Source organism: Nipponia nippon, unplaced genomic scaffold, assembly GCF_047370975.1.
Source record: "Nipponia nippon isolate SJK-2023a ecotype South Korea unplaced genomic scaffold, ASM4737097v1 scaffold_8, whole genome shotgun sequence".
NCBI lineage: Eukaryota > Metazoa > Chordata > Aves > Pelecaniformes > Threskiornithidae > Nipponia > Nipponia nippon.
Genome location: NW_028262402.1, coordinates 27,530,723 through 27,585,992, shown reverse-complemented (window position 1 = coordinate 27,585,992; position 55,270 = coordinate 27,530,723). Strand labels below are relative to the sequence as shown.

Here is a 55,270-nt window from a genome sequence, read left to right as displayed (position 1 = left end):
CAAAACTGTTAAGTAACTACCTAAATAACATACAACATTGCTTGGTAACCTGATTGCTGCTGCACACAGAAATCCAAATATTGATACTTAGTGGTGATGGGTAAAATAAATTGATTTAGCACAACTGTATAAATCTTGACTCAGCCTCCCTTATGCCCAGATAAGCAATGTTAGCGTGAATGAAAATAGAGCCAGCGTAGATGGAGAATAGCTCAGCAATTCTCTGCACTCAGCTGTTACTTTTAATATGGTCAGTCAATCATAATTAATCCAAGGGAAAAAACTTGAAGGTCTTTCATACTAATTAATTTTACATTTGGAATTACCCTGGATAGCCCATTGACATCAGGTTGCAGGTTCCACAGTGTACAGGACTGACTGAAAAGGGAGATGTGCAGCCCCTTTCTTAGCTTTGCTCACGGCTTTTGTTTGAAAATGTAGTCTGAAGGGAGGGGGATTTGGGGCTTGGGGTGGGGGGGTCTTTTTTCTTTTTCTGTGTTTTCGGTGCAGTACTGTTGCAGCTTAGGCAACACAGTGTGTAGGTGCAGGAGTTGGGAGACTGCCTACATGGTTAGTGGAGAGAAGTTTCTTCAGAACATTATTCAACATGCTTCTGTGCAGGGCATGCCTGCCATGATTCACTTTCTAGAGGAGCAGTCTCACTCAATTAAGTATAATGGAGGAGCGTGGCCTCTAAACTTAAGATCTAGATTAGGTGCCTAAAATCAAGGAGTGTGAAAGTACTCGTGGATGTTCGGTTAGGCATCTAGTATTATTAAAAATACTAATAAAACATTTGAAATGAGACAGAAATATAATTGCATGTGTATTTATACTAATATGCGACTTTACAGGTAACAATGAAAAGGTGCACAGTATGTACAATGAAGCAGGAATAAGGACAAGAAAGAATCTCACGTAGTTCTAAGTTGCTTTGATTTTCTTCAATTGTGCACGTAGATGACGTGTAACGAATAGTTTAATTTCCCAGGATGAGCATATCAGTGGCAGTGTATAACTAAAGTGAAAAGGGAACACATTTTAGGAGAAAATGGAGCACCCAGTTTTGGCTTTTCACACTAAATCACTTGTCTTTCTTGCGAGTTGGAAATTAGTTGTCTCTGTAAAGTGACTGTTGATATTTGAGAGTGAGATCCATTAGCTACCTGTTCTCTAAGCTGGTTTATAAAGGTTGTTTCAATTTCATGCCACCCGCCAGGAGCTTTTGTCTCTTCTTCTCATTTTCACATAGTTGCTTTTTATTAATCGCAGAATTTTACTGATTATTATGTTATTCAGTTAGCACACTTGCGTTTCCAATCTTGATTTTTAACTTTTTTTAAAGCCTTTTTGATCTTCTTTTAACAGATACTGCTGAAGAAAAGCCCCTCATTGTTACGTATTATTAATAAGCATGTAGCACACACAGCATGTTCCCTTTCTGGCACCATGCCTATTCAATATGTTTTGCAGGCAGCTGTTTCCTTAGATTGTCTATTTTCTTTCTGCTCAGTGCAGCTTTGAGATTATAATGGTAAGATAGATGATGTTTTTACAGCTTTCTTTTTCTCTTCAGAAATTATTCTTACCAAACTCAGCCTACTTAGGTATGCTTACAAGTTTGCTTACATGGCACTTGCTACCTGGTTCCAACACGTATTGTTGAAAAATATACCTATATGTCACTTGTTCCTCGGAGCACAGGACAGATTTTGTCTTTGAATTCATGTCAACCCCACTTATTTGTGCTTATACTCTTGCAGCTTGAAAATGGAGACACCTGCATTGGATTGATGTAGTGGACAAGCACCTGGCATATGTGAGCCAATTACACAAGGGACTTCTTAAAATCCTACTTCCCAAACATGGAAGGTAGAAACAACCAAATTGTGTGCAGATCACAAACAAGGCAGAATGCTAAAACAATTACAGGAACATAAATGTGCTGAGCAAGGCCCCTTGCATGGGTAAATTGGCAGTAGTTGCCACAGAGCTACAACCACGTAATGTTGGAAGATCAGAGCCTAAGAAGGGCCTTAGGTACTTATAACAGGAATTGGGCAGGTATTTAGTAAAGAAAATATATAGAATGTTTTCTATTGGGGCAGGGCACACAGTTTATCCCAAAAGTCCATGAAATAAAGGTATTTATTTCTATGAGGCTAGATGTAAGCAAAGACAGTGGAAACAGAGAATTGACCAACAGCGGAGATTCCTAAAAATTGAGATATTTGTATCTGATTACAACTCCAAGTCTTTGAATGCTGATATGTCTCCTTTCGCCAAAGCTTTTAAAAAGCTTTCTTGTGTTGTTAAAGTCACTCAGCAGAATGGACGTTCACCAACTCAGTTAAATAACTATGCATTCAGGCAAACTGCAACCAAACTGCAACATCATTACATTCTTACAGTGAATGTACCCTGTTCAGCTATTTGTAAAGATGGTTAAAATCATTTATTTTCTTCATGATCAGGCTTCTAGACAAGCCTTTGTATGAAGAAATACTCCCCCTCCATCTTTGTATCCTGAAGAACTCCAGAGCCAACCTTATTGTTAACTGTATCTTAGAGGATCTTTGCTTTGGCAACTGAGAAGGCACACTCTCATATGGTATATGCGAGGGTCAGTGAAAGATGCATAAGAAGCACAGAAACCAGGTAGAACAATACTGATGTAATTGTCATTTGGATAGTTGATACGAAATTCTAGTAGAAAATGGATTTCCCAGTTTTATCAGGGTGGCTTTATGTGTGGTAAAAAGCTATCTGGGCTGCTGCTAAGGAGGCAGTAAAACAATCCTGTCAAACCTATGCTATCTACCGGAATGAAACAGAATGAAGTATTAGCCCAGAGAAGGAAGCATTTTGGAACAAAGAATTACTAACTTAATAAAAACAGTATCTAAATGCAGAGAGAGTGGGGTTTCTGTCCAAACTAGCTTTTGGTGAAATAAAAGGGCAATTCATCTGAATAACATTTGGTTTAAAAGTTTTTGAATTAAAGTAATAAAGGACATTTTAGTAGAACTCTCAATGAAACAAATTAAAAATTAGTGTCATCATTACAGTCAGGAGATGAAAAATATTTTAATGCTTCTGTCCTGGCGTAATGTGATTTCTAGTGGAAAGGCCTTACCAAGAAACTCTGTACTGTTTAAAGACAATACATTTGTCATTAAATCCAGGTCCCTACTAGGAGCTGAGAGAAACCTGGTCTTTTATGCTCACATTATAAAAAATGGTAGAAAAATCATCAGCACTTCATAGACCGTTTTTGTGAGATGTAATTCTTTACTGTTCATGAGCAAGCCAGGAGTTAAGATGTATATTACATTTCTGAATGGCATAAGTACATTTCCCTTCTATTCAGCTAATTTCTTTTTCTAATTTTTTTTTAAGGTGGTTTATGTCTAAACACAATAACTGAGCTTACAGTGGGTGTACTGTAGATAATATGCAAGGTTTAAGATATTGTTTACCTTTTTGCTAAAAGCTGCAGCATTTTTGAAGAAAATCAGTTGCATAGTTACTGCTTGAAAAATATGACGCGTTATGCACAAATCACTCTGAAGATAAATTTGAAGCTGTTACGATGTAAAACATATTTATGTTCATTGCTTTTCCTTTTTAGTCTTTTCTGATTAACAGTACGTTGTGCAAAGATCTACTGAATATATTTCATTCTTTCTAAGAAACGCCTCACATTCATTTTCATGCCATACGGGGAAAACACTGGGGGCTTTTTTCGATCTTGTATTAGTTTCGTTAGACTAGGTTGTCTTTTACATTCTGACTTTAACTGTATTTTCCTGCATTCTTTACTCTACATACTGATGCAGTTAAGACAGTCTGATAAGCTGAATAAGCATTTTCAGTGAAAGCTTATTCTGTCATATAGAAGAACTCTCCTAATGTCAAAGATTCTGAATGACCTTATGACCCGAATTTCCAGGACAGAGCAAAATGTTAAATAATCACAGTCTTTATGTCTCACATCAGTACAAGAACAGATGAATTGGGATCTACATAAGCTGAGAACTTTATGTTTTGTCAAAATGGTTTCATCATAACCTTTTTTCTACTTAAACACCACAGTGTAAGTCATTTGTCTGTGTAAGAAAGCAAGATCCTTAAGATCAAGAACAACAAACTTAGCAATTGGTATGTGAAAATAAAAGAAAAATACGTACTAAGTAGCTAGTATTTTATGTGCCTTGGCATAAATAGAATACAGAGTTATTCACCAATGCCAGTAAACAGCTGTTTCCAACACAGCAATTTTCTGATTTCTGATTTCTTAACATTCTTTAAAGACATGTTTTGTAGATCCTCAAAATGAGGATCTCATCTAGGAAGCAGTTTTTGCAATTTGTGAAAATTAAGCATCAATTAAAGAAAAATTATCTACAAAAATTAACCTGTCTTCAGAGTCGTAGTTAACATTTTCTTTCTAGATAGTATTTTTTTGTGTATGTCACTTTGTGTCTGGAAGGTGAAACTATATGCCACTTGCCTTATGCCCTGTGAAGTATGTTTTATCTGCTGAGCAGAACACAGTATAATGTGTCTTATCAGCCCTGGCACCAGCTGGCAAAAAAAAAGTTTATGTATCTAAGCATGTCAATAAAGTTGCAGACTTAAAAAAACCTGAACCAGGTTTCGAAGACTAAGCCCCAATGTTAGGCACAGTCTTCTACTTAAGAAATGGCCCATAACACTCAGAAATTTTGTAGCGTTTGTGCTGTTTCAACAGTATACCTGAAAAAAGGTTAAGAATATGCTTTCCTTCTTCATTGAAGTCTTTCAAACATGCCATTTTCCTGTGGTATATGCAGTCTAACAATAGGTGGAAGAAGTAAAAATATTAACAAGAATGGGATTTTCCATGTTCTGAAACAGTATTGTAAAACTACTTAGTGAAAGAAATTCCCAAGGTGTTCAGAAGAGCTAGTAAACTGTGATCACTGGAGTACATATTTAATACAATTAGGTATATTGGGACAGTTCTTGGTGTTAATCCATGTATTAATCAGACTCTAATTATGACCTCAGGATTGTTATTTCTTGCAACAGAGATATGGCATATCCTTGGCATGTTTCTCCTCCCTCGTCCTGCACCCTCTGCCAGTGAAGCTTAAAGGAGGCGTGCCATACTTCTTTGGATTCATGCATCTTGGGCAGAGCGAGACTAAAATTGACAATCATCCTTCCAGTAGCCACTGCACAGAAACATAGAATACCATAGCTTCTTTAACTATAGAATAAAGCTTTTGTAGTTTTCTTTGTAGCTTTGATATCACTCCAACATCTGGTTCCTCAGTTACTATAAGAGCCTTGTCAGTATAGCTTCAGTTGAGCTATGCAGTATAGGATGAGGTGGGAACAAGATGGAACCTCTGAGGAGAAGTCACTGCTTAGCAGGGTCTGCTTTGACCCTGGAATAAGATTTTTGGTAAAATTTCTAATGCAACTGGTAGCCCTTTAGCCTGGAAAATGTGAAGCAGGAATTTGACCAACAGAAATCCACATCCGTGGTATGTCTGCATTATACTCAAAACACTTCATAATAACAGAATTCAGCTAAAAGGAATGTCATTTACAGAAAACAGGATATTTTTTTCATTACATGAATTAGATTGTGCTGGACTAAAAGTATTTTTTAAAGAAGTGTTTTTATGACTCTTAATATGTTAAACCTATGGCATTTCTTAACATAAACTTACTAAGACAAATTAATGTACAGCTATATTTCCCAACAGTTGCCTATGTTCCATTTTTTCAGAGTTCAACCTGAAATGTTTTAAGCACGATTTTTCAGAGGTGATGAGAGCCTACTACCTCTACTGAGCTTATTTACAACTGCCAGTAGTCATGAAAACCCACTGTGTCTTACATTAGATACATAAGAACAAGCCTAATGAATATGTCTGAAACTTTTGGCAACGTCTGAGTGCCACAGATGTTACATCAAATATTGTGAACATCTGAAATAAATAACCACAATGTATGGACCATCACGCAGAACTATAATGTTAAAAAGTGGAAGTGTATTCAGCATTTATATTCCTTTCTCCACACTTTTAGCAGAACGCTGTTGTGCTCTAGTAAAATCTTGCTTGCTCATAGTCTTGTTTTCCCTTTACTCAATCCTGTGTTGAATTCATCATAATCCTATGTTTAAAGCATCAGTCTGTTGCCATGGAAATGACTGATGTCACAAATGCATTTAGAACTTCATGACAGGATCAAATATAAAAAGAAAATGGGGCTAGAGAAGAAGAAAACAATTGTTCAAATAGCAAAGCTTAGGTAACAAGCTGAAAGGAAAAAGTGGACAGGGATACACAAAGAGTAAGATGATTTATTATTTAAGTCTGTTGGAGGAAAATCCTCCTTTAAAATTTTCTCTTTCAAATACAGAGTGATGTTTTTTGGGTTATATATAAAAAACATATACAAGTGTATCATAAAACCAAGCTTTCTAAACTTTTACACCTTGAACTATCACATATACCAAAACAGAAGTGCACAAAATAGCCACAATAGTGAACAAGAAGTGAAGATAGGTGGGTTTTCTTAATTAAAAGAATAGGAAAATAAATAAGTTTTAATTAAGAGATGGTGCATATGCTCTTTGTTCATTACTGGAAAAATCAATTGAAGTACCATTTAAAGATTTATTCAAATTAATTTTGGCATGTTCACAAATTGACATTTCTCTGAGTTCACATTTTGCATCTTTTTAGTCATTTTTACTGTATCTGAGACTTCAATTTCATGGGCTGACTGAAAACTTCTTGCTGGCTGTATTATGTGGTCTGTCAGACTTGTCAGATACAGTATATCTTGGAGAAAAAATGCACTTAAAAGATGCTCAGTGGTACCAAGTGGGTTACTTTTCCATTCCCAGTATAGAGTGTAGCCAGCTGTTACACTGTTATTAATAGCAACAAAGGTAAGAAACAGATTAATGATAACGATTTGAAGTCAGAGCAATTTTTGGAAAAAGATATCGAGAGGTGCTGCAACCTTCCAAATATATTTGTAAAAATCCCAGTGAGTGGCAAAGCAATTTCTTTCATAATTTTAGGACTAAGGAGCCTTATGAATAACATAAAATTTTTAAAATATATTGTTTTCCTCAGTATTTCCCTATTGGCTAGCTTAGATTGTTTGCTGCTTACATTGCTTTTTGGATATCCCACTCTCAAGTGTCCACCTTTTCTCATGGACATATAGGTTCCAGAAGCCTATAGAACCCAACAAAGCAACTAGGTGTCCTAAAAGTTGGGTGTTGAAATGCTCTGTATCATGGTACCCAGCTCACTTCTTGAAGAATTCAGAAGTAAAGTTCACTTTTTATGCCTGAGAAAACTGACAGATATACTGTTTGTACAGAATAACAGAGGCCACAGTGCTTACATTAAAGATGCATCATACAGGTAGACCTCATAAAAGATGCAGGTGAAGCATATTGTAGACCCTTTCTATTCTGTCCACTTTCTAATAAAGGGACAAATATGCCCAGATCTTGCCTAAACTTGGAGCCAGGAGATAGCTGGAGCATGCAACTAGACCTGAATAGGTGGAGAACCACCATTTACATATGACGTGGGAGATCTAAGAGAAAAGAATAGATATCCTCTTGTCCTTGGTTCTATCTTCTGGGTTAAATTATTGTACAAGATAAATTTATAAACCACTTCTTGGTATTCATTTTGTGCAGTATTTGAATACTTACCCTGTATTAGCAACAGCTGCACATCTAAAAGCCCAATCTGAAACCCATTGGAATCAATGGGGAGGGTCACACTGACTTCAAAAAAGAAGTGAATTGAGCCAAGATGTTAAAAGGAAAAGCTTGTTCTGTTAAAAAAAAAAAAAAAAAAAAAAAAAGTCTTGGCAATCTTATAAAGTTGGCACTCTGAGGTTGCTTATAGCTAACATATTCCATCTTCATAATAAGAAAGAGTTTATGCTACCTAAGGTTAGCTTATTAGTATCTAATTGGAAGTCCGGCATAAACTTCTTTCAGTCAGCACTTCATTAAATTTACAAGCATTCCCACACACACTTGTGTGTGGGATGCAGAATAGATTAGAGACATTTAACTACTTGGAGGCTGGCTTTGGCACAGAGCCATTCATCCAGACCCACTGTTTTTTTTCCGTATGTGAAGGGCAAAAGCAGAAAACTATTTCATATTATAGTCAGATGCCACCTACATTCATCCACCTGCCCACATCACAAAACAGTTTACAATTGTGATGAATGTAGCCAGTCAGACTAAGATTTGCCATGCTGAATGCACGCCTCAGGCTTTGGCTAAGTTTAAATTAGAATGGCCCAGTCATTTCTAAGATTGGCCTTGGAGGAAATTAATTAATTGTCTTAAAAGATATGCCAGCTAGCCTTATGTGTCGTCTGCATGTCTTGTTACAGAGAACTACACTTCATCAGTGACATCACTGGAATGCCAAGGATGTACCTTTTGCTAACTTTTCATCTTTCCATCAAAAGTCATGCAAACTGGCTAAGTTGCAGTATTTCCATCTTGGTGGGCCTACAGTTTAGAAATGAGCCATATGAAAAAACAGGTATGTTCTGGATAAAAGTGGTGCCATATTGTAATATTGAAGCAGTGTCATAGCAGGAGTTAAATACATGCAAATATCTTAATTTTTTTTTCTACTCTGTTCGAAACCAGTTTTAAAGCTACATTTTGTATATAGTGACTATAACAACCAAAACAAAGTACTCTCTTTATACATTGCTGCTTATTTCCCCTCAGTGGAACAATGAACTGCTCTAAAGTAACAAGATATTCATATAGCTGTGCAAGATTCTCAAAAATATGAATAACGTTCTATGATTTATTAACATCAGTTCAGGTTATGTCCTCACATGGAAAGTTTGCAAGAGCTTAAAGACAAATGTGAAAAAATTTTTTGCTTTGAGGTGGGATAGCTATCTGTATGAGAGACATCAAGGATGGAGGGAAGAGAATTAGGAAACTCACTCGAACTCTCGATTTGTGTTGACCAAACCCACCTCATAAAAGTTTTCAAGCAATAAAGTGCAAGATCAATTAATTCTTTGCAATGCTGGGCTTGTCAGTCATAAATGACTTGTAAAATTTCTCAGGGAGTTTGTAGGTGACCTTGTTGTCTCCCTTAGTCTGCCTCTCTGAGAAAACCTTGTGTACAGGAATCATAGGTAACAGAGTTTCCATGAGGTCCAGTGGAAAGAAGTAAATGCTGTCTGATCTCAACAATTCCAATACCCCTGCAAGACTGTTACTACAAAGGAGTGGATACTTTTTCATCGTCTCCCAGGAAAATTCCAAAAGAGATTGTAAGACCTGCAATTTTCCCTTCTAATAAGTGCTAAAAATATAGGAAAGGACTTTTTGTAAAATTAAACTTTCACCTCTGACCTACATATTTATTTTTCTCTTCTTAATGACAAATTACACAAGCAAAATGACATGCATTTGCTAAAGCTTTTTTCCCTTAAATGGTTTCCTAGCAAGCTCAAATTCAATTCCCCAGTTATGCCTTAACATTACTGAGTATATTTTTTGTTATGCTATAATGCTACTGAATTATTTTATTTTATACACTTAGGAGTTTCCAAAGATTTCCTAAGAAAGTAACTCTTTTTACAAGACTTGGCAGATGAACAACAAAACAAATTTTGGCAAAAAAAGCTAACTTTTAACTAACTAAACAGAAAAAACACATTCAGTTTTCATGTACATTGGAAATTTTTACTACAGAACACTGTAAATTTATTAATCTGGGGTTTTAAATTAAAGCAGACAACTGAAATTGGATTATTGTTGAACAATTCTTACAAGATAGTCTTTTTATTCATTCAGCTATACGACAAAGTAGTAAGAGACCTCCACTGTGTCCTCACATGAAATTAACTTCAAAAGTATTGAGTAAGTTTCAAGATAAACACAGTAAAATCCTGGTACCACTGAACTCAATAGCCATATTCCTTTTTAACAACATTAGGGCCAGGATTTCACTTTATTTTATCCTGAAAAAAATGTTTCCTTAGGTTTTTGTGTATAATTTTAATCGGAATTCTGAATATTTCTTCTGCCTCCTCTGCCTTTCTGCTAAATTAGATGTATTTTCTCATAAACTGTGTTACTAGAAAGACACAATGCAATTCCAATCCCTTGCATTTGAAGGTGACTATGGATTTTAGCTGCTTTAATCTGAGTGCACAAAAAAGTCTTATTTTTGGAAAATTTCAGTTCCTCACTCTTGAGAAAGCCGTGCTCTTTAACAGATAAGGTAACTGAAAAGGGGTGACATATGTAAAAGTGGCAAGGGAAGTAAAGCTACTGAGTCTAGGCAGATCTATGTTTATGGTGGTACATGGTACAGTTAGAAAGAGAAAACTTTTATTTAAACTTCCGTGTCAATGAGAACAAGTACAGGAATTACTACAGTATGAACTGAAAATCCAATAATTTGACAATTTTTAGATTAGCCTGGAAAATTAGTGAAGAATATGTTCTTTTGCATTAATGGTAGATGCGACTTAACTGGATTTTTCCAACTGTAGTGTCTGTGATTCATTGTCTGAAATCAAACTAAGGAAAAGGCTCAGAAGAAATTAATGTATAGTCAAAGGAATTAGAAAGTCCTATTCTTAAGAATTACATTTTCCAAAAGTAATTCATACATTTTTTACTACTACAGCCTAGCTAATAAGTTTCAAAACCATCTTTGTTGGACTGTACAGCTTTTTCACATTATAAATGTGAAATATCTCAGTTTTCTGTTTATCTTCATTTTTTAACTAAATCAAGTTCCTAGTTGGATCTGTATGCAAATTTTGATCCAATGAGCTAAAGCTTTTTCAAGAGACAATTGGGTCTTCTTACCAATTGGATTCTTATTGCTATGCAATAAAATAATAGTAGTAATAATCTGACGTTTCAAAAAGGAATTGATGAGTTGGTAAAGTGTTTAATTAGGCAGGAATTGGATACAGGTCAAGATGTGATAGCAACTCTAAAAGATAATGAAAATAATTTATAAGTGAAATAGTCCCTTCAAAAAGTGTGATTATAATAGACATATTTCTTAAATAGAACCATAATTCAAAAAGCACTCAGGGAGGAGAGGTAGCTAAACCACTATGTGACATTTTCATGTATTATTAGAGAACAATAAGTTTTCAATAGTGGCTGAAGTCCGATCCAGAGCAAATCATAATGGCTATATATGCATTTTTAAATGTTATAAAAAGAAAACATGTCATCCAATTATATTAAACTTCACTCCATAAGCTTTTATTTGTAATGATAGTGATAAGCTGCAAAATAAAAGATTTGATGAAATGGAGATGGAGGGAAGAGTAAAACACTAACATCTAATGAAAGCCAGACTGGAAATAATACAACCATCTTGCCCCCTCTTAGTAAGGACTGGGAATATGATTCCTTATTCTATGTACCAGAGACTCCTGCAGCACCTCCACTACTACGTGTATTTTAGTCATATGATTTAGTTTTAGATAGTCCTGCAAGGAGCAGGGAGTTGGACTCAATGATCCTCATGGGTCCCTTCCAACTTGAGGTATTCCGTGATTCTATGATATTGCTGGCAATGGTAAATCCACATACAGCTGAGCCTATGTTCCTAAGTAGGGACACACACGGTTTGTATAGCTATAGATAAGCACATGAATTCCTTGATGATTATCTAAACATTGATTCTTTGTACTCATAAGACCGCAATCCGATCAGCACTATTCCCAAGTACATGGCAAATATTGGTTAATTTTTATACATAATGATTTCTGAGGCAGAGAAGGTTTGTTAAGGAGATAAGAAACTGGGGCCAAGACAGACTACAGAACTGCAGAAAGGCAGGGCTAAAAGAGCCTCAAGGAATAGACCTATTTATTCCCTTCCCCCTCAAAAATAACATCCTGACAGATCCTTATCTAAGGTGCTCTTAAAAATTTCCAGCAATGCAGACTTCACAGCCTTCAGAAGTGTGCTGGTCCAGTGCTTTTCAACCCTTTCTGTGAGTTTTCCTCAATGTCCAGTTCTAATTTTTCTTACTGTTGTTGAAGCCTATTACTTCTCATCTTATCCGTCTTGAATAGACAATAAATAATTGCCTTATTCTTTGCAGCAACATTTTATGTACGTGAAGATTCTTGTCTGTATTATGCCTTAGTCTTTTCCTTTTTTAGGTTAACTAATTGCAATTTTCCTAGTCTTTCTTGGAAGTCCTGTGTTTGATGAGCTCCTTCTCATGGCCTGATTCTGGATTCGCTGCCATTGGTTGGATTTTGCTTCATGTTCTTCTTGAAGGTAGTGTCCAAAACTGAAAACACCCAAAGCCTTAATAATGCAGAATTTCTATCTGCATCTTGTAAGCTGTTCTCCTGTTTATATGTCCCAATATGCTTTTTTCCAACAGTATGATTTTGTTAACTTATGATCAACTGGTAATCCATTACAAGTCACAAGTCACTCCCATGGAGGCCTGTCGTCAGCCAGTTGCTGCTCATCATGCAATTGTGGGATTGAACATTCTTGTCTGAATATAGTATCTTGCATTTACTGTTGAATATCATCCATTCACTTGCACATCCTTTCTCCATTTTGAATCTTAAACCTGTCTTCCACTTTACAGACAGCCTCTTTCAGCTCGAAATTGTCTGCAAATTTAAGAAACACATTATTACAGTTTCATAGTTTTAATGGAAATATTTAACAGATTAAAGTAGGCATGGGCTACTGCAAAATCCCACTTGGTCTAGCTTTTGTTTAGTGATGAAAAACTATTGACTCACCACAAGGTATTGTCATACTACTGCTTTGCATCCCTGTTTTAGCAATTTCATCTAGACCACACTTCCCTAGCCTACTGTGCATTTGTCATGTGAGACAGAAGACCCTTACAGCAGTCAAGATATATACTATCGATTTATTCTTCCCTGCCCCACAGCCTGTTCCCCTGTGGTAGAGTAAGATAGCTTAGTGTGTTCATGGTGAACTCCTGTTTGTTCTCACCTGTTTCCTCACTAACTTTCAAGTGTTTACAGATAGATTGATCCATAATTTTTCAGTTTGTCTCCCATTTTTGAAAGAAGCAATATATTTCTTTTTTTCCTAGAGCATCACCCCATTGCTCAAGAACAGCTACTGCAATATCTGAGATAGCTTTGGATAATCATTTAAGCAAGAATCTCACAAATCCTTACTTTGTAAGAATCCAAAGTTGAAGTTCTTTGCTCTGCCAATTTGAAAGCATCCAGCTCACTGAAGTATTCTTACTCTGTCCTGTACAAGTATTGTCTTGGCCACATGCTTGCATTAACTTTGTTAGAGAATGCAAATCCAAAAATATTAAACCTTTAAATTTTGTCTTCATTATCTATCCTAAGTTCCTCCTTTCTGTCCTGTAGCAGAGCAGCAATTCCCTTCTCAGTCTCATAGTGCTGATGTGCATATATGCTTCTTGTTCCTGTTGATGTATCTAGCTCATTTTCCATCTCAGACCTCCATATGTGCTTACAGAACTGAACCTAGTTTCCACCTTCTGTATCTTTTGCTTATGCATGGTGGCAGTGAAACCCATCATTAAGCAAATTGCTCTCTTCCTACATTCCCCGTCTCCTACTTTGCATCCTTAGTATCACTTCTTTGCCAATTCTCCTGAACTACTTTGACTCGTCTTCCTGATTTCTGCATTTTTTTCAGTTGGCTGATTTAATTTCACATTGCTCCATCTCTTTTTAAACATGATCAGCTCTCATGTCATGGCCACTCTGATCCACTTTACTTTGCACTCTCAACATTCTCAAACTCATTGGTTGGAATCCAATATTAAAGACCCTTTCACTATTTGCATACTTCGCTATCTGCATCAAAACATTATTACTAACTGATTCCATGGACTTGCTGAGCAGTCTGCCTACTGTCCTGTGCCTTCCCCAAAGTCACACCAAGTTGCTGCAAAATTTAGTTGAAGTCACCTCTGTTAATCACAGAACATCTTTCTCCTGTGAAAATGGAAATAAAGATCATCATGCATTCCTTGATCTAACATGTACCACCACCCCCCATGCAGTTTATTTGGAGGGTTAGAAGTAGAAATATTCTTCCCATGTTTGGAACTATTTTTGCTTGTTCCATACTATCAGCCCTTCAAGCCGGATGGTAAGGGAACATAAGCTTTTGCCGCGCCTAAAAGGCGTAGAGGTTGTTTGGGCTTGCTTCCTTCCTGCGACATTTTGGATACAAAAGAGAGAGTCCAGCACAAAGTTTACCAAACAAAACCCTTAGATCTCAATGCATATCATAGCCTTGGTAACAGCAGCATGAGACAGAATATTTGGTACATTGTACATTTGTAGGTCTGATCCACATGCTTTAATAATGGCATAGGAAACTAGACCAGTTAGTTTTCCTAACAGCTGGAATATGCCTTACTTTGTAACTTACACAATGAAAATAATGAGATGATAGACCCTATGATTATTTTCTTAACTATACATCATATTTTATTCAGTAAGGCATGACTTTAACCTGGGGTCTGAAAGACTAATCAGTGAGCAAAACCCTCTAATTAAAATGTACTCTTATTTACAATGTACTCTTAATGTTCCCTAAATCTTTAGCTGATGATTGAAATGCTTTTTTGATAATAATATATGCTATTTTATCTAGTTTTCTTTTTCTCTAGAAACATCTGTGAAACAGAAGGGATGAGACTTTCTCTTAAAAATTGTGGGAACACATAAAATATACAGTACACTTCCTGTTATAGAAGGCTATTTATTAGGCTAAATACTTGTGCAATATTTGGCAAATGATCAAAACTAGTTTCTCCTGATGTGTTTACAATGTTCTAAATTAAAAGCAAAGCCCATTTTCAAGTGACATTTGTCATACAAACTGAAATGTTTCTCTCATGCTGCATGTGGTTGTACTTTCTGCTTGACAGGATAAGCTCCAAATGTTGAGTACGAAGTTTGAAACAAAGTTCTTGTGAGAATTAGACTTGCCATCCAGCAATTCTTCTTATAAGAAGAACGAAAGGAGTCTTTCCCCCAGTGTAAGATTTTTTTTCTGTGACTGAATGTTTACTTAACTTTCTGCCTGATGCTGTACTTAATCAGCTACACTGAGAGAAATTCTTTTGATTTCATTGCATATTCTGTTGCTCTTTACCCCATTTTAATGTTCTTTCCCATAACCTTTGAGTGGTAAAATGGTCTCAGACAAGAACAGAAGAGCTCCCATTTCTCTAGTGAATGCTTCAGAAATGTACTAAGCCATAAATTTAGCAGAAGTTTTGAACAGACACCGTCTTCTGCATCAAACTGTGAAAAAATAGCTTGGAGTGCTATAGAAATGGACTTTCAGTGTTAAAAAAATTACTCAGCACCATATGCAAAACATCTTCTTTTCAACTCAGGTTCAAAACTTGTTATACAAACCTGTTTATTGATTATCATTATTGTTTCTTTAGAGTTTTTGACAAGTTTTGAGAGAAAACTGAGTCTGTTCCTAATAGCAGCTTTTGAGTGTATTTCACCATTACATATGTATTCAAAACCCATGCACCACTTAACATGTTGCACAGGAAAAATGTGCTTGGGTCATGTTTCGTGGTATAAATAGACAGATAGGCAAACACATACACTGTATCATTTCCAAGAAAAGCATTTCATATTCCAGTAACCTGTCCCTCTTTTCATATCTCAGATTTAGTAATCTTTTTACTGAGTGGCAGACTGCTCTTGGACTTTTAGTCATCCTTGAATTTAAATAAAAATTATTGGCATCTGCAGTTTTATTTCTTTTTTCCTTTACCTAAGTGCTTTAATAACCATGAATGGTCCTGACTGAAATTCCAATGAGAGAATCTGCTGCAGTTCAGGAAAAGCACCATTTGCCATATGCAGGCAACTGCCCTGTGGATATTTTAGGACTGTAGCTTCAGCTGAATCAGGGATACTGGAAAGAGAGTGATTAAAAAAAGTTGTGTATGCAGTTTTCAGGAAAAAAAAAAAAAAAAGTCTTTCGTCCCAACCCTTGAGTACCTCTCTAAGGAGTACCTCTCTAAGGAGCACATTTTGCTTCCTGTTCTAAAAGATTCAAGTGGCAACAAAAAGGTTTTTTTCCTATGAAGTAACTACAACATAATTAACTACAGTTTTTGGAGCCAAGAATTTTCAGAAATGGTGCAGAAAAAATTTAACAGACACAATCCAAGAAAATAATACTGAAAGCTAGTTAATACACCACATTCTGTAAAGAAAGACTTGTATAATAAATAACAAATATGGCCCAAGCTATCAAACCACAGTTATATGATGAAGAATACACTGTTGTTGCTTTGTCTTTTTACATTCTCCCCATTGCCAGCACTCCTATTACATTGCACAAAAAGATTCTACCATAACAAAATGAGATCCTTTTGAAGGCTGGATCCCATTTCCTTCGTCTGATGTGAATTTCAAGTAATACAATGTTGCCAGGAAATTTATGCCAAATTAAAGCCACAGTAAGGTAGCAGAATTGAGACTATCTCACTACACAGGAGTCAGGAAAAAATTTAGACGGAAAGCATTCTGTGTATAGAAGAACACATAATAATATTCAAAGTGATATTGAGAGGTACAGTCTGGAGGTCAGGAGTAAACAAGGAAGTCAAGTTTCTTTATGCTCAGCTCTAAATATTTTCGGTTTTTAAACCTAATTAGGATTACTCATTTATGCTTAGATACCCATAAATGCTTTTTGAGGAGGTATAGATAAACACAATAAAGATGCAGGTAACGGAAGAAAGAAACATTTCAAACTGAACAAGGATGCTGAAGTTGAGAGAACTGGCCTCGGCTAATTTGAGATTTTAGTGAAGGGTTGCTCATGGGACTGAACTCATGACCCTGTGATTTCCTTATTTTAGGAGATAGCTTCAGCAACTTATGGAAAATTTGAGCATCTGGAATCTGAACTAACTGCAATGGATGGGAAAATGAAACAGCTTCAACTAGATCGCTGCTGGTACTGGTGGAAGCTTTCTGAGATCTGCCCATGGGAATCGACAGGAGGGAAAAAACATCTTAGTCAATGATTGGGGTACATGCAGCAATCACTCTTGAGCAGTGGCAGTATTTTAGGCTATTGTTACCGTGATACACTCCAAAGCTCTTTTAGGAAAAAAGTCTGCTTCCAGCTACATTATAAAGACATGGTGTAGAGAGAGGAGACTCTGGCATGGAGTCTCTGGAGTCTCTCCGTAATCTCTTGAGGCCACACATGAACTTTCTCTATCTTCTGTAAGGAGCATTATTGCATGAGTTTTATGTCAGCAGGATTATCAGAAGAAAAATAAACATTAATAAACAACGCAGACTTGCATGAAACCAAGCTAGTGAGTGAAAGCATCAGATTAGCAACTGTCACATGGACAGATTGTAACAGATACTAGTAAAAAGGCTCCAGGAAGCCCTCAGGATTTTCTTACTACGCAAATTCTTTATATCACATCCTACTTATAGAGTAATCTTCTGACAGCCAACTGACTTTTTGTACAATTATCTGACATGCTACTTAACTGTTAAGTATGATCACATCAAGCATGATCATAATAGATAAAGTGAGGAGTTTGTAGCATTTTTTTTAAGGTAGAGAAGTCAATTTCCTTCTCAACCATAATCCTGCACTTCTTAAGAAGATGAGAAACTTCTGATGAAACGAAGTGGTTTATATAGAATTCAGACTGTAGATGAGTTAGTTATTGTTCCCTCTGCATGTCATCTACTATGACTACTGCGTAGATATTACATAAACCACATACCAGGGACCCAGTATAGACATAGGAGATTCTATAGTGGACTCTCAGATACAAGGCATTCTTTTAATTTCCATGTATCTCACACTATGTTGCTAGGATTTACAGTTAAATTTGTTGTTGATCTACAAATTGCTGTATATTAATGCATAAACCAAAAGACTGTACCTCCCTTCCATACCTGTTAACAGTAGCACTGACGAGTTATTCTACAGGCAGTTAGGAGAAATCTCTAAATTGGTAGCCCTTGTCCGTATGGGACGTTTCAACTTCTCAGACTGGGAATACCATACTGCTGTTAAAAGCAAGTCTGGGAAATTCCTGGAGTTGGTTGAAGATAATTTCTTGTCGCAAGTACTCAGCAAGCCAACTAGGAAAGGTGCCCTCCTAGGCTTGTCATTGGTGAATAGAGAAAGACTCATAGGAGATGTGATGGTAGGTGGCTGTCTTGGCCACAGTGATCACAAATAGTTGAGTTTAAAATTTTCGGTGTAATGAGAAAAAAGTTCACCAGAGTTGCTACCCTGTATTTCAAGAGAGCAAACTTTAAGCTACTCAGGGACCTACTTCAGAGTGCGCCCTGGGAATCTGCCTTTGAGGGCTTAGAGCTCCACAAGTGCTGGTCAGTCTTGAAGAACCACCGCTTAAAAGCACAGGAGCAGGCCATCCCATTGTGTCGCAAGTCAAGCAAGCAGGGCAGAAGACCAGCTTGGTTCAGCAGGGAACTCCTCTTGGAACTCGGGAGGAAAAAGAGATTGGATGATCTCCAGAAGCAAGGTCAGGCTTCGCAGGAAGATCACGGAGATGTGGTTCACAAATGCAGGGAGATGACACAAAAGGCCAAACGTCAATGAGAGATGAAGCTGGCCAGTGTTGTACCAGAAAACAAGAAAGGATTTTTGAAGTATGTTAATAGCAAGAGGACATCCAAGGAAAATATAGGACCCCTACTTGTTGAAGATGGTCCCATGGCAAATAGAGGTGCAGAAGAAGTGGAAGCATTCAGTGCTTTTTTTGCCTCCGTCTTAACAGTAATGGTAGACCTTGGGCTGTCCAGTCCTCTAGTTGAAGGACCACGACTGCAGGAACAGTGACTTGCCATTTGTGGACACAGAAGTTGTAAGGGACCAGCTGTATCAGTTGAATATTCATAAGTCCATGGGACCTGGTGGGATTCATTCCAGAGTACTGAATGAGCTAGCAGATGTGATGGCAGGACCCTTCTCAATCATCTACGAGAAGTCTTGGGAGTCTGGGGAGGTCCCCACTCACTGGAAGCTAGCCAAAGTTATTCCAATTTAGAAGGAGGGCGTGAGGGAAGACCCAGGAAACTAGAAACCTGTTAGTCTAAACTTACTACCTGGAAAAATTATGGAGAAGATCCTGCTGGGGGCTACTGAAAGGCATCTCAAGGCCAGTGCCATCATCAGGCACAGTCAGCATGGGTTCACAAAGGGAAAGGCCTGTCTCACTAGTCTGATATCCTTCTATGATAAGGTCACCCACCTAGTGGGTGAAGGGAAGGCAGTGGATGTGGCTTTTCTGGATTTTAGCAAAGCTTTTGATACTGTCCCTCACAGCGTCCTTCTGGACAAGTTGTCCAATAGTGAGATGGAGAGGCGCACACTGTGCTGGGTGAAGAACTGGCCTTTTGACATTAGGAAACATTTTTTTACCAAGAGGGTGACCAAACACTGGAACAAGCTTCCTCAAGAGGTGGTTGGTGCCCCATGCTTGTCAGTACTTTAAAAAGAGGCATTCGGACAATGCCCTTCATAACAGGCTTTAACTTTTGGTCAGCCCTGGACTGACCAGGCAGTTGGACTAGATGATCATTGTAGGTCCGTTCCAACTGAACTATTCTACCCCAATCTAGATAAATGTTTGTGAAAGCTGCTGAACAAAATGAAACCAGAAAGCCAAAACCTTCCAGAAGCTGTTGCACCTTTGGTGAAAGGTGGAAACCTTTGTGATATTTCCACTGGCAACGCTTGCTCTTCCAGCACTTCAGCGAGCACCCCTTCACGGGCTTGTGACAGTTGTGCTCTGGGCTGTGGCCACTCCGGTCTTGAAGACTTCCAGGCGCAGGGATCCCACAACCGCTCCGGGCAACCCACTCCAGCGCTTCATGATCCTCACAGGGATTTTGGTTTTTCTTATCTCCAGCCTGACCCCCTCTACCTCCAGGAGATGCCACGGTCTCTCACCCTCCCACCAGGCAGTGCTGGGAAGAGCCTGTCCCCATCCCCTTGATGCCTTCCCCACAGGCACCAGGGTGTGCCGTGAGGTGCCCCGACGGCTTCTCTGCTCTGTGCTGAACCAGCCCCAGCCCCACAGACCCTCCTTGCCTCCCCTAAGCCCCTCTGCTTTGGCAACCTGTCTCCGGGACCCCAGAGAGGACGTAGTGCCCGGACGAGGCCTGATGGGTGCTGAGCGGAGGGGATCACCCTTGCACCCGTGGCTAGGCGAGAAAGAGAGGAGGAAACCTGCCAAAGCGAGGCAAGTGCTGCCTGTGACCCCCCACGGAAGGAAGCAGGGGAGCCCAGAGGGCTGGCCAGCAGCGCTGGGCTGTGGGGAGAGCCTGTGGGACTTTGTCCTGCCGCCTCCCAGGGAGGCACGAGGTGTTTGTTACCCAGTGAACCCTCTTGCCCTATGCGCCTGGAGACGTCTGCCACGGCCAGAGTGACCTGACGGGGCCCTGGGAAGACAGGGCCGACGCCTCAGTGACTGGCGTGAAACACCGATGCCAAGCACAAGAGGAGAGCCGAGGGGATGGAGTGGGCAGTGGCGCTGCGCTAACCCCTGTTGTCACCGAGGGATGGGCTGAGACGTCCCCAGAGACAGGCCGTGATGTCACCTAGCGATGGACTGTGACATCGCCGAGCAATGGATTGTGACCAGGCGTCCCTCACTGCTTATATTCGGGCGCCGAGCCTCACCCAGCCGGCTCGTGCCCACACTCCAGCTGAGCAGTTTGCGAGGTTTGGAGTGCTGAGCGAGGCCTTTGGTGCTGGTGTCGTTCTCGGGGAGTTGTTTCTTGCAGCTCTCAGTGCCCGACCCCAGAGCCGTCGGAGGATTTTCCCGGGCCCTGCCAGCTTCAGGCAGGTGGGGCAGCCAGCAGTCGCGTGCGCAGCAGCAGAGGTGAGCTGGGCGCGGAAACCTCACCCTGGGGAGCTGGGAGGGCTTCCTGCTGGAGGGACCTGGGCATTTCTTCCACCCCTCCCCAGGCCAGCCAGCGACTGTGGCCTCTCTTCCTTTTCTAGCGTGACACCCGCTGCTGCAGCGCCGGTGAGCGGGAGCGGCTCAACACCCCCAGCTCCCCCCAGCCCACCGCAGCCCATGGAGAGCATGGCCACAGAGCTGGAGGACCGCTGCCCCATCTGCCTGGGCAGCTGGGAGGAGGCCAGCTTTGTGATGCCATGCCTCCACCGGTTCTGCTACCCGTGCATCCTGCGGTGGGCTGAGAGCAAGCCCGAGTGCCCCCTCTGCAAGAGGAGGATTGTGTCCATCTTGCACTCGGTGCGGGCAGACGACGACTACAAGGAGCACGTCATCACGCCATCCGTGACACCACCAGTCGTCGTCCGCCAGGCGGGACGAGCTCCCAGACACCCAGCTGCCCACAGCCTCCATCACCCTGGAGCACCCCGGCGGTGGGCTGCAGAAGGGGTGCCCAGGCGTCCTGTGGGTGTCTTCCAGCCCCCCAACTGGCTGAACCTTTTCCAGAACAACCTCACGCTCTTCCAGACCCTGCAGCACTGGGTCCATCAGGAGCAGGAGGAGCTCTTTGGCAACAGGGTGGTGGAGGCAGCCACGGTGGAGGACACCACCACGGGCATCCTGACCAACCAGGGGATGGATGCAGAGCTGAGGGTTTCCCTCCAAGACAGCACAGCGACGCTCGTGCAACAGCGTGCACGTGTCGCTGTGCAACGGCGCAGCAGAGAGGCCCACCGTCTGCCGCGCTGGCGGGACGCCCGTGCTGCCGGGGGGCGGGAGGGCAGCTCCGCGGGTGCCCCCAGCCCCGCTGCCTCCCGAGGACACGCTCTCGCCCCCGGCCCAGCCCCCTCCAGCAGCCCTGCGAGATCCAGCGCGGACGAGCTCCCCGGCACCTCATCCGCTGCTGTTGGCGAGGGTCCCGGCAGCCACCCCTCCGCTCCCATCGCCATCCCAGCGGAGCAAGGAGAGCCCCAGCAGGAGCCAGGGGAGGCTCTGCCCGGGCCCTCCGCTTCCAGCCGGGGCAGAGAACGCTCCCCTGGGGGGCCACGGCGACCCCCGAAGAGGAGGACCGGCAGCTCCGAGGCCTCTCCTGCCAACAAGAGGCCCAGGCCACGTCAGTGACCCTACAGGGCTCCCCAAGCCTGCCTCGCGGGATGGCCAAACCAGGAATGGGCCACCAGCTGGGGCCTCCAGCTCCAGACCTGCATCTCTGCAGCCAGTCCCGGGGCAGATGTTTCCAGCTGGGGAGGTCTCCAGGGCCAGCCCCTGCCCCACCGCTCATCACCCCACGCCTGGCGGCCTCCTCCTCGCCGCACCCTCTGCCCCCGCCTGCCGCGGCTCTGCTCTCCTCCCAGCCTGCGCTGCCCCGTGCAGCCTCCCTGTGGTGCCGCCCAAATCCCCCCTCCTGCGTGCAGTCACAACTTGGTGCTGCTCTCTGCATCAACCTAGGGTCGTACCCTGCCAAGCCAGGAGCCCCAAGGAGTTCAGCAAGGGAAGCACAAAGTCTTGCACCTGGGGAGGGACAACGGCAGGCACCAGCACATGCGGCGGGCTGCCCGGCTGGAAAGCAGCCCGGGAACGGTGACGCCGTGCTGCTGCCCTCGAGCACAGCCTTTCCTCCCGCTCTTCCACAGCCAGCCTTGGCACTGGCATTTCTTCTGCTCCGCTTGGAAAGGACCCATCTTTGGCAGATGGATGCCAAGCGGCTGAGGACACGGCTTTGTCTGGTTTGGAGAAAAGGCGGCTGAGGGGCGACCTCATCGCGCTCTACAGCTTCCTGAGGAGGGCAAGTGGAGAGGGAGGTGCTGAGCTCTTCTCCCTGGCACCCAGCGACAGGACGCGAGAGTTCAAAGCTGCACCAGGGGAGGTTCCGACTTGCTAGTGGGAAACCTTTCTTTACCGAGAGGGTGGTCAGACACTGCAGCCGGCGTCCTAGAGAGGTGGGCGATGCCCCGTGCCTGTCAGTGCCTTGAAAGGAGGCATTTGCACCATGCAAGGCTTTAGCTTTTGGTCAGCCCTGGAGCGACCAGGCACTTGGACTAGACCGTCGCTTTATGTCCCTGCCAACTGGAACTAATGTGTTTTACTACCTTTCAATACCATCAAATCAGCATTGTTTGCCTTTCTCCAATTTTTGTGTTTTTCAATGCTATAAACATCATCTGATGAAAGAAGTGAAAAATCTTTTTTAAAGTAATCTCATTATTCTTACAGAAAATGAGAAAATATAAACAATTCCTTCCAGCCCCATACAATATTTGTAGGCCATGTGTGCTGTCTAACTGCTATTGTCTCTTGTCCAATACAGTTTTGCTTACATAAATATTTTTGACATTTGCTTCTTCACATTTCAGACTACCAGGCTTTTAAAAAACATGTGTCGCAAGACCTTTTTTGAGAATGGGAACTAAATACTTTGTGCACATATATTGGCTGTTGATGTGTATAGTGTGGACTTATAGTTCAATGTGTACTTTCAATTCATGTATCAGCCCCTGAGAGTTTATTATTTCACTTTTGTTCTCCTCTAAACTCCCTCTGGTATTTCTAAATCCTTAAAGGGAACAATGCCCAGAGAAAGGAGCACTGTGTTCTGCTGCAATGGTTCTCATTGCATTTTATCATCTTTTTGGCTATTTTATATGGTATAGTATTATGTTTTGGTATTTTCTGATTGTTGCACAGACCATTAATATCCTGGCTTTCAGGGCTACATAACACAAATCCCATGGAAATCAAAGCAATATGTCCTCAGCATATTTATATACAAAACTTAAGAGAATTTTTAAAGGTCCAAATTGTTAGAAATAAACATGTTTAGTATCACGCCTCAGAAATGTCGATATAATGGATGCTGACTCTGGAACGTACAGATAGCAGGGCAGACTGATCTTTTAATATATTTAAGTTATTAAGTTAGATGCCCATTCAAACATTTGCACATCCACAAATCTGAATAGCATGGAAAAGTGTAACAACTGCCTGACATTTTAAGTTGTGCATCCATTTGCAGGGGGAACAAGAGATGGTGGAGGAAAAATTGACCATGTGATCTGAATGTCGGTAGTATTAGATGGCCATTTAGCTTCCCCAGGACCTTTGGACTGATGTAGGCTTCCTCAGATGCAGTATAAGCAGGAAGGATGCTTGCGTGCAGGAGATTAAAACCCACATAGGATCATGGCAGAGTTGCATTTGGTCCTTCCGAGCACTTCTGTTTGTAATCCCGTGGAGCTCCGTAGTGTTTAAGGAGGAGGAATTACCGTAACTCTAGTCACGGGCATTGGGATTGGCAGACAGGTAATAGCTGGTCAAATCATAAAAGGCATAGATGCATTCCTGCTATTTTCTGGAGCCCTAAAGCCAAATGTCTTCTGATGCTTTCTCTTTCAAGCAAATAAACACTACACCTTTACTCTGAGCTTTTTGCTCATAATTCACCGAGTCCTTTCAGAGCTGTCATTGAACAAATAATAGTTGAATATCTGGCTGCCTTCTCTTTCATACATGAGCAAGTTCCCTATAACTCCAGTGATATGAATAAAGTGACTCATATATCACTGCTGTGTCATAAGGGTGACACAAGCCTTAGAGACAGGAAAATCAGCAGGAGTCCATGCCATGAGTGAACTGTAAAGACTGTATCTTCAATGTTACTCATCTTGAGTAAGTCCCTTATTGCACGCATAAAAAACCTGCTTCATTAAGGAACATAGAATCTAACACTGAGTTAAATGCCTTAGGATTTGGCCTAGTATTTTTAGCTTTTAATTTGGCACTGCAATGGAACAGTATGTACTACTCGTTCTTATGCAATAAATACCAAAAATTTTTTTATTGTATTCTTGTAGTTACCAAACTCATATTGTGCAATAAACTGTAAAAGTGTTTTTAAAACAATATGGTGTTAATAAAGGCCATATTAATTGGAATCTCTGTGAGTTTTCTGCTAAATTTGTTGTACACTGCCTATTTTCAACAGCATATTTATGTACTAGCAAGTAGAAAAGATTTTTAGAAGTTGGTATTTTAATAAAAGTTCAGAAAAGTGTTTATGGTGCAATTTTACATTTCTGTTAAGTTCTACGAAAAATAAATGTTTTTAGTCTCATAAACTGCTCACATGAACATAAGGGCTGTAATGAAAACACCCAAAATAATAAGGGAAGATTAACCAAGAATTGCCAGTTACCTGTCTCCTATTCACGAACAAGGGGATATTTGGCTATACAGAATATTAATAAAATTTAACTATATCCCACGCAATACGTAAGTTTTAACCGAAGGCAGAAAGTTGAGGGGATTCAGAAAATCCTAATGTATGGACTTGGCATATATATATGGGCATATCCACATTCAGTCTTTGTGCCTACCAAAATATAGGTGTTGAGGGAATATGAGGATATACTACTGTGTTTATACATAATTAAGTTACGTGATACTCACACTTCACAGTGCTGATTAGCCACCAGTTGATGTTACTAGGAAAAAACTTACCTTGCTAATCAACAGTTATTTGCCATGGACTTTTCTTAAAACTTTGCATGAAGCCCTTCATACTAACGATTACCACCGTCAGGCTTCAGGACTAGCCAAACTAATCCTGCATGGCAATTCCTGCGTTCCCATGAAAAATGCCAATTTATATTGATAAGCCTCTGGAGTTCCCAGTTTCTCTATGCGGTCTTCCTTAACATACTCGTTTGAAGGCACACTCTGCAGTCATTTTTCAATTACTTTCTAGTCATCCATGTTCCTTCACATGAGAAAGATTCCACTTTCGGCATGTTTTATGTTGTTTTGGCCATTAACCGCAGAGCTTACAAGAGTTTTTATAACTTAGAGGTGTGGCACCAGTTTATACCCGCTGAGGTAAAGCCCATTTTGAGCTCAGACCAACCTTCCGATCTCCAGTGGAGAGACTAGTAGACCAGCCACGGAATATTCTTTCCACAGAGGCCGATTCCGTTTCCTACGGTGCCGGGGCGACAGGCTGGAGGGGCACAGCCGCCCGATTCCCCGGCTCCTCCGGCCATACGCCTCTGTAACCAGGCACCAGCTGAACGCTGGGGCAGAGTCCCGCTGCGCCCGCTCCCTCCCCCCAGTCGGTGTGACCCTCCACCTTTCCCGGTGCCACCTCCTGGGGGCAAGCAGGCTGCGGGTGGGCGCGGAGGGCGCGGGTCTCTGGGCGAGGGGGCCGCCTGCGCCGCGTTTGCTGCGGCTGAGCAGCTGGGAGTTTCGTCTGGACGGTTTGCAACTGCAGCCAAGAACGGGGCTTTGTGTCTACCACCCACACGCCTGCGTTTTGTAACTTTGCAACAGCTGTGGAAGATACTCCAAATATTAGCTGCAGAAATAGTCACCTCAGCGCAGCAAGATTTGTCATCAGCTGCAGCTAACAAACACCTCTGTGTCGGACTAGGACGATGAAGGTAATAGAAAATCATGTTGTAATTAGATCTGGTTTTGAACAAAAGACAAATTATTTATTTCTTTCTTCAAATGAAGCATAACACTAAGGTATAAAGGGAGTATAAATAACATCTGATTGTGCTCCTAAGCTCCATGCTATAACTTTCTTGCAATGACATCCTTCAACAAATTAACTACATCATTACTGTTAAGTATTAATTGCACAAAACAGATACACAAAATATATAATGAGCTAGAAAGAGGACAACATTCTTCCATTATGACAAACAACTGTAACAAGAAATGGAAAAAAACCCAACAGATCTAGGCTTACACAGATGGCAACACTGAGAGTTTTAAGTCCTCTCCTTGAACACATTACATGTGATAAATAATATGCAAAATATTTAAAGAATTTTATTGTTGCTTACAGAAGATACTTAGCAAGCAAAGAGACAGTAGCAATCACTGCCTCATGTCTCATATCCCCATCATTCAATGCAAATTTTTACATTTCATGCAAGAATCCTGAGCTTATTTTCAGTAACATTGAAATGTCATCTATATTAATTACCAAATACATACAGAGCCCAGCTACGGGGTCTATTGTATTATTAAGGCATGAAAAAAGAATAACAGTTTATTAACTCTGAATGCCACAAATACAGCACAGCAGTTAGAAGGCTCAAAAAAGCTCAGAAAGTACCAGTGATTTCTGTGCCACGGTCCTCCCAGAACATGACTGTGAGTCATCAGCTCCTGAAAAGGTACAGAATCAAATCCTGGCCTTGCTGGCATCAGGGAGTTTTGCCATTGCCTTGACTGCTGGACCAAGCTTCAGAGCTATTGGGAGTGACTCGGACTCCTCTTCATATCCCCAAAAAACAGACAAACTTCCTCTCACTCAAGTCAAGTATGAATTTAAAAAACAATACCTACATATTGTTTTCTTAATTAGTATTTTAAGTCCATGGAAAGGTTCCATTCATTATACAGTATGGCAGTTAAGAGAAAGCCTTTTCAGAAAAAGCTTATTCGTTAGTCTGACTTATTAGTACGTTAAAAGAAGGGGGAAGTATCATGAAAAGAACCTCTGCCAAGTCTACGCTCTATTTATAAATTATTTTTAATTTTAAAATGAAAGACTTTGGTAAGCCAAACCAAGGATGTGTGATGCAATCCTGATCTCCATGGTTCAATGGCTCTTCTCAAAGACAACGAGCACCACAGCCCTGTCCAGTCATCAAGTGAAGAACTTGCCATCTGCATGAATCGTCAGGGGCTAGTAGTATCTGGATTGCGCAGTTCTTCACATAGTCTCTATTTTACATTTAAGAAGTTCTCGCAAAATGCCCGGCAGCGAGCCAGGGTCTTCCAATTCAGTTAACTAAGCCATTGAAACCGAGGCCAAATTGGTGGTACAACATACTTAGAGTTGCGTTACGTCCCACACCGGGAACTGCAGTAGCAGGTGATCTCCTCTAACTCTGCTGCTACTATTGCCTGCCCCTTATGCCAATGTCTGCCTCATTCAGCTGAGAGTTTACAGATCCAGTAGCCTTATCCTTCATCAACAGGTGGCCCACCGTCTGCCACGGGAAGAACCACAGTGTGCAAGAGGAACAGACTTTTTTTATGCAGCCTCTCCGCATACCTTTCTCCACGCCTGCACCCCTTGCACAGCGAAACCACCCCTTGACAAATATGGTGTTGTCTAATTCCGTCACTGCAAGGCTCTGAAAACTTTGCAGATGCACAAATCCAACTTAACTAATTTCATCTAAAACACCAAGTTATAATATTGAAAACACGGTTCGTCACAATAAACCATTCAGGAAACTCATTACTCTCTCATTTGAGATAGAAGGAGAAAAAACGTTGTTGATATTAGTTACTGGGTTAGAATTTGGATGGTTTTTGGTTAACTTTGACTAATAAATAAGTTAAAGAAGGCTAAGGCTATAAATTGGTACTGTTTCATTTATAAATATTCACTTTATTTCTATTCTCTTCTAAAAAACGTGTTAAGGAAAAAGGTGGCCAGAAGGATTACGCATGTTGTAAATCGCAATTTGGTTGTTAGGCTGTAAAAACCAAACACGTAAGTGAAGTTGAGCACAGTGTAAGAAAAAGCCAGTTTTTAATCAACAACTTATTTACAAGTTCATAAAATCAACTGAACTGGAGTAGATGCTCTGTGTTTGTCACCAATATTTTATTGTAACTGGTAACTTGCACGCTTTAGAGTAGAAGAACAAAAAGAAAATAAAGTTCACTATATACAGCCTTTGTACAGGCTACTTGACTATACGCAAGGCATAGTGATCATAACACAACCTAGTCTTCATAATAATTTGTGCACAAAAAGACACCAGTCAGACATTATGTGAACATTACAGTGAAATGACATCACAAGTCCAGTGAAAATTCAGCATAATACAAAACATATTGATCTACTGCAAATGACATCCTTTAAAACAATAAGCCTTTGTTCAGTAGTAACTTAACCAGAGTCTGATGCAGAGATTTGTTGTGTAGTTATAAGTCTTTTAAGTGAAGCAACCTCTGCAGATAAGTTTGCTATGCCCTGCTTCAAATACAGGTTCTCTGACTCAGAGACATTGTAGATATTGTCTTTTATTTCAACAACTCCAGTTTTGCAACCACTCTGAATTTTTACATTGAGTTCCTTCTGATGCCAGAGTTCTGGTTTAAGTGACCAGTCTTGGATGTTAGTCACTTGAACCGAGAAAGGAGTGTGAGAAGAATGCACCAAGTTTTGTGCACCATGTTTTTCCAACTCAAAATGTCTTTTTGAGGACATGTCAATGGGCGATGACAATTTCTGTGTTGCATCATAGTCATTATCCATTGCTTCCACTTTAACTTGCATGGCTTTGGCTTTAATTCGAAGCTTGTGAGGCAAAGCTGAAGAATTCACTTCTGGAACTTTAACTGTTGCATGAACATTTTTATGTTCAACTGGGGAATGGATTGGACCCTTAGGAACCTGCTGTTCATCTTCTCCATCAGATGACTTGCCGACTACACCATCGTCAGTTTCTGACGTTCTGGGGGAATTACTGGAGGACCTGTTAACTTGCAAGAGAGGAGGAGAATGTGAGTACACGTTAAAGGTAGCTCCCATGTAGTTTGGATATATGGATGCTTTATATGAACCTCTGTCATCTCTTGGCTCTCTCTCTAATTCCATGGGCTCCTGTTTTATAATCTGGAACTTATTTTCGGGACTTCTGCAGTTGCTTTGTATACGACTTGGTTGAGTATGCTCTACAGATGATATTTCAGACACATCGGACATTGAGCTTTGAGGAGAATGTTTAATGACAGAAATACAACTGCTACCAACTATAGATGGCTCATGTTCATCTACAAATGAGTTAATATTTGATTTGGAACTCTGATAGTCTTGGAAATACACAGTTGTTGAGCTACTGAGTTTCTGTATCTCTTGGGCATAGGCTGCAGAGCTGATTAAACCAAACTTTAGCTTCAAGGAAAGCAGCTCTGCCTTCAGAGTGGCATTCTCCTCTCCCAGTGCAATTAGTTTGTTCTCTAAGACAAGGTCATTCAGTCGTCTTTTTTCACGAGATCTTTTGGCAGCTTCATTATTTTTCCGCCTTTTCTCCCAATACATAGCATCTTTCTTTTCATCCGGAATGAATTCTCGCTTTCTCCGGCAAGCTGAAGATTTGCTTTTTCCACTACTTGCTTCAGTAAGTAGTATATCTTCATTTGTAGACAATTCTTCAGACACTTCTGCTAAAGTAGACTTAAGTACCATGATTTTGTCCACATTGCTACTTGTGTCAACAGGTCCGTGTTCCTTTTTAAGGGTCTGCATTTTTCTCAGCTGCATCAGAAACAATTTGTAGTAGATCTACAACGAGCAACAGAGCAAGCTATTTCCCCAGTACTTCTCACTCCACAACTTGATAAATACAGTAATTTTAAATCCACGTACATTCTTCCTTTTCTTTCATATTCTCAGACAGAAGTGTCTAGAACCAATTTTCTTGGCAGAGGCAATGGGAATCTTCTTAAAAACCTGAAATAAACAGAGAATTTGATTACTATATAGGAATTGCTGGCTCAGGACGTGCAACAGTAGCTTTTGATAAAAAGCTTAGACTAGCATTTGGTTCATTAAACCTGCTGTAATATGAAGACAGCTCAACACTGAAACAACTGATATTCTAAGCTTTATGATACCTAGGTAGCAGATTTGCTTCCAAAACAAATACAAAATAATCCAAGGAAAAATCAATTAAAAAAAAAATTGAATTTTGATCCTACAGTAACGTTGTCACAGAACTTTCCGTGATATCACTGACCAACCTAAACCTCCAACACTTAACACTGTAGGACACCAGGCATGTTGATGAGCAGCACTGGAAAGTATCTTGTTCTTCCACATTAAAGCATCTCTTCTGAAAACAGCTGTGGTGTGTGACTTAGAAATGCTATATGTTTGGGTCCTTCATGGATTAAAAATAACATGAGCTGATTTAGAGAAGCTGGAGTGTTTTCTATTGTCTTAAAATAACACCCACTATCCATTAAAGCTATTAGAGATTTAATTATTGGTTTTGCATCCTATTAAAAAAATAGATAGATATATATACAAATGTTTATACAGACACACACTTGGAATTTTAAAATGCCTTTTTGATCAATCATATTCATTCAAACTAGTAAATGAATACACATAATTTGGGCAAATACCTAACTATTAAAAAAATATTGACAAGGAAAACAAATTAATTACATTTTTTTCCTTGTCTCTTACCAAGAAAACTTTAAAATCAATATTGAAAAATACATTAGAGAAATAACATTTAATCAATAATTGGCATTTGAAAAATACTCTTATTACATCAAAGTAAAGTTTAATACCATTGCAGCATGTGCACCTTTAGAAAACAGTGTTTGCATTAAAGTGGAAGCTTAGATCTAGAAGTGTTACCATTAATAAAGGAAAACTAGCTTAACCTTTTGCTTCAGACAATTTAATCATCAAATTTGAACTTAGCATTTGAATTGGCCTTTGTTTTATTTAGTTCCTCTTAATGCAAAAATACTTTATTCTCACAAGATCGTTTAGTCTTGACCTGAGATAAAGCTTCTCAATATCTCCTTTTCCACAGTCAGTCATGTTCCTGGTAAAGTAAATGTAGTATGCCAACTGCTTTTATAGAACTGACTATCGAGTCACCAATGATTCTTGCCTGTATAACAAAACAAAAAATCAGCCACTTCATATTAATGTCACTATTTATTGGGCATGTTTTTACAATGACTAATGAAACTAATTTTAACATTATCAGTTGGGAAGGTTATAAAAGAATTAATGAATTGTGTTCTGCCAGTTTCTCTTGTCTTTTCCAGAAAGCAAAGAGGAATGAGTGATGTAATAACAATTAAGCAGGGTCATAAAGACTCAGGTTTCAAGCTGGGTTCTGTTCCATCAAACCATGCCAACATTTCTGTCATGAAAAATTAACACATTTAATAGAACAGCTAAGTAGAATTTCCTAAAATCCGTGGTTAATTACTGACATGTAACTATTTGTCTTCGATAATACAGCCTTAATGGAAAATAGAGTTAGAAGCCAGCCACACCAAAGACAGCATCTAACTTTTTAGTGCAAAAACAGCACCACAAATTGCCATGTTTGTGAAGCAGAAATGTATCTCTAATATACAAGCAATTACATAGTTAGATCCTGATCCAAAATTCAAACTGGAGTCAAAGGGAGTTGTCTGTCAAGTTAAATAGGAGCTGGATCAGGTTTAAAAACAAAAATAAGCCCCACAACAAAGCAACATCAGTTTGTCCAAACATTCAGTATAATTTTGTTTGCTGAAGAAGCTATATAGCCATTCTGTCCATTTCACTGCTACGTGTAATCAATGGTTTAACTAATATGCATACCATTTTAAATCTAGTGCAACCCAATACTTTAAAAAAAAAAAAAACACAACATTGTTGAACACACAGACTATAAAAATAAAAAAAAAAAACAAGACGAGGGCACCTGAATTTTTGTGGCACGTGTAGAATATTCAGTTTCTGTAACATGACTTCACATTAAAAGAACAAAAATACTGGGATTTTATTTCATTATCCTGTGGCATTGGGAACGCACAGCTACTGATCCATAATTGTCTTGATATACTACAATCATTGTATTCACTTGTATTACTAACAACTTCTGCCTTTCTGAGGAAATGCATACACCTTCTATGGCACACAGCAGGAAGCAGTGTAACGTGCTGAATACCTATGAAATTATGACTTGTCTCTTAGTATGCATCTCAGCCAACTCTCACTGAAGTCAAAAGGGTTCAAAACAATTTCTGTGAAATTTCAGGGCCTTAAGAATGCAGAGGTCTTACAGAATTTAACAGCACTAGAGAGCTACACTCAAGCCCAAATAAAAACATTTCTTCTCTTTGAAAAGGGATACTAGTATGCATACATCATTATTTTCTATATATTTTTCTGCCATATACCCTGGAACATCTACACTTAACTTGAAATAGTAGCAAGAGCAAGGAAGTATTTATAAACATAGGATTTGTGCATATTTTAGAAGAATGAAACTATGCCTACACAGATTTAATACATATTTTTTTTCCCTCTTTTATTTCCAGTCTTCCATTTCCACATGATATAGAAGCAATATGTTTAGTTTTGAACAAGACTGTTTTGGGATAAGAACTATGACTTTGCGTCTATCTGTATGGTCTCCAGCTCAAAGTGATCCTACTCGGGTGTTTGTCCAATACTGCAATCTAGGAAAAACACTAATAATGATAATAATAATAATTAGCAAAAAGTTGTTGTTTTTTTTTTTTTTCCCTGAATGAATGTAGACTAATGGCATAGTTCATCAGTATGACCACCTATGTATCAGTAAAAACTCAACTGCATGTCCAAACATAATCTCCTGCAGCCTAACACTGGCACTGAGCTGCACTTAACAACCCAACAACCTGCAGAGTTCGTGTCCCTTGTTCCATGGGACTTCTGCCATTTGGGCCACTCCAGTGTACAATCTGCTCACTGTAACACTGATAACTCCTGTTTTGGCCAGTCTCCCTCCTGTACACGTTGTTCCTGGCACAAATAGACAGAATGTAAGTAGCATGCAAGTCTACAGCAAATATTGAGTGTGTACCAAAACGACCATGTTTTTGCATGCAATATTCAACTTTGCTCTCTGCCAGAGTCCATCAGTAAATCTGTCAGAACAGACGTGTAACCCACTGACATAGTCTTACTGGTTTGCTACTTATGTAGTTAGTTCTAATGCTATTACTTTAGTGAACTAACAAAAACAACAATAAATTTTTAGCTCTTTCCACATCTTCCTTGAGCACTTTTATCATTGTAACTGGGATTGCTGCTTTACAAACAGGACTCAAAGCCCTTGTTTATTAATACTTCTTTATGTGGATCAGCCCAATGCCGAGTCTGTAAACAAATTAAACTCCATATGATGTTAATGGCAAAATGCCTTCAATGAAACCAGCCATTTCACTTCACTTGCATTTTATCATTCCACTGGAAAACATCAGTATTTACACATAAATTAATGAACTGTAATGATTCCTCTGACTATATTTCAAATTCCAATATTTTCCCTTATGATTAATTTTTCAATTGCTTTATCACTCCCTCATAAAGTGTTATAAACCCAACATTTAATACTGCCTTATTCAGTCACTGTTAAAGATTTTTTTTTTTTTTGGTTGGTTGATGTTAATGGCATTGAGTGCCAATTCAACAATGTAAGAACACTCAACCCTATTAACTTAATTACAGACCCAGTCTTGCTCCCACAGCAATTTTGCCATTGGCTTCAACAGAAGCAGGGTACAGTCCCAGATCCAAATATTAATGAGACTGTTGTATAGAACTCCTGCTGTTGAAGCAAGAAATTATGTATGCAGAAATCATGAAAAGTTAATTTATCCATGGACTTCAAAAAATACTTAAGTGATCTGATTGTGTCAAAATAGTACATTAAGGATCTGATCCTGGGGATTTGTGTATTCGTAGTGCAATAATGGAAATGTTTCAAAAGGTTGAAGGACAGGGCCACAATCTTTCCTCTCTCCCTTTTGTGCAATTTAATTACATAAGTCTTTTCTGCTTTAGAGAATGCACGTGGGCCTCCCCACGTATCTAAGTTTCCCCACAGAGTAACTGCACATTATTATTTGTATTTAGCAAAATAATTCATGCTATCTCTAAGCATAATTTTTCAAACATATCCTAGAATGAGATAACTAATTAATTCTGTTGCTCTGACATTTTGATAAGTGACTCTATGAAACTAAATGAAATCCCATTTCTAGCAGTTGGCTGCTCAAACACAATTCACTTTTGTATCACCATGCGTCCAAAAAATTTCTCAGTCCTTCAAAAATGGAAGCAAATAACAGCTAAGTACCACACCTCTATCACCATCACCACTATATGGCAAACTGCAGAAAAACAGCAAAAGCTCGTATTGATATGTGTCTGAGCATATTTTTAGTTGTTGTTGTGCATGTTTTGCATATGTATCATTAATTATATTACTGTTGTATTCTGTCACAGGTTATCTATTTTGAAAATCTGACTACATACCAGAAGAGTTGGTGTAGAACCTGCTCATAGATACCAAAATGACGAGTTTGCATTCCAAACTTCGAGAAACTGAAGAATATAGTTTGTGCTTTATCTTCAAAGTATTTTAAAAACAGTTGCTCTCTGTCTCGAGACTTTTATGAGGTACAGAATAAATATCATCCTCATTGCACATGCAGGACAGGAGGCTGGGTTTAAGCTTAGGTGGTGAATACAAAGCCTGCCTAAACACTGCTGAAATACTTTGGAGCCCCTCTACCTCTCCTGCTTTTCACAGGCAAAAATTATGCTGTGAAATTCTGCACCTCTCAGGTCTGTCAGAAGTTAGAAATCCTCTCCAACAGAGGATGTGGCCCCATTCCAACCTCCACTGAAATCCTTCAACATACTTTTTCTTGCCTTTTATCTAGCACCATTAGTAAAATTATGTTCCTGTTGAAGAAAAGCTTTAATGCTGGCTCCACTGGAAGAGCGATATTATCCCTAGCGTAAGAGTTGCAGGCAAGAGGGTCTAGGCAATGTAGAACAAATGAAGTCCAAGCTTTCTGGAAAAGAAACTAGGTGACTGCATTTTATGCTAGGATGGTCAGGTTATCCATGGTCACAAAGGGGAAAAGTATTTACCATAGAAATTTTACCACCAACTACTGCCATTATATAGTTGCACTCATGGAGACCATAAATCCATTACAGCAGCGTGGAGCATGCAGAACTATCGCTCCTGTACACCGTTCCCTTTTCTTACAGCTTCATGGGCACCTTAAGTGCTTACAGATTCAGGATCAACGTGTAATTAGGTCAGTGGAACACTGATGATGATAGCTTTGTACAAGATGACCCATTTTTGCTAAAATGTTGATCATCTGATTCAAAGAAAAAAATGGGAGATGTCTACACAATATAGCCCATTGGGAACATAAAAAAAGTCATTTATTACAACACTTTTCACTCAAATATAGAAAAAATTAATAAGATCATCATGAAACTCGGCACACTATTGTACCCACCTCCAAGCTGTACCCAGAAAATTGATGTCATATGTAATTTTTACAAAAGGCTTTCATTGTTAGGAAAATTACTTAACTTACTGTTTATCTTAATAACTACAAATTAACTCATTAAAGTACAGCCTGCTTCCCAAAGGTAAATTACACAAATTATGCAAATAAAATTGTTATTTGGAGAGCACTTTTTGTTGCTCAAAAAGGTCAGTCAAGGTAATAGGTGCAAATTTGACCTATATTTTCTTCCATTTCCTTAGGAAAGTAGTATGATTCTGCCAGATCTGTTCAGTTTTTCCAAAACAAGCTGGTTACTGCTCTGATTTAAGGGAGGGAACAAAATCTAAGAATGTTACTTAAAGCACCAGGAAAAACTTTAAAACTAAGCAGCAAAGGAAATGTATATATAACTTGCATAAATATTTAATTAAACATATATAATATATATGGTATGTGTATACAAATCATGCCATTTTAAGTATCACATCACTTCCCAGTATTTTTACTAAAACCCCAATAGAAACAACAACTACTGAAGTTACAGTACTATGACAGTATGCTTCCCCTCATTTCAATAGGTACTTGACAGCAAGAGAAACTAGACCACAAAAAGCTACAACTTAATAGTCACAATGTTCTGGCAATACAATCCTAGCTTTCCCCTAGTTAAGAACCATTAAAAAAAAAAAAAAAAATCAAATGTTATTTATTCTGACAACAAATGGCTTTCTATTATTGAACTGTGTTCTTAAAATGCCAAGCATGGACCAGACCTTCAGCTGACCTAAATTTATATAGTGCTATTTAAAGGCAGCAGAATTATGTCAATTAATCCCAGCTGATGCTCTAAACATGCATCTTGTTATATAACAACTGAAGTACAAACATGTAAGACAAACACTGTCTGTAAAATGTTAGTATCTACCACTCGCTACAAGTGGAACAGAGAAATCGCAATCTTTAGAGCTCCAATTCTGTGAGATGGTCCAGGCAGGAAGGCCACTATCCATGCTGATAACCATTTTCTTTACCGGGTTGCATCCCACTTGTAAGAGAAGGTCTTGCAGCACTGGCATCTATACTGCTAACTGCTGTGCAGCCACTGCTGTGGCAAAAATTGGTTAACTATTCAAATACTTCAGGACAGACTGAAAATTACACCAAGGTGGAACAACTCAAGAAAGGGGAAAAAAAAAAACAAAACACCCCTATCTTAAATAAGACATTCTTTCTGACAGAAGATAGATCTGTGTAATACCTGTCACTAGATTCATTCTCATAGTATGCTAGTTTGGACATGGATCAATTCAACACATGAATTAGGAAAAAAAACCAAACAGGATATCCAAGGACATCTTAATAATAATTCACTTCAGATCTACCTTTTAATACAAGTTTTTAAGAATGTTGCTTCTATCACATCTTGAGTCAAGTCCAAGTATGCCCTTGCTTACACAACCTTATTTTTGACAGTCATGCTTAGGATCAGTATTAGACAGTTACACATACCTTGGTTTTTTAATTAAAAAAAAAAAAATTAGGTTTTTTTGGTTTTGTTTTTTTTTACTTTCTAACACTGTAAAATACTGTAACATGGAAATCAACTGTCATTTTCTTTTAGAACAGACTGCAGGAATTGGCCATCTATTTGCATTTTTTTTCTATTACGTATCCTAAGCACATTTATATCTCATAACTGGCTGTAATGATCATGGCAAGGTCACCTAGAAGAGTCAATTAAGCTGATGAGTCAGATACATTGCTTAACAGTGTGTAATAAGACTCAAACAGAGGATTTTATTGTTCATAATATTGCATCATAGTGATGTTATAACAGCAGTGAGATTGCTGTCTGGAAAAAACTATTGCATAAGGATAGTTTGCATAACTACTTGTTAAAATAAGTCAATTTAAAATGAGCTAAAATTTTATTTATGAGTTTTATTTCAAGATAAAGGATTGAAAAAAGCAGCATGGTACTGATACCTTTCACAGACTCTGTTTAGACTTTATTGCAATAGAAAGAATGTCTGCATGTTCTACAAATTTCGGCCAAAGCATGGCAAATACTGTTCCTCCTTAGGATGAGATAAGCTGTGAGGAGGTCAAGTAAGTTCATATTGCTCTTGGGAAGACTCTAAGCTTTTTGACACCTTTAAGATCAGTTTCTTAGAAGAAGAAAAAAAAAAAAAAAAACAAATAAAAAAAACCCCACACAACAAAAGAAAGCCACAGCAGAAACTTGTGGCTTTGAAGTCAAATCCAGGAAGCTGGATATTTTAAAAGCTAGTTAAGAGTCCTTTGGAGATTAAGATGAGTTACAAATATAAAGTAAATAAAGTTAGAAAGTAGAGGCAGATCATTCTAAAGAATCTTAGCCCTTCAACAGTCAAAGACATCTGTAACGTGAGAACTTTTATAACAATAACTGTTAGTGTCAATGATATTAAGGATCTTTATTCAGTAATCCTTGAACTTGTTGGTTTAAATCAGGACTTTGGGCCAAAAACTGAACCCTTATTCATTCAAGTTTCCCATCAAAGTCAACATTTTCACTGAATAAGGACCGTAAAAGTGATGCACATAGCAATATTTTAAATGAGGCTCTGGCTTGAATTAATTACCAAGGAGGGCAAAGATGACTCAAAGTAGGTTACATACACAGGAGCAAACACAATGAAACTCAGTGCAATCATTCAAGTTACAAGGACAAGAAAAAAAAAAAAATAGGGTTGTTTTTAACACGACAGTAACTCCAAGACTCACGATCAAAGCTGTACTTGACCCCAACAACCAAGTAGCAGAAAAGTTTATGCATGTTATCAAGAATATCACATTTTTAGAATACTTTTTGCTGCTGCTACCTACAGCAGGTAAACCGAACATAAAGACAGTGGCTGGGGTACTCAGTTTGGACTTTGTAGGTCTTGGTCACAAGCACAGTGATGTTGGTTTCATCCTCTTAGAGGACCGTTTGTGTCACACACAAAAGTCACCTCCTCTTGAAAGCCAAGTTACCACCAGCAACTTCCAAGCTATGCTCCCGTTGAGGACAGAGCACAAGCTGACCCCAGAGTACGGGACGTCCAGCCACGGCTTTTGCCACTGCAACGCCTGAAGTGACTTGGCAAAAGAACAGAATTGGGCAATGGCCATTTTTTGTTGTTGTTGTTGTCGTTGCTCATTACATAAGGAGAAAGCTGAAAATAATCGGGTGGTGAGAGTGGGGGGTGCTAGGCTATCTCACGCCTACCTGTGAGAAGCGGAGGGCCCTTTGTCGGGTGACGGTGGGACAAGGTGGGGGGCGGGGGGGGGGGGTGTGCGGGGACGCTCCACGGGGCGCGGTGCGGGGCCGAGCTGCGGGGCGGCAGCGGACGCCGCCTCCCCGCAGCTCGGCCCCGCACCGCGCCCGCCACAAAGGCTGCCCGGCTCGGCAGTCCCCCTACGTGACCGGCGGCTCATGGCTCCCGGCCTGCTCCCCCCCTCAGCACGGCCCCACGCTATCAGGCCGCCGCCCCCCCTAACCCGCCCGCCGCCGCCCCAGCCCAGAACAAAGGGCTGAGGGGGAGCGCCAGCGCCCCCAGCCCTCGCTCGCCCGCCGCCGCGCGGCCGCCGCGCCCCAACGGCCACCAACGGCTCCCAACGGCCGTTGGGGAGCCGGCGACCCCCGCAAGCCTGAGGGGAAGGTGAGCGCCGGATCGGGCTCGGCGTTGCCGGCTCCGCTCCCAGCCGGCTCTGTCACACTGACCTACTTGCGGGGCTGGCGGCTGCCCCCGGGGCTCGGCTCCGCTGCCCCCGGGGACAGGCGGCACCTGGCCCCCCGCCCGCCGCGGCCGTCAGGGCGCGGGCGGGACGGCTCTACCCCTCTCCTCCGGCGCGGCTGACATCTCCTAAACGCCTTCCTCCCTTAAATTAGACGTTCCCGTATATATATATATTTTTTTTTCAGTTCTTTTTTTTTTTTTTAAAGAAACGGCAAGTGAAAGCCCGTACCGGAGAGATGGCTCAGCGTCTGGGCGAAACGCCTTCCTAAAAATACAGCCTTATCAAAACGTCTCTGAAGGCGTGGAGTTAAAAATCCGAGCAAATGGCCTCGAACGTCTACACGCACAGCTCTGGAGAAAAGACCAGAAATAGCACATGAAGCCACAATTGCTAAAACGCGGTGGGGCTAAATATAGAGCGACACAAATCTCGTTTTAAGGCACCCCGCACGCAGCCGGCGAGCGCGCCTTGCCTCCCCGCTTACCCAGTTGTCTACTTCCCTTATTAAACGCACTTTAACAAAATCTGTTACAGTTACGGGTTTGGGGGGGCTTTTTTCAGGGCGAGATTGTCCTAGTTTCTTTGTAGCGAGATTATAAAATCGCATAATTAGCTCCCTCTCCCCAGCCCGGCTGCCAGCAAATTCTGCGGTTACATAATGCAACATTTCCAGGAACTATTATGTGATCGGTCCCGCAGCGCCTGAAAAACAGCGACAAAAGTGACGAAAAGGGGCCGAGGCAAGCGCAGCCCCGCACGGCGCGGGGACAGGGGCCGGGCCGCTGCCGTGCACCCCGCACGCCCGCGGACAACGTCCCCCAGCGCCGCCCGAAAAGGGGAGCCTCGCCGGCGGGCTCCGGCAGCCCGCAGCCCCCGGTGGCTGTGGGGCCGAGGCGCGGCTGCCGCTGGGGACCCAGCCCTCCGCCCCGCACGGCGGCCGCCCGCGCCCCGCCGGCGCATTACGCAACGCGGGGAGAGCGGCTCCGGCGGCGCTGCCCCGGGATCCGCTGTGGGGAGAAGCGGGGGGCAGTGCGGCACGCCGGCAACGAGCACCTCCCCGCCCTCCCCCCGCCGACAGGGAAAGCCTTCGGCCGGCATCTCCCGGGCTGCCTCCCGCGCCGCCACCCCTCCGCCGAGCCGCCCGCCAGCGCCCAGAGCCGGCGCGCCCGGCGGACCCCTCCCCGCCCGGCGGCAGCCGGAGCCGGTTGGGCTCGCGTTATGTAACCGCCGCCCCCGGCCGAGGCGAGGCGAGGCGAGGCGAGGCGCGGCGGTCGCCGCAGCCCGGACGGACAGCCTCGCTTCGCAGACCGCGCACCGCTCCGCGCACGTACGCGCGCCTTCCTACCTGCAGCGCGCCGCGGGGCGCCCAGCATCCCCCGCCCCGCGCCGGGCCGCGGGCGAGGCCGGGCCGGGCCGGGCCAGGCGGGCGGCGGTGCGGTGCGGTGTCGCGCTGTGCTGTGCAGGCAGCAGCGGAGCGGCCGGGCGGGAGCGTGCGGCGGCGGCGGCGGCGCGGAGGGATGTGTGTTAGTAGGTCAGGGCTGCGCGGCGCGGGGCTCATAGCCCGCATGCCAGCCGCGCCGCGCCGTGACTGGCGGCGACGCCGCCCCAATCGGCGCTGGGCGCTGCCGGAGGACGGCCAATGGGAGCGCCCGGGGGCGGGGCGGGGCGGGGCGCGGGGCGGCGTGTGGTACAGTAGGTCTGTGTGCTGGCGATTGCATAACCGGCGGCAGGGCGGGGGGCGGCGCGGCGGGGGGGCGGGGGAGCGGCGCGGGGGGCGCCAGCGCTTACGTAACGGCCGCGTCGCCGCGCGGCAGCGCGCAGGGGGGCGCTCGCCCCGCGCGGCCTCCGCAGGGGCGCAGCGCCGCGGCACCGCGCCCCCGCCCCGGCGGCAACGGCGACAGCGACAGCGGAGGGCGGCGGGGCTCTGGCAGCCTTACCGCTGCCTCGGTGCGTGGCGTCATCAGCTTGTATCTGTATAGCGTGTAAAAATCAAAGCCTCGGCCCCGGCGGGAACGTAGTCGTCTCCGAGCCATTGCCCGAGAGCCGGGAGCCGCGCTGCCGAGGCACGTACCTGCCACCTAGCCACGCACGCGGGTAATCCGCCGGCGGACCGCGCTGCCGCTGTGGCTCGCGGAAAGCCGCTGCTACTCATCGTTAACGGCAGGAGAAAAAGAGCAGCGGGGAGGGAGGCGGCCGGCGGCGGCCGCTGGGCGCCTGGCACGGCGGGCTGCGCGCTCGCCCTGCGCGGCGCGGCCGCCGCCTGCCCTCGCTGGTCGCCAGGCGCGGCGGGTTTTGACCGTGTTTCTTCCGCCGGCGTCATCTCTGCCCTCACCCCTGAAACGCTGCTGCTGCCGCAAAGCGGGGGCGCGTTTTGGAGAAACGCGGCCGCGCTGCCCCTCGCCCTCCCCGGGCGATGCCCCCCGGCGCCCGGGGCCGCTGCCGGCAGACCCGCCTCTCCCGCGCCGTCGAGCCCCGCGTCCCTCGGCAGGGCATTACAAAGCGCAGAGAGTCAACAAGGGCGTCTGGTGCTGGTTTGACCCTTGTTTAACCTCCGTTTTAGAAAATGACACATGGCCAGCGAGAAATCCAATTCTCCTCTCAAGATGTGTTTGAATGCACACACGTTTGACAAAGTGTGCGATACGGATCTTCCTCATTTTTTTCCTCGCCGAAGGTTTGTCACTCCCTCTCTTCTTTTCCTTCGCGGGCAAAATTTATGGAGACAACAGAAAATTTTCTTTATTAAATCCTAGTTCCAGAACATAAATGATTCCTGATTTCATTCTGTTAAACACTCTTACCAAAATAGCACAGTCCTCACTAACATGGCCTTGTTATATTACTCTGTCATCCCATATTTATATGTCAACAGAGATAGCCCTCTGGAGCAAAGCAAACCTAACAGAAAGCAAATTCAGACACCAGAAGGGTTCACTGAATACTTTTCGCTTTATCTCAGCCCTAAGTCTTTCATCACACTTACCCACACCGTCCCTCCACAATAAATCTAAGTGCCTAGAATTCATTTCTATATATGTCCCCAGATTATTTATTATGCAAGTCTAATAACCTTTACCCACATCGATTTCCCCCTTTTCCCTCCCTGTTCCTAATATCTAGGGTATGGAGCCTTGCTAATGGTAACAGACTACGGAGCCCACCATGACTAGAAAGGGGACTCAAAAGCAGCCCGAAGCCAAGAGATTGACTGTTGCCTCCATCTGGGGGCTGCACGGTCAATTTTTTTGTCGTGCTTTCGCCTGCCAGTGGATGCACATATGTACAAAGACCGTTGGCGTGCTACTGGAAATGTCAGGCGTGAGCTCTGGCAATGAGCTTTAAGACCTGCTTGCTCATAAATACTGGTCGTCTACTTGAGGTCTTTGGTACACTGGAGAACCTACACAAGGAAACTTGTGCAGCACACTTTATGTCCTGTACTGTGCCTATTGTACTAAAATAATGCACTGAGAGTCCCCAGAACTGTCAAAAACTAAAGTAAACCCCCAAACTTCAGGCAATTTTTTAAATTGAAAGGTACTTGCCATTTCTACCATGGAAGATATTTGTGATGAATCCTGGGCACATACTTTCAACAACTTTAAATCTCATATCTAGAAAAAATAAATGCAGTAACTCAAATCTGCCTTCATAACTTAGATTCTTGAAATACAGAAAGAAGTCTCCAAGGCAATAATATCCTTCCTACGTGGGTGGACAGTCCTGGAAATAATATTCCAGATGGAGTTTGGTCGCCTATTTGCTTATATGTTTGTCACTAATTATAATCAGCCGTAAAACCAGACCTGATCTTTCTCCCAGATTCATAACAAAGATAATTTCTATATTTCACATTACTTCTACTCTCTGGAGGTTATGAGAGCCAAAACCTTCTACAGCAAAATCTGTTCTCGCTCTCCAAACCTCATGGTGGGTGCTTGGTAAATCCAAGGATAAGGTGAGATAGAGGGCTGAATGCTGATGTGGCTGATGGAACATATTCATCATTTTTCCTCCTCTCCTGAGGTACAGAAAAAAATAGCACAGATGAAAGCCATAGCTCGCATTCTGCACAAAGGGAGCCTAAGGCTTTCGGGAAAACTCTAAAAAGAGAATCTTTCTATGATTATCCATCTCTGCTGGTTTCCCAACTGGAGGGATGAAGTAGGTCATGAAGATCTTTAGCTAAATTCTCAGCTGACTCTAGCATGATAGGATTTATACTTGCTTTTGGACAGCACAATATTAACTTCAACTCCTTTAGATTCATCGGTATTTATTACTACATGACTTAAACCCTCTTAACGCTACCTCTGATTTTGGCTTAATGAGTGTTGCTGAGCCTATACTGAGTCATAGCACTACATGGAGGGTCTAGAAAAGGGTCATTTGAGAAGTAATTAACAAAAATATAACAGAAAGTGATGTCTGTCATCTCTAACATTGACTGACTCCTTTGCATTCACTTGTGTCCATGGCTTTTGGGCTTTCCGTAAGAAAGCTTTGAGTATGACCCAGCCTGAAATTCAGAATCAACTGAAGTCAACTGTAAAAGTCCCAGTGCCTCCATAGAGGAAAGGCTTTAATTCCTCACCTTTATTATAGTTCACATACAGTACAACATAATAATTTAAATAACATATAGTTCAGAGAAAAATGAGAATAAAATACTTTTTAATATTATGATCCATAACATAATAAACATATTATAATGATTTTTATATATGTATGTATATGTACGTATATATGTATGTATATATACACATATGTATACACACACACACACACAGAGGAGTTAACTGAAGATATGGCAACTTCTGCTATAATCTTTGGTTTCTTTGCATTACATTCTTTATATCTGTAGGAGGTTTACTACATAGCAATGCAATCACAGGAAACTGTATTCACCAATCTTTTTATTTATTTAATGTGATCAGTGCTCAAAAATGTTTAATACTAACCAAGTCCTCCAGGGCTTCCTGCTCAAGATGAGTAGTAGTGAAAGTTCCATAAAATAGATGATATTGTGATTTTATAAAGATCAAAGCCAGAAATAAAATACATAAAAGAAAACGGCAAGTCATTTGACTACAGTTCAAAGTATTAATCAAAATATTTCCATGTGTCTGGGAACATTTGTGGAAACTGTACTGGAAAAATATTTGTGCTGTAATGTACTCTTGCTAAAAGCAAACCCAAGAGAAATAGGTGTTCACATTGTAACTTAGGCAGACATAAGTGAGGCAATGTTTACTGGAGCTGTTAAATATGAAGAAACACCAAAAATTGCACAATAAGTGCACGGACTAAATAAAGAAAATTTACATTATACTTTTGCACTGCAACAGCCAACTTAAGATTGATGGGTCATTCATAACCTTCACATGACACGAAAGTGCAAAAGCAAACTCGATGACTATGAGTGGCTTTCATATTCTCAAGCAGAGCTGCAATGTAAAACACAAAAGTAAGACGGTTATGGTGTTGAAATATTTTAGATGAGTCTAAAAGCAAACAAAAATGTCCTGTTTCTTAGGACACAGATAGCAATTCTGCCTGTGGAGCCACTAGCACATTACCCTACTTAGATTCAGAGACAATCTAGAGAACAGCAATATCTTCAGGACGGAAGGAAGTATCTGATTTCACCTGAATATTTTAAACGCAAAGAGCAGAAGTGTTTTTAAAAAGGTTCTTTTAATTAATGAACACATATGCCCCTAATGCATATAACACTGCTGTTGCTGAAACTCCGAGGTAGTGCTGCCAATACTGTGGAAAGTAGAAACATGTATCGCCATTCATTTTCAAGATTAGACTGAAAAAAAATCACTGGAAAGCCCTCAAGAATGTGAAAATGTGCCATTTTATGAAGTGTATAGTATGTATATAGAAAGCAGGAAATGCTATGAATATCCCCGAAAAAAAAAAAAAAAAAAGGATGAGTCCTAGCTTCCCTCTACATATGACTGAGCAGCAGACATGATGAGTAGCAAATCTGGAGCGCCTGAAGCACATCGCATAAAAGTACTGGAGAAGGAAAGCGGCAGGCACCCTGCAGTGAGGGAGAAGGCAAGGCACACCTTACACCCACACACATTTGAAAGGAAGGGGACAATGACACATAGGTAGGGAGATCAGCAATTTCTCATGGCCAACAGCGCAGGAGGGAGACAAGTGACATTGAAATGCCACTGGGAACAAACAGCTCTTTTCAGCCAGTGGTGAAATGAGCTCACCAGGCAGCGTGCAAAGTTCCAGCTTCATGGCACCTTGCTCAGAGGTTGCCAAGGACCAGGGAGGTTTGAAATGTGTAGTTACTCAGAGCTGCCTTGCTGTTGACATTTGAATCATTCCAATTAAATGAGACAGGCCAATAATTTGCAGGATTGGTGATGTGAAGAGATGATTTCTTGAGAAGAAGTAAGACCATTTCTAGTAGAGAGGGCCTGAAAGTCCCTCATGTCCAGAAGCTCTCCTGGTCTACAGCAGCTGAAGCAGTTGTTGACAGGTTCTAGTCTAAAGCCCCAGCAAATGAAGCTTTCTGACACAGAAGCAAAAAAACCCACCACACAAGCAAACAAACAATGCCTGTCCCCCCCACCATGTTTTCACATTTTCCCTTTAAGGCAGTATTCTGTCCACATGGATATGAGCAATCTTATCTCCAAACCAAAATAAAATTGTCTTGCATAAAAGTTACCCAAATGACAGAGTTAACACAAGCTTGATTCAGTTAGTCATCTAAATGAGATTACTCAAAAATGATGATACAAGTCAAAAACTTCACCACCTGGTCTCCAGCAGAGCCAAGACAAGGGAAAGTCAAAACTCTTAGGCAGAGTTTTTTAGATATGACCTAATACTACTATTCACCACTACTTTTCCAGTCATCTACTTTTCTGCGTCATTTGTCATACGCCAAGGTGAGATATGTGTAAAGAAACCAGTGGGATGCTTTTTTGCAGTCATTTCTTACATACATATGAGACTTGGTCTTGCCATTTAATCTTTGTTCATATTAGTCATCCCACTGACTTTGACAATTTACATTTGTGAGTAATCCTTACTTAAGTGACAGCACTAAATCTATAAGAAATGTACCTCACTTGATTTTCACCAAAATGCTTGGAAGTCTAGTACGCTTGACCACTGAAGGCAGACAGACACTGAGGACAGACATTTTTCTATGACGTTGTGCTTTGAGGAATGATGCTGAGAGCAATCATCGCATGATGGGTTTTTACAGCCACCATAACAACTAAGAATAGTAAAATGCGTATTAAAATACTGAGCAGTTGGCTCTCCTATGACAGTAATTATCAGTGAGTCATTTGTTGAAGCCACTATGCTTTGCAAAATAGTTGGAAATGTGTTCTATTGAAGTGAAAATTGAGTAGTAAACTTAAAGACACCAAGAGCTATAAAAAGTTTGTCACACAGCAATGATTAGCAGGAAGACAAGAAGAAGCCTTTGTTCTGTGCAGGGGATGTCTGTGCTACTGTTTTGTGGTTATTGTAAGTTAAAGCTGTGTAAGCACGGGGCAGGCTAATTATAGCCTTGTGAGAGAATGGAGAGTGGAGCCTTAGACCCTTGCTCTCAAGGACTGTAGAGACTCTGGAAAACACCCTTAGCAGGAATCACTGAAAAGCATGGTGCTGGCTGCTCAACAGCTGTTGTTGTATGGACTTCATAATTTAGAGTCAGGCAGATGGCTTAATTCAAAATGTTGCTCCTGCAATTCTCTGCTCAGCTACGTGGTAACCTTGGAGGACTAGAAATAACATTGCCATCATTCCTCTTCACCCATAACATGCTCAGATGACTAAAGTTTTTCCTTCTATGCATGCAGCAGGGAGGTGACCTTGCAGATGAGTCCAACTGGGACCTAGAGTTGTGGGAAACTGGGACTTCTTCTACTCAAGTCCTGAGCAGGGCTTTGTCTGATAGACGTTTGGAAAAATCTCTACCAACCACTGCTTGTATAAACCCCTGTTGCATTGGTGGCTTCCTAGCTCTTGGACTGCAGAGTTCTAAAACTGATGTCCATGAGGGTGGGTAAAAAGTGGCCTAATATGCAGAAAAAGAGTTAAAAACTCAGCAGAGCGGACACTAATAACAAAAGTGAGCTTGCCTTCATTCACTATGGGAGAAGGCTATCTGCATTTCACCACTTACTTCGACAGTTTATGCATTGAGCAGGCTGGACCCAGCCCTGAAGAACATCCTGTATTACCTGGGATAAATAGATAGTCATCGTGGATTTGTGAAAACATATTGTATTCATTCTGTCCTGAACCACCCTCATTCACCACATGCAAAAAGCTACTTATTAGCTAGCTCAGAAATAGTTCTCTAAAAATAAGTATCATGGAAACACACAACAACGTATACATAGTTTTCTTCATTGTGTTTCATGCATGAAACAGATGGCAAATGCAAAAAAGATCTGAATGTAGTAAGAGAGTGGGGTTGGAGAATGTGTAGTCCAATGAAGCCAGTAAGGCTCAGCAGTCTGTAAACAAAGCTATTTCAGAGATATCTTATCTGTTAATGCCTGTGCCTTTCCTTTAGATAGGAGATGGAAGTCTAGTATGTTCATCTGTTTCGACTACCATATTCTTGTTCTTCATGCATAAGCACCAATCCCTCAACAACGTGCAGTACAAATCTCTTACGTTAGAACATGTAGATATGGATACAATCTATTATGAAATTAAACTGGAACTAGAGAAAAGGAAATCCCGATTTAGTGTTCCATATACTGACATGGTTGCAACACTTAAAGAGTTACAAGTGTCTTCTCTCCAGAAAAATTAATTCATTTATGACTTTGGAGCTGCTGCTAACACAAGTCATAGCAACACAGGAAAACATTGAGCTTGACTATAATCCTGATCTTACATTTAGCTGTCTGAAACACAGCGCAAAGGTTTGAAATAATGCAGTAAGTTGAGTAATGTTTTAAAAAGCCTGCAGTGTTAGTGGCAAGCTAGCTTTACATAGGATTGCTAGCCATCCAGTATTCCAGTGAAATATTTTTATGTTAGACCAACTAGAGAAATTATTTGAATTCACTCTAAAAGCTGAGCTGTGGCAGTCCAAGAAAGAAGGGGGCAACAAACTAAAGGGATGGAGGTTTTTTCCCTGCCATCCCATTATTATTGCCTGCACATGGCACACACCCTTGCAAGCCACCCAACCCCCTTTGGAACATTGCAGAATCTGTCCTTTATGTCTGCTAGTGATGACACATCCCATAGGCAAATTTTCTCAAGATTTGTTAAGTTAGCTTCTGAGGTGCCTTTCCTCACATTCAAACAGAGAAGGAGACACCAGATAGGGAGAAGGACAGAGCTGAGGAGAGCTGGTACTTGCCCAGGGGCAAAACGTGATGTAGCTGCATGGGTTTGTGTTTGATGTGTGAAACACTAGCTGTGAACTTCTTACCGAGGGGTGAGAGAACCATGGTCCAGAATTAGGTCAAGGGGACCAGGCTTCCACGGCTGGTGATGAGGAGTACAAAAAGATCTGGAAACTAAATATTCTCTCAAATGTCCCCAGAAAAAATCTGAAGGAAATAAGGCATCAATGAAGCAAGACTTCCTGAGGGTATTTAACAGTGAGTAAACACGGAAAGAGTAAAAGATTGTTTCTTTTTCTAGGCCAAATCCCAAATGGTCTCCATGCAATTCGTGAAAAGAAGCCTAGAATTTGTCTCCATGGTCCCTGTAAGTTCTAAGGACAAGGCCAAGTTTTTAATTTGATTTTACTTGTGTTTGGCTCAAAACATGTGTGAGAAGAAAAACACTATTTCCTTGCTACAAATAGTCTTCTGAAACATGAGCCTTTTCCCTATTAAACTCAGTCCATGTCTAGAAGGCACAACACACACCATCTTGAGCTATATGAGCTTAGGAAGACAGTTTTGATACAAAAGTCAGCTAAGTGGTAGTTGATGCAGCTGTAGTCCTGCCTAGCATCCCTAAGATAAACTCTGCTTCGGCTAATTAGCCGTAAATGAATGCGTTTAAGTCTCAGAAGAATAAGCATGGGCAATTCCTTCCAGACTGACATATTATTCTAACAAAAAGCTGTTTTATTTTTCTGTCAACAGTTCTCACAGAGATGAACTGGTGTTAGTTCCAGTGGCCAGTAATGGGAATACAGTAAAATGGTCAAGAACACTTTTCACCCAAATCCCCAACTTGCCATTTTTGTTTATTGTTCCTCAGATATTATTCTTAGAATAAAATCTGTTCCTTCACAGAACAGAAAGAAAACAATAAAACCTACTAAAAAGAAAGGTTAAAGAAGTGTTTAGCAAGACCATTTTCTCAGCCACAGGTTCTCAGCCCTCATTCCTACCCCAGGCCATGGGTGACCTGCTCGCACAATTTGTGAACTGGTTTCCTGTGGAAAAGTTGGAATCAAGCAGGCAGCAGGATATGGGGAGCTGAGTAGTTTCAGAGCTGACAGAAGCCGACTGCTACCCACCAGCTTTTGTGGAGTTCCTTCATGTTCTTTTCCATTACATGACAAAAGCACATTCTTTAAAGGATGAAGGAGATGGTAAGAGGCCCCAAAGTTGCAAATAAAGACAGACAACCACTTCCAGAATGCCTCACTCAATATATGTCCTATTCCCTTTTATGTTCCTGAGTTGTACTTGAGAAAAAAGAAGACCGATAGGGACAGGTTGGTTGAATTGCCACTAACACTTGGGATGATTCTTGGGGCAATCACAGAGCTCTGCAGCATAGCAGGTGCATAGTGAGTCCTCTGCTGCTGGGAAGAACTTGGTCTACTGTCTATATGCAATGCAGCCTCTCTGCAGTACACTTCAGTAAGCTGGGCTTGGTACAAGACCACCATATGACAAAAAAGGGGCTCTGCTGCTCTGTCCTCCCCAGCACAGAAAGAAGTTAAACTGAGCCTAGAGGAAAAAAAAGGTTGAAACATTTCTTTGCAAACACAGACACTTTGATCAATAGGAATCTTCAGGTAATTGAGCCAATTTAGTGCTCCCCTCCTCAATGGGTATCAGATCCAGAACTGGAACTCCTCCAAAATAGGGTCAGTTGCAGGACTAACCAGGGCAAAAGAAAATGGATATTTTGCTGTCCTTCTTGCAGCCTTACTCCTCCTCACCCTTCATTTACCACTCCCATTACAGAAGTCCCAGGCAAATATCTTTCTTGCCCTCTCAGGACAGTCAGCCCTGTTCTCGCCTCCCTTTAAGGCTGATAGCCAGTCTAGCTTTGCGATGGACAGCCTGCAAGCCCAGGGCCCCCCAGCGCTGAGGCACTTTGTTCAACAGGGTACCCTAGCACTGGGAAGTCTGAAGGCCTGGCATTTTGTCTCCTCAGCAGACTGCTGGGCAGACTGCAAAGGAGCTGGGTTGGCAAGCTGGTGTGAAACCGGGCAAGCTTTTGACTGAAACCTGCCTGGCAGGCGAGTTTGGAAATGTGCCTGTGTTTTGTCAGAAGATTTGTTAGACACATTCCCACAGAATGTTCTGATTTTGATTAATCAGCATTTCAGGGTGGGTATCGTGTTTCCCTGGAACATTTCGGACCATCTTCACTGATGATAAGCTGCACGTTTTCAGCACACCCCATCGCAATGATCCTTCAGTGCTTCCCACTCAAAATGCTCATGCCGACAAGAGACTGAGTGCTACCCTGCAGGAATGCTAAGCTCCACCGTGCCTGTCATGAATAAGGGGAGGGTATGACATGGGCAAAGACTCTAGGCCTGGGCTGTTTGACGTTGGAGGAACATTTTGCAGGCAGACAGAGAGAAAAAGCCCTTCCCATGCATTAAAGTACCTCACAAATATTCATAATTGTGAGTTGCATTGCTGAAGTTAGTTCATCTCACACAAACCTCCTCTCAGTTTGCAATTTAATATTATGAATTACAGGCACTAGAACTGCTGAATTAGGAAAATAGGGACATGGAAAACATTATGCAGGTTAAAGAAAAGCAACTCCTATCATTCTCTGCTTTGCTTTCTCTGTTCTTTCTTCTCATTACTGCCCCCCTTCCCCAGTGTGTCTGGTATAGATTTTAAAAGCCAATGTTATATGTTTTTGTCCTTGTCTTTTTGAGAATAACAAGAAGGTTCTGCTTGCTCTGACAAACTGAACTTATTCTCAGGCCCTGTATTTCAAAGCAGGGTTTGACACACAGGAAACCCAGAAGAGAATAAGCCTGTCACACTTGTTTTTCTTTTTGGTTTAACTGATTCATTTATTTTCTTTTAAGATATTGTAGGGCATATAATGATTCTCCCGCACTTCCTTGCATTTATGACTCATGAGGTAGGCTGAGTCTAAGAGAGGGGCCAAGCCACAAAGTTCACATACAGGTTCTTGTTTTTCCAAGGTCTGAGGAAGTTCAGATTTGAGGTTTTGGGTTTGGACCATCTCAGGAATGTACAAGGATTCAGTTCCTAGCTAAGTAATTTGACACATTTCTCTCTCCTTTCCCTTCCAATCTTACCACTTTGGATTTTATTTCACTGATTGTGTTAGCCATGACTAGAAAAATGAATAAAAAAGTCATCACTGTTACCTTGTTCTTCTGCTGGGGGGGTGGAAGGGAGAAGGAACAGAAATCTTCCACTGGATGATAATAATATTTCCCACACTTGCAGTCACCTATGGCTAACCAGTTACTTATATTGCTACTTATCACTAGTATCTGAGTGTCTCACGGGTAACATCAGTGGCAATGACAAAATCCCTAATGGACTGCAGGACCAAGGATTTTCAAGCTCTTCTTTTTCAGGTCAGATATCTCTTTTTTGGGGGAGTGAGGAAGCTATTAGAGTTTGGCAATGAAAAGATGTATCTGAAAGGAAACATTTATGACAAAAAGGCTGCCTCAATGTAAAGGGTTGTTCTTGTTTCTGAAAACTGTAGAGAGTTGTTCTTATTTCTGAAAACTGCCAGTCTCAAGGCTTCTCATCTTCTCTACTGAGGTAACTTAACAGAGGACATTTTGTTCCTAGTTCTCAAATGCTTGTCTTGGACTTTGAGATCGGTATTGTCCAGAGGCACACAGCTGTATCAATGCACGGGCTGATTTTGATACTACTATGGGACACAGTGGAAGCAGATAGCCCTGAACCAGAATTTCTCCAATGGCTTCTGTCCAACAAGACTGGGAGAGTGGCAAGTGTAACTTTTCCCTCCTGAATCGCCCCTCATTTTGAAATTCTACGGAGATCCATACCATTTCACAATATCCATGTGAGTATCGTGGACTTAGTGCCCACCTATGGATTTTTGACTAATTTAAACATGACCACATGTAGAGCATTAAACTGCTTACAGGAAATCAGGCTTCAGATAAAGACCAGCAGGTGTGAGCTGGGATCAGGCAGGAAGGCTGCTCTGAAAAGGTTCAACTGAAAGGCACACAGGTCTCTTAATCAAAACAGCAAGAGACCCTGGCATTTGCATACCATGCAAGGACCCCCAAATGCCCTCTTCCAAGTTCAGTGTGCTAAAAAAAGGCATCCCTCTCTGCTCATGAGGAACCTGTCCATCAGGAGATTCATACTGTGGTCATTTCTAGGATGGATGACTGTAGTATGGAAGATAGTGTCTGGGCTCTAACACTTATCATGGCTGCCTCTGACTCAGGCCAGTATAATCAAATTAATCTAGCATTCAAGTTCTTTCTATGGTTTCCACCCAGCTTTTAATGCCAATTTAAGCATTTGGTTAATTTGTAGATCAGGCCTCAACTTCATCAAAGACTGGTTTTTGATGTAGGGCTAATTTTACTCCAGCAAGTGATCAGAATCCTAACTCACCATAAAATGTGCAAGTGCTGCTAGCTCTTCACCCTTTTTATTTCATTTTCTGCATGTTGCTATGTAATACCCTCTGCAATCCTGTCTCTCAAAAATCACACATATGCATGTACACTTTTGAAATATGTAATTAATTTCTTCAGGCATATTTGCTTTTTCACAAGTTGGTGGGAAAAACATTTTATGGCAATATAAAGCTTGGCCCTCATACATAAGAAAGGAAATAGCGATAACTGGAAGTTTAAGAGGGAAGAAGTGGAACTGTGTGGAATCAACATCTTGAAACACACCTTCGATGTTAAAATCAAGACAGTAATTTATCCTGATAACTCAAATAAAACAAGATTCATTTAGGAAAGAACTAAAGACTATGTTATGTTTGCAATTTAGCATTAATAGAGAAGTACCAACTGGTTTTTATTGGCTAGAGGTAGCATCAGTAAGGTGGCTAGGGAGATGAGGAACTATGAAGAGTAAAGACTGGTATCTGTAGTAAATGTGCGATGTAGATGTGCAGATTGTGACTCAAACAGAAACATAACCTCTTTGAAGTAAAAGATCACACTATGGGCTATTATGGTCGGTACGTTGACAGTCCTCATCAGCAAAAGACTCTAATGTGAAAAGAAAGCAGGAACTTCTCCATACAGATCACATGGCCAAGAGGTAATCTTCAAAAAAAAAGTAGAGGAAATAGCAAATTGGTGGTAGTAAGACAAGGAAACAGGCATAGGAGAAGCATGAGTAAACAGAGGTTATGGAGGTCAGTAAAGATGCCAGAAGGAAACTGGATGCACAGATTAACGGGGCTGGACTAAATGAGACTGACTAATGCCACTACTTTGGGCAAGTTACAGAAGGCAGAGAACTTGACCATGAGAACCAGTCCAGTCTTTGGAGTGCAGGAAGAGCCTAGAGTAAAAGTATCAAAGGCATGGTATAGGAGAACCATACACCGCCAACTGGTGGGCAAGCAAGCATTGAGGGTGTTTACTGTATAACCTGACCTCAGATGATGGGACACAATAATCTAGCTTTCAGTTAAATTTTCTCAGTATGGAACTGGGATATTCCTTCCATGTTCACTTTTCACAGCTGTGCTTCATGACTCAAATTCACTCAGTTTATTCCAGTCGTAAATCTTGCCCGTATCCTTCAGTAATTTGAAAAGAATTAGCCATAGGCGTTCTGAAAAAAAGCACCCTAGTAATAAACCATATCACTGGATGTAGAAATACCATTTGTTGTATTATTCTATTTCAACTTACAGATTAAAGGCAACATAAAGTGTTTTTTTCCCTCCCATTCTGTTCCATCTCCTTCCTTCTTTCTGTATTTGCAACAAATAAAAATAAATTTATTTTAATCAATAAAATACAAGTGTTTGTCACACAACAGTTTTCTGCAACAAACTAAACAAACCATCAATGTCAGCACTTGTGCCCTGACTGACTCTACCAACCAAGCCAATATTTAACTGATTGTTCATATTGAGTCTTTTTTATGAGCCTTATGTTATACAGGGTGCAGCAG

At 41.5% G+C, this 55,270-nt stretch overlaps 2 protein-coding genes across 5 annotated transcripts; one reads left to right on the top strand and one right to left on the bottom strand.

Annotated features, from left to right (window-relative positions):
- The first annotated feature begins 20,870 nt into the window (after positions 1 to 20,870).
- LOC148050543 (uncharacterized) lies at positions 20,871 to 24,971 on the top strand. 2 transcript variants are annotated; one of them, XM_087742159.1, is made up of 2 exons: positions 20,871 to 20,990; positions 21,113 to 24,971. In XM_087742159.1, exon 2 carries the CDS (start codon positions 21,189 to 21,191, stop codon positions 22,188 to 22,190), a length of 1,002 nt encoding a protein of 333 aa, XP_087598285.1. In that variant the 5' UTR covers positions 20,871 to 20,990; positions 21,113 to 21,188; the 3' UTR covers positions 22,191 to 24,971. The 2 variants fall into 2 exon arrangements, with proteins under 2 accessions (XP_087598285.1, XP_087598286.1); XM_087742160.1 differs by lacking the exon at positions 20,871 to 20,990 and having other exon boundaries at positions 21,159 to 24,971.
- Positions 24,972 to 26,877: 1,906 nt separating this feature from the next.
- NFIL3 (nuclear factor, interleukin 3 regulated) lies at positions 26,878 to 41,497 on the bottom strand. 3 transcript variants are annotated; one of them, XM_087742156.1, is made up of 3 exons: positions 41,254 to 41,497; positions 40,137 to 40,258; positions 26,878 to 30,549 (listed from the first exon to the last, which is right to left on the bottom strand). In XM_087742156.1, the coding sequence occupies exon 3, from the start codon at positions 30,358 to 30,360 to the stop codon at positions 28,984 to 28,986; it is 1,377 nt and encodes a 458-aa protein (XP_087598282.1). In that variant the 5' UTR covers positions 30,361 to 30,549; positions 40,137 to 40,258; positions 41,254 to 41,497; the 3' UTR covers positions 26,878 to 28,983. The 3 variants fall into 3 exon arrangements, with proteins under 3 accessions (XP_087598282.1, XP_087598281.1, XP_087598284.1); XM_087742155.1 differs by lacking the exon at positions 40,137 to 40,258; XM_087742158.1 differs by lacking the exons at positions 40,137 to 40,258; positions 41,254 to 41,497 and adding an exon at positions 31,613 to 31,632.
- Between the last annotated feature and the right edge of the window lie 13,773 nt (positions 41,498 to 55,270).

Coding starts and splice junctions, on each gene's coding strand:
- LOC148050543 (XM_087742159.1), top strand. CDS start 21,189: ATGGAGAGCATGGCCACAGAGCTGGAGGACCGCTGCCCCATCTGCCTG.
- NFIL3 (XM_087742156.1), bottom strand. CDS start 30,360: ATGCAGCTGAGAAAAATGCAGACCCTTAAAAAGGAACACGGACCTGTT.